This window comes from Triturus cristatus, chromosome 7, assembly GCF_964204655.1.
Source record: "Triturus cristatus chromosome 7, aTriCri1.1, whole genome shotgun sequence".
Classification (NCBI taxonomy): Eukaryota; Metazoa; Chordata; class Amphibia; order Caudata; family Salamandridae; genus Triturus; species Triturus cristatus.
In genome coordinates, this window is record NC_140590.1 from 229,715,853 (window position 1) to 229,787,941 (window position 72,089).

At 45.6% G+C, this 72,089-nt stretch overlaps 1 long non-coding RNA gene across 1 annotated transcript; it reads left to right on the top strand.

The window, feature by feature from the left end:
* Nucleotides 1-1,166: 1,166 nt before the first annotated feature.
* Nucleotides 1,167-44,518, top strand: LOC146809278 (uncharacterized). The gene is made up of 3 exons (XR_014965539.1): nt 1,167-1,431; nt 42,201-42,260; nt 43,841-44,518. It is a non-coding gene; the product is annotated as an uncharacterized LOC146809278 (long non-coding RNA).
* The last annotated feature ends 27,571 nt before the right edge of the window (nt 44,519-72,089 follow it).

A 72,089-nucleotide genomic window follows, 5' to 3' on the forward strand; every position in this document is an offset into this window, starting at 1 on the left:
GGGGCCTCATAAATGAGGTCCTAAGAATGTCTTTGGTAAAAGTGCCCAAATTTGCGCACTGACTTTTACCGAATGCATTAGTATTTTGTGAACTGACCCTTATACTCATTGGTCAGTTTGCAAAATAGTGAATTGTAGTGGGCTGCAATTCGATTTATTTCATGAATATTATTGAGTTAGGTAGCAGATTACGACCCACAACAAATCTCTACCAGCACCAGGGATGTCTGTGATTGCTTTTAAAAACAGCAATCTTTTTCATTTTTAGATTTCGCTGGCGTTGCAGCGCGAAGCGCTGCAGCCAACGAGACTTATTGTTGCCGTGTTTGCTCCCAAGGGAGACAGACCAGGGCACGCGCAGCCATCGGGGTCTGTGGACGCGCTTCTGAGACGCGCGGACACAGACGCACAGATACACGTGCGCGCACACACTCCGCCGCTGCCGACCCCCCTCACCGCATCCCCGGCTGCCTAACGCGCGCGCACACACCTCGCCACCGCCGCCTCGTTTTAAAGATCTTATAGGATAGCTTCTAGCCACCAAGGTGGTTAAATAAGTTCAGCAGTAATAGAAAGGTTGTTTTACGCATTGGTTGCTTTTGCCCCTACGTTTAGACATTAGTAAGATATTAGTAAGATCTGCAGTCTGTGACGCCTAAAAGGCACAGAGGAGGCAACGTAATGCAAAATAGGATATTATAACTGTATCTCCTCCCTGGTCTTACGCTGTAATTTATGCGCACCGCTACTACTACCCCTTGAGTTATCCGGTCAGTAAAAAAGAGATGAAGAGAGATGGTTTGTCTGGATCAAGGTTCACGTTTAACCGAAGGCTAATGTTTTTATCGTAGTCAGCTCATTCAAGCAGCACGATTTTTTTGAGCTCTCCTCCTTTTTTCTCTTGAAATATACAGGTTAGTAAGAGTGGTACCGGCTTACTTACAGTCCCAATGCAGTCAATTTCTTCTGACTCCAAATCAGTGACGTGCACAGACAGATCAGCAGTTATTGCTCCAGTGCTAGCTAACTAGTAATCTAGCTAGCGTGTGTAGCAGTATCCCATGTGCTGGGGGTTCTGAAGGAGCTCCTCCGTGCACGGTTTGCAGTGCTTCCTCCCTGAACACTACACCCCCCCCCCCCCCCCTTAGTTGAAGTGCAGGGCCGGGTGCACGGCTGCGCAAGGAACAACGGGAATGTTGTACGCTGAAGCAGGCACGGCCGGCGGACCCTAGACCCACAGCCACAACCGCCCGACAAGACCTAGGACTCCACTGTGCGGTACCTGCTCGGGTCAGAGCCAACACCACGCCACCGACAGACAGCCATCCCACATACTCCACCGGAGAGCCAAAGCCCAGCGTAGCGTTGCGTCACAGCTCCTCAATGCGGCCCAGCTGGAGTTACGGAAGTTGCGTCATTTCTGAGACTCAGGTGAGCAAGTGTGTGTGTGTGTGGGGGGGGGACGAGCATGATGCGCAGGCAAGCGGCAAACGGGGATGACCTCCATTCACTCCAAATCATACTTAATAGCGTATAATAAAAAGCAAAGATGTTTTCATTAGTAACATTAATGAGGGCCTGGTTTAACGTAGTGATACATTAAAGGCTACGAGGCCTAATAACTATTTAGGATTTATTAGTGTATATAAATAGACGAGCACCGATACACATGAAGCTTTATCTTGTAATTGGGCTGGGAACCAACAAGCAGGCAATTAGAACAGTTGTGAGGTTCTATTCTGTGGGCACAACAATTGGCGGGGTTGGTAGGAATAGAGAGAGGGGTAGTAATACATGCCAACATTTTAGAACAGATAAGTGGGAGATTTTGAAAAACAAATCAGGAGAATGAATTGAAGCAGAGGCAATTTCAGACGGGAGAAAGCTAAAATAAAGCCAATTTGGCCTCCGAATATCAGGAGTCTCCAACCTGAATCCGGACTATTTGGCGTGCATGGATAGTGTACAGCACATCTCTCTACTGGATAGGACATCAAACAAAACGATTCTTGGGTGATTCTCGAATATAGTGTTTTAGTACTTGCATATATTTTCTGTCTTGTGGCAAGGCAACCATTACACTCAAAATCATTCTCAACATAGAATGTATCACAATGCTTACTGGAAATGTTCTCGGTAAACTCCCGATTTCCAAGTTTGGGCTACGTTGGTGGCCGGCTCATCTTTCCCCAATGCGTCTCACGTTCATAGAAACTTCCCCATCACATTCATACTCATTCTCACAAGCTTGTACATATTTGGAAATCTTTTACTATTCCAGCACTTTCCATCTTGGATGAAGAACCCTTTGTTATTGCGTTTAACAATTCTGCAAGGGTGGGAGAATGTGTAACTCTCTTTTTTTCTATCCTGACATAGTCACCCATTTAAACAAGCATTTGCAATGCAACAGGTCTCGCATTTACGCGAGTTTAAGCTATTGGCATTGTAAATGACAATGCCTTTTATTTATGTTTTAAAAACCAAAACATAAAAAGGCATTGTCATTTACAATGCCAATAGCTCAAACTCGTGTAAATGCGAGACCTATTGCATTGCAAATGCTTGTTTGTAATGCAACCCATTTTACTTAAAGGAAAACGACAGATGTTAAAAAAAAGTTTCACAAGCTGTTTTTTTTAATTAGAAGTAAGCATTAGTTCCATGGACCATGGCGTACTACTAAGAAATATTTGTGTCAACATTCACAAAGGGGAAGTGTTTCCTTTGGGGCCCCGTTCTGTTTCCAAATGGATTACTACCTTGTTTGAGGTGTTGGTTTCCTATCAAAGGTTTCTGATCACAATTTCTGTCGTAAACCAATGATACATATCTTAACCCCCCCAGCTGTGCGAGTGCCCCACGGGCGCACCCACTGTTCACATTCTCCCATCAATCATGGACACCAAGACCATTATCTGCCGCAGTTTATTCACATTACAGGCTGGTACATAGTTCATCACAATTGATTGCATCAGTCATAAACATGCTCGGCGCTTTGCTTATCCTGTATTTAAATGTAAAGCAATCAGTTCATACTGGCCCTACAGCATACAGTCTTATCTTTATTACATATTAATAACCATAACTTGTATCATCCTTAAAGTCATACTATCTCTTTAATGGCAGTCATAAATCACTGTTTGTCTACTGCTGCGACAGCTTTCCTTTTGACGATTACTTGGTACAGCGGGTCGCAGCTTTGAGGCTTCCCTTGATACTGAATGTCCGGTGTTCTTGGCCTCGTGGCCATGTCAGGGCTACAAGTGCTGTGTCCGCCCAGTGATGACCATTTCTTACCCATTTTGTTTGCCTTCAAGTGTCCTTACAGTGAGGCATCCCATGGACAATATACGGGCAATTGTCCTTTTATGTCCTCGTGAAAAGATATTTTATTGTTAACCCTTGTAGTTCCCTGTCCATGTCTCTTTGCGGCCGCGACGCTGGCATAATCTGGTGTGGGTGGGCTTCAGTTCTTCTCATCAAGGTGACATGATACTGGCCGCCACGCCTGGTCGCCTTTTGTGCCATGCTCAAGCCCATGACCCCTTTGCCCAGATTGGACCATTTGAATCAAAACATGTTTGGCCACTCAGCTGGCCACTGTTCTCCATGTGGTTTTGCCGCCTTGCCACTGCTGTGCCATCTGGGTGCCGCCCACAGGGAGAGGCTCGCCGCTGTCCTTCTAGGGTTATCTGCTCCTCCAGGTCCTGCGAGATTAGGAATTGCAAATTGGAAGCTACGCCATTAACATGCCTCTTCAATTTGCGATTTGGTATGTACTAGGAAACCTAGGTATCGATCCAATAACAAGTTATTGAATCACAAGTTGGCTTTTGTTTCTACTCAAGAGCTTTTTTTGAAGTCACCAAGGCTCCAGTTTTTCAAATCAGAACCTGAAAAAAAGCTTTGTACATAAGGCCTTCAGCTGTGATGTAGCACTTCATACTGCAGTTTGCTTCTAGGTGTTGCACATAACGTGGAATAATTGTCGAATGTCTGCTCAGTCTGTTTACCCTGGAGGGAAGGATGGCTGGCTGAGTTTTCCATCCTAGGATTCATACTGGTGACTTGCAGGGCAGAGCGACTATAACAGAGTGTTTAACTTTCAGAGACACCCTGGTGGCACATTCACTATTTTACAATATTACTTTGAGAGACACTGCTAAGTGATGGAAATTTGATGCAACTGACTATTAAACAGAAACATATGTACACCTTACCAAAAGAGGGTAAAACTGATTTTAAAAAACAGAAGTTGGAAACGGGAGTAAAGTTATCATGTATAAATAAGGTAGAGAGCACGGCAGAACGAATTACCTATGTTGTAATTTTCATAACCCGGGGCCTGATTCATAAAAAAAGATAAATACCTCGGTTTAAACATACTTTTACAGTTTTTTCCTATCCACAGACCTTACCAGGTAGACATCTTTATAAAGCTGTATTATTTGCAGCTTTCCAGGCCGGGTCTTGAAAAATGTAGATTAGTCTTTCTAAACATTTTCTAAAATAGCACATTTTGTTCTTCCATAGGGAAAACATTTTTCTCCTTGTAGAATACACTTTTCCAACCCCTTGCATATGATTTCCAACTGCTTAATTATACACGGTCTTGGCATACAATTACAAATGGGTGAAAGTAATTAAATCTTCTCTCTATCCTTTTCTGAATATCTAGCTTGTGTACTGAAAATCCAAACATCCCGGACATTAAATATGCTCACAGCCTAAAAATACTTTTATGAAACAGGACTTTAGATGGAAAGGCCTTTAACACTGTAGGTGACGACGTCACTCTTTATACTGACCTTAAAAACCAATATAAAGACCACAAACTGAACAGATCATATTATTAAAAAGTATGTGGTCCTGACAAAGTAAAAGAGACACACACCAGGTTATCATATGCTAAGGTGTTCTGAGGGACTTGAAGAGGACTGCCAGCACATCCAAGGCCCTCATTTAGACTGGTGGTAAATACAGCCCAAAAACTGCTCAGCGCAGATAACATTTCCACATGATATACCCTTGCAGAGGTAAACAATTTTAGTTCCATTTTGCATGCATTAGTATCACCTTTTCCTCCATTTTGCATTGTATGGAAACTCCAGGTTCTACCAGATGCTCGCAGACAGTGCAAAATAAATGTTGTTGCATTGGAACTGTAGGAAGCTGGCTCATACTCTATACCATACCAAAGTAAGGTATAGAGTCCAGTGGATCCTCAGAGGTTTACAGCGGCTTAAGTAGATAATACTAGAAAGATCTATTTGTGGTAGTTTGGTAGAGCAGTTAGGCTTATCAGAGGGTAGTGTTAAGAATTTATTGTACACACTCAGGCAGGAAATTATAGCACACACTCAAAGACTGGATTCAGACCAATTGTTTTGTACAAAAATGTATTACTTTGTTATTTTATATCTAGAACCGAGAGGAACTCAGTTGCAGGTAAGTAACAGTTTAAAAGTACAGTAAAACCTTGTAATAGCAACAGATAAACTGTTGTATGCAATGGGTTTTGTAAAGGTAATCAAACCCTATGGAAGGAAAACAGTGTTATGCATTGGCAGGTAAGTAATCGACTTACAATCCCAGTCTTGGGGGGTTTTGATTAAACTGGGCAAGGTTCGGTTTCAGGTTGGTACTGCGCCACCAGTGGCACTGGGAGGGCCAGGTGCAGAGGTCACTGAGCCCAATTTAAATCAATGGAGACTGGGGGTACCACGATGAGGCACGATTTCCAGGTAGGTACCCCCGGTTTTAGGGCCTAGGCCCGGGGGTTAAAATCAGCATGGAGGCACAAAGCAGCACCAAAGCTACACCACCAGCGGCACAGCTGCAGGGTGCAAAATCAGTGTTGGGCGCCCAATGCGTATCCATGGAAGTTGTCGGTCACACAAAGGCTGCAGGCTTGGACCACGAGGCTGGTTGAAGGTCCCGACTGGCAGGGCAGGTATGTTGGGGAAGGTCGTGGCACCATTGGGTGGGCTCCCCAAGGCCGGAGGATGCAGGGGTATCTTTTAGTGTCAGATCTTCTGGGTTGAGCCGGTTGTGGTCGGGGGGACCCTTCATGAAGAGGCTGCAGGTGACTTCGTGGGGTCCAGGAGAGGTCAGCCACTGATGGATACGAGGTCAGGATCACTGGGGAGACTTCACAGGACAGGTGAGCCTCTCGGGCCTTGGGCTTTGGGTGCAGAGTGGGTCGGGATCACAGATCCACCTGGATCCGGTATCCTTGAAGAGAGTTACTTTATGGAGAGGGTCGCTGTCCTCAGTAGATTTGGATTTTATTGAAGGGTGGCAGTCTTCCTGTGGTTCTTGGAAGTCGCTGGCCGCGGAACAGGCATCATATTCTTTGCAGGCCCGAGAAGCAGGAGACAGGCCAGTAGGGCTGGGGCCAAAGCAGTGGGTGTCTTCTTGCTTTGCTGCACGGCATTCTCTTCGTCCGTCTTCTTCTTAGGTGCAGGAATCTAAGGATAAAGGTTCAGGGGGGCCCTCAATACTGAATTTAGGGATGTTACAGGCACTAGCAGATGGTAGCCAGTAGGCTACTTGCCTTTAGGGTGACTACACCCTTAGAATGTCCCCTCCTTTTGGGGATGGGTCATCCCCCTAACTGTTTGGGTCAGGTTCTTCCATTCAAGATGGAGGATTTCCTGAGAAGGGGGTCACCTCGATTCAGGGCACTTTAGGGGTGGGCCTGGCAGAGAGGGGACACACCTCTCCTGACTACTAATTTTTCCACCAACCTGGCTGCCAAAAGTGGGGCCTGGTCATGGGGGCAAGGCATCTCCACCATCTGGAGAGGCCCTGGCTAGCATATCAAAGGGCAGGAAGCCTTTGAGGCTCACCACCCTGAATGCTGTTCTTGCTTGGGGGTGGGTGTGAAGCACCCCAGCAGCCTTTGTCCATGACCCATGAGAGCACCAAGTCTCCCACCTCAGAGGGTCAAAAACATGTCTGTGTATGGCAGGCTGGTGCAGACCAGTCAGCTCGACAGAAGGGTGTTGGTTAATTTTCTCTAAGAAGCCCGCTGAGTGCATTTTGTAATAAATCCATCACTGGCAACAGTGTGGGTTTATTATGCAGAGGAGTTTGATTCCAAAATCCTTAGCATTCAGTAAAGCCATCATGGAGCTGTGGAGTTCGTAATGACAAACTCCCAGCCCATGTACTCAATAGGGCTCAACTGCACTTACAATGTCTTTGAATGGTGCAGACACTCTAGGGGCACGTTGCTCATGCAGCTGTGCCCTCCTCTGTGGTATAGGGCACCCTGTCTTAGGGCTGTGAGGCCTGCCTGTGACTTACCTATGCCACAGGCAGTGGCTGGTGGGCATGGCACGCAAGGATGTGTGCCATGTTGAATCTTACGTTTTGTCCGCACCAAAGCACACAGTCAGCAATGGCAATGTGTACGTGTTTGGTGAGAGGCTTCTGAGGGTGCCACAGTACATGCTGCAGCTCTCAGAGATCTTCTCTGGTTACAAGGCCCTTGGTACCATTGGTATCTTTCGCAAGGGACTTACAGGTGAGCCAGAGGTATGTCAATTGTAGAAACAAAGGTACAGTTTTGGGAAAGAACACAGGCACAGGAAACCTGATTGTCAAGGACCTAGTGCACAGATATCAGACAAAAAGTTGGGGTTTAACCATGCAAAAAGGGGCACTCTCGTACAGGAGCTCATATCTATATGGGTTCAACCCTTAAATTGAGCATATTATGGGCATTGTGATAATCTTTAAATGTGACCTCAAGAGTGACATGTATATATTAAATCCCCCCAGTCCACTAGTGGCATGTCACTCTATCAATGCTTTATTAATTTGGAGGGAATCAAGGAAGCCAGACCTCCAGGGTGGGCTACCAAGCTCCACACACCAAGAGAGGGGTGCTGCCATCTTGGGTGTGGGCACAATATTGCACTCTGGGATAGCTGAATGCTTTACTTTGCAGGAGGTCATCATCAGGTGGAAGGGGGCCTGGTAGCCCATTGACTAGTATTTACCACATCCTCTGAGGGCCAGTTGAGGGCATAAAAGTGGCATCTCTGGCACTCAGACCTCAGATCATGTCTGCACTGGAGAGAGGACCAAAGAAGGACTGGCCTTCTGTTCCATAGACCCGGCAAAGTGAGGCTGCACCAAAGACTGGACTGCACCGGATGATCCTTGGGCGTTCAAAGAGTGAACTGTGCCTGTGATGCCCCGCTTGATGAAAAGTCGTCCCCGAGTCCCAGCCAGAAGAGGTGAATTCCAAGAGTCAGTTAGCTCACTTCCTGTTACAGCTCCAGGGCCACAAAAGCTGAAGAAGCTTGACTTAGCGAGTTGGTAGCCACTGACCGCTAAAGCTCAGCCTGGGAGACTGCTGGACCGGGGAGAGTCCTTGGAGTGCAGGTTAGTCTCCCAAGATGGACACTAGCCTCAGTTCAGGAGAACTGCTGGTTTCACTGTAACCAATGTGGCAATTGGTGTTTTTGGTGGACTTCAACCAGACTTTAAGGGGCATCAACCTCTGTGGCCAAAGTCCCCCCACTAAGGGGCTCATTATGATGCCGTAACGATCGCCACCGCCAGGCTAGGGGTGGTGATCATTCTGCCATCGTCATGAGAATTACCCCTGCCATATTATGATGGCGGTGGGTATTGCAGCAGACGGAAAGTCCATCTGCCGCTTTTCCACCGGTGGCAATCATCACGATTGCCTGCCGGGCGGAGCATGGGCACAAATATGGTGGCAGTGCCTAGCAGGCACCGTCCGCCATATTAGGATGTCGAGTTAGAAAGGCCTTTCCATGGCGGCAACGTCACCATGGAAAGGCTGGCAGGGATTGGTTTTGGGGGCCCTTGTGTCTGGGGGCATTTCGCTGCACCAGGTGGCAGGAACCATGTGGTGCCTGCCATGTGGTGCAGTGAAATGGCAGGCATGCGATTTTAACATTGTGGCGGGTGCTTCTGTCAGCAGCACCCATGCAATGTTAAATTGCAGAATGCGACCGCCATGGTGGCGGTTGCATCCTAAATCCCGGTGCGGGACCGCCGCATGTCTGGCGGCCGGTCCCAACACCGCGGGGATGAGTCCGCCCGACATCCTAATGAGCCCCTAAGTTTAGGGACCAAGAGGTCGCTGCAGAAAGAGCCTTATCAACCAGATCAGCAGCCACAGCAACCTTCAGCATCTTCAGCCTCTTGCATCCCTTGCCTCAGACCACTCCATTGAAGCCAATGGCATGACATAAAGACCATAAGTGCTGACTCCATTTCAAGCAGGCTCTATTTTATGTATGTTTGCAGAATCATTAACATGTCCGCCTTTTACACAGATTTAATCTGTCATTATCCTTCCAAGAACCTGTGAGACATACACATCAACAAGACACCTAATGCAACATCAGCCTGGAACAATGCCTTTTTATCTCTATTTCAAAGTCAAACAAGAACAATGACCAAAACAGTATAGACTAGCATCTTGATGCTCCTTCGTTACACCAGACAATCCTAAGGCGATGTTGGAAATTCCATCTTAGATAAGATACAGTATAAAAGGACTTCCACTTGACCACTTGGCAGGTGAGGTCCTCCGCCCCAGATTATTATGCAAGATACTGCCAGAGAAGATTTTGACTGCCAGAGATGCTGCCGTATCACACTTTCTACTGAGAGCCGGTATCGAGCCTGAGTCGAGGAGGAACTGATGCAATTATGTTTGCCTTTTGGAGGGAAGACGGCCTCCCTGACTACTGATAATGACAGCACTTGGCTGTAAACAGGTGTATAGAGTGCTGATACTCCCTAAGAAACTCTAGCTGCAAGGTATACTACCCCATGCTTCCCTGACACAGAGCATGGCATTAGGTGTTAGAGTGTTAGGTTTATCAATTACATTTTAACCATGGTAGAAATTTTCATTTTATTATCATTGTTCTCAACATGCATTGTACAGATTTAGGCTCGATTCATCAAAAAATTTAGCTAATCTGCATAAGTAGATGTGCTGCTATGAACGTGTGCAGATATGCTCATTCTTACAATTCAGAAATATTTCCAGCAGTACACCTGGAAAATTTCACGTCACAATTTTCTAGGCATACAATTGGGAATGTCTATTTTTACATGTTTGAATACGCAAAGTGCATAATTGTAGGCACAGTACAAGTCCTCACCCGGAAAAGCCATCACCTACAAACATTTGCATATTTTACTGTTCTCTTTTTTTCATAGGGAAACATTTTACCCATAAAGTAACCACTTCATCTACACCCCACTAAGTTTAGGGTGCACCATTCCCCTTTGCACCTCGGAAGCTGTTTATATGAGCAAATCTCTAACCCTTTCCAGATCAAAAAAGGGTTAGAGAGGAGTTTGTGAATTTCCACAAACTACAGAATTTATGGGCATTCACAAACGCACAAGGTATCCTACACTTTGATCCAGCCACTCCCCACCTCTGGCATGGGGTTTACTATATGCAGTCAGGCATTCCTTTTTGCAGGAGTAAATGCATTTATGCCTGCTTTGTATCTTTTTATAAATACCTGGCAAGCATAACTCCTGCCATTTGCTGCAATATACACTTTTATGTCTTACATCTGCTTAATAAATTGAACTCTTAGGGCCATATTCACAAGGAGCTATCGCAGAATTAACAGCACTTTATCGCAGCCAAAGTTGTGATAAATTTACCTCCCCATTCACAAGGTGGTGCTAACAGCCCACAGCACCAGTTTACCCATGATAGCAGCCGCAAAAAACATCACTACAGAGTACCCCCGCAAATATCGCTAATGAGATGCAGAGTGGGCGTTCCCGTGCCAAAATCTGTGACCACTCCTCACCATTCTCAACGACCAGACAGATCAGCGATAAAAACACAAAACAGGCGATAAGGCACGTTAGCACCAGGAAATCTACACCTGCTCTAACCTGGTGTTAAGTCGGATGGCAGCCAGCACCACAGAAGGGAGACTAGCCCAGGGCTACATCGGAAGTGCAACAGATGCCATGGAGTCACACGTCATGCGGCCCGGACACTCAAGAGGGCCACAACACCCACCGACACCACCCCCTGGAGCACCCCTTCCTGGCACCCCCCCAACAAAGCCATGCCACATCAGCTACACAAAAACATGTACAAAATATTCTGCATGATGTCACACAATCACACCAGTTGAAATGCATGTGACGTCACAGAAATGAGCATCACACATTCACTTTTGAAGCAACAAATAAAACTTTATTAAAATGAACACTGAAATTAAATGAAGACACATGGCGGCTCCTCGCGGGACAGTCCGTAGGTCACAGCCTGCAAGACAAAAAACATGATGAGAAGGTGAGTCCTGTGCACAGTAAAGGACAGATAGAGCGAAGGAGAGAGAGCGAGGAAGAGAGAGAGCGAGGAAGAGAGAGAGCGAGGAAGAGAGAGAGAGAGGGAGAAGAAGAGAGGGAGAAAGAGAGAGAGAGAGGGGGAGAAAGAGAGGGAGAAAGAGAGAGAGAGAGAGAGGGAGAAAGAGAGAGAGAGAGAGAGAAAGAGAGAGAGAGAGATAGAGAGATAGAGCGAGAGAGAGAGAGAGAGAGCGAGAGAGCGAGAGAGAGCGAGAGAGAGAGAGCGAGAGAGAGAGAGAGAGAGCGAGAGAGCGAGAGAGAGAGAGAGAGAGAGAGAGAGAGCGAGAGAGAGAGAGAGAGAGAGAGAGAGTGCAATGCAAATCAATTCATATGCTTGAACAGGCTGTAGGTAGTCCCTAATGCAATAGACTAAGCTCAGAAGCAGACTGCTGATTAACCCCGTTCAAAAGTTATCGAGGACTGGAAGTGTAAGAAATTGGGATGTTGGTTGAGTGGTGTGTGAGCCCTCATCAAGCAGCAACCACAATCCTTGTCAGGGTGAGGCACAAGCCAACCATAAATTAACCTGTGCTTGACCCTCTGGTAGAATGGCACAGAGCAGTCAGGCTTAACTTAGAGGCAAAGGGTAAATCCTGCCTCTCAGGAATGTTTTTGAGCAGGAAGGCTCGCCTTCCTGCTCAAAACAATCTGGCATTCAACACAGGTAACCTTGCACTGTAGTGCAAGGGTGCCTGCTTTGGTGCTGGAAAGCCAAAACGGTGCCAGTGCAGGGCCAAAGTCAGGAGCACACCTTATTCTGTTAAATAAAGAGCATTCATGCCCTTTCCCTGTCATTTGGTGCAGCACAGCAAGGTGACTTGCTCCGCGACTTTCCCATTAATATGCCCTTTAGTCTGCAATGGTATTCCTGAGACATGTGTAAAGTGCTATTTAAGAGGGTGGCAGAATCAGGGCTGCAGACCCGTTAGTAGCGTTTAATTTACAGGCCCTGGACACAGGCAGTTCCACCTTACTAGGGACTTATATGTAAATTAAATATGCCAATTGGGTATAAGCCAATTCTACCATATTTTAAGGAAGGAGCAGAAGCACTTCAGCAGTGCAAAAGTGCAGAGTCCTAAAGCCTGCAAAAATGAAGTCAGCAAACAGGTGGGCTGAAGGCAAAAAGTTAGGGGGAAACCAACACTAAGGATGCAGGGTCTAAAAGGGATGTAAGAATGTTCTGTGTCCAACTGGCGGTGGACTGTGTAAGTGGAAGTAATATGTGGCTTGTCCAAGTCAAATACTTTACCTATAGATACATAATAATACTAATCACCAGTAATGCACCAAGATACCCCAAAGAGTGAATGTTTGTTTTAGAATATGTATATCAAGTTAATTTGACATTTCTACAGCTTGTGCATATCTGTGTAAACATTAAACCCAAAGGCTCAAATATGCCAATTAAATTGCCACATTAATGTTCAGCTTCAAGTAAAGGGTCACACAGTTGCAGCTGTTTTACAGGATCCATCAGCAGATATGCCAAATGCCTGATATCCTAGAAAAAAATGCTGATGGAATAAACAGGCAATAGCTTGAATCTGATGCATGGGAAGACCGTCTAAGATGGAGGCTGTATGATTGCAGTGCACGCTGTGGTTTTGTCTTCTTCATTAGTTACAGTTTCCTCGTGAGAGAGACCAGCTAGAATGTCAGGCATTCTTGTATTCAATGTTTGTAGCGGTTTTGATCTTCCATGTATATAGCTTTAGTACAACACAGTCACACCTTTGGGTGCTCCTGGGAATATTATTATTATTATTATTATTATTATTATTATTATTATTATTATTATTATTATTATTATTATTATTATTATTATTGTTATATACATTTGTAAAGAGCATCTTTCACCTTAATGGTATCCTGGCACTAAAAAGCCTCACCAAAAATAGACCAAATAACCGAAAAACTTTAAGTACATACCTGTCCTTCCTTGGTGTGAAGTGGCTATCTGGGGAAAAGCCAGGTTTTAAAATCGTTCCTGAATTGAATAAGGCTACTGCTGGCCCTCAGAGAGTCTGGCACATATTCCATAATTGAGCTGCCTTCACTGAGAAGGCCCGTCCTCCATATCTCACTTTCCAAAATTACAGAACAAATAAGAGACTGTCTGAAAAGGTGCGTAGGATCCTCGGTGGTGTGTAGCGCTTGAATCTTCTTTGTAAAAGCCTGGGTACTGTTTCCTTTATTGCCTTGTGCACTATACATAATGATTTAAACGTGATCCTTTCTTTCACTGGAAGCCAGTGGAGTTCCTTAAGGGTAACAGAAGAAGAGGCATTTCTGAGTTTATTTAGTGCAAGTTTTGCTGCTGCTGCTGGCACTCTTGCACAGTCTTTTTATGAGATAATCTGAGGCTCCGAGTAGCAGCGCATTGCGATAGTCAATTCTGCTTAAATCTTTACTTTGAACCACTAGTTTTCTTTGCTGGCTGTGACACATTTGTTCTTAGGTTCCAGAGTAATGCAAAACACGTGGCTGCTGTCTTATTAACATGTGTTTCCATGGAGAGCTTGTTATCAATGTATACTCCCAGATTATGCACTGACTGTTTGATATCTCTGGGTTGCCTGTGCTTGTCCATGGCCAGAAATTGTTTGGAAGGGTATCGCCTCTTCAACTTCAAACTGCACCCATCTGCATGTAAAAGTAGATCCTGTGATTGCTTGCTGGTCACCAATCACCTCACTGTTAGGACTGACCTAACAAATCTGTACACAGCTGTACCATTGAGCTAACACTACCTATTAAAATATGCACAAAGCATGTTGGGTATGTTCAAACTTTCTGAGGAACTAATCTGTAGAAGCAGACTTAGACGACCTTCCCATAGATCACTCCTCACCTGTCAGTACACACCTATGAGCATTAGTGACTAGACGCTATAGACAATTGCAATCTTGGTGCTTAAGCTCGTCAGACACACGAAACTCCCTATGCACCTCCACAGTTCGCTATGACTCTTGCCCAACAGACCTGAGTGGCCAACCCTTTGATGGCTTGCCAACTCACCTGCTGAAAGCTGAAAGTGAATGCCCATAGAAAAAATTATCTGGGTGCATATAAATACTTAGGAATCACTTCTGTAGAATATCAGGTCTGGAGACGGTAATGCGCGCGATGCAAGATGGCTACTGTGCTCTAACTGCTGCGTCATACCTGTCAAAATGATGATCTTTATGCCAATGAAGAGATGTTTCCGTGGTCTGTATTAATGGGAAATGCCATCCTAACTTCTGGTGCATCTAGTGGTGGGGTGTTTGGCATTTTCTCCTCACTTTCTGCTTCAGGTATAGCCTGCTTTGCTGAAGGGGTGGTGAGGAGGCGGCGAGGAGGCGGCCTTTTCAGCTGTGGCCGTCTCCTTTCTCTCAGCTTATGGACTTCCCTCTTAAAGGGATTTTCGATTTGTGTTAATGCTTCAAAACACGTTTTCCTTCAAATATTAGAGAGGCTTTTCATTTTAAATATGACCTATAACAGTTGCCCTATTTATAATATTCATTTTTCAGAACTACTATTGAATTTGTTCTTTATTTCCTCAAGAACAATACTGCAATACATTCGCTTTGGAAATATATCCAGGCATTATTGTATTCATTATTTGACTCACAATTTATGTAGCTGGCGGTTTTATTACTTTCACCATGGAAAGCAAATCAACAACAGGCCACACAAACAAATAGAAACAAGCTGTCTCACCACCACCCATTAAATCTAAATGTGTAAACTCTCAAGAAACACCATTAAATAAGATTCTGGAAGAAATTCAGGCTATTCATGTAAATACGGATTTTATCTGCTCGGATATTAAACGCATTCAATGAGATATAGCCTCCCTTTCAATGAAGGTAGCACATAATAAAATCAGAATTTATGATGATACTAAAGCCATTTCAGCTATGTCTCCACTTGTGCATCAGATCCATCCCATTCAAACTGCGCTACTTGATCTTGAAAATAGAAACTGTCAATACAACTTGTGAATCTTTAATGTTCCAGAAAATATTGAAGGACAGAGCTGTCATCTCTTCTTAGACATTATTGAAGCTGCTTAGCCTCAAGTTTCCAGATACATTTGAACTTGATAAAGCCCACCGCATTCCTTCTCGTCAAACCAAACCCAGGCAGACTATCTTTCAAGTACTAAGATATAATCATCTTCAAAATCAGAAAGGCTGCACAAGAAATCCCAAATATTCGTCTTTAAGTCAACAAGGTACTCATCTATCAAGATTTTGCAAAGGAGACAGTGAATATACGTCGACAATTCTTGGACTTGCAGGAGATAAGTATGGTCTTTTTGACCCTTCCATAAATCGTATTTGGAAAAATTATATCACTCAGTCTTTTTCCTCCCCCTCAGATCTGACTAAATTTTCAGACCATCACGATCATATTGTCATGGAATTCCAACCTTCAGGCTCTGCTGTATAATTTCTGTTCCTCGTTGTATGTAATTATTATTACTATGGCAGGTACATACAGTGTGTGCAGTCTTGCCTTGTACCGCCTTGAGGTCTTGGTATGTGATCTCCATATGTTGTATGTCATGTTTGTATTGTTTTACATGGGCTACTTTCTTCAAACAACCCCCTTAATCCCTCTCGCTTATTATCTCTCTTTCTTCACCTAAGCTCATCATCACAAACTGGCTGTTTCTCTTAATGTTAAAGGTTCCAGTCAAGAGACAGAAAGTTATAGAATATTGTTAAAAGTTTAATGCTGGCATTTTCTTTTTACAGGAAACTCATATTAATGATAACATTTTACACTTCATGTCTAAAGGATGGGTAGGAGCCGTTGTTTCATCGCCTGATATGGGATGCAAAAATTGAGTGGCTATTCTTTTTTCTCATAAATCCCGCACACATTTATTAACTCATCATCACGATTCTTACGTTTGATTTGTGTATGTCCAAATTAAAGTGGACAAACATATTTTGAACCTTTTTAACATGTACTCTTCCACACTAAATGACCCTTCATTTTGAAAAGATATTACTACTGAAATGGTCAAATTGGATAATATTCCCCTTATTAGTGGGGGGAGATTTTAACCTTATTCATGACCCACTATCAGACCGCTATTAACATTCAAGTTTAGACCCACTAAGTCTTTTCTCCTTTTAAAATCATTTTCTTCTACCACTAAACTGAAAGGTTTTTGGAGACTAGCATACCCAACTGATAAAAAAGGTACTTTCCTTTCCAATGCACATTCCACTTTTGCTAGGATTGATTACCTACTTTCCTCTCGCCACTAATGTCAGATGATTCCTAATCCTACCATAGAACCGCTTACAATCTCTGACCATGCTTTAATCTCTTTGGGCCCGATTCACAGAACTAACTTAAGACAAAATCCTAAACTTACTACTTTTGGTATTCACAGAAGTTAGGATTTTGTCCTAAGTTTGACTTAAGACAAACTTAAGACAGACTTAAGACAAACTTAAGACAAACTTAAGACAAATTTAAGACAGACTTAAGACAGACTTAAGACAGACTTAAGACAGACTTAAGACAGACTTAAGACAGACTTAAGACAGACTTAAGACAAACTTAAGACAAAATCCTAACATAAGTCTGTCTTAAGTTTGTCTTAAGACTGTCTTAAGTCTGTCTTAAGTCTGTCTTAAGTTTGTGAATACCAAAAGTAGTAAGTTTAGGATTTTGTCTTAAATTAGTTCTGTGAATCGGGCCCTTTTATTTTGACCCTGACAAATTTCTGCCCCACTAAACATATGTTTACAACTCGGACATAGCTTTCAACCCAATTGATTCCAAGGAGTTGAATGCTGCCATCAATGAATAATTTTTAAATAATAATCCTGAGGACACATCCAAAATTAACCATTGGGATACATTCAAACACATATCCGAGGTGCTGCTATATCCATTATGGCTCACGAAAATAAACATTTTTATGCTCACTTATCCACGCTAGAGAAGCAGATAACTGATCTTGAAAGACACTTTATCTCGTCAATGGATAATAAATACAAATTTCAGCTTCAGAAAGTAAGATAGGAGTATTAAAATCTATTGAGTTTAAGCGCTGGATTACTTATCTCTAAAGAAAAGTCAAACTTCCATCCCAACTAGGCTAGGCCTGGGCTACAATTCCATTCCGCTCGTGGAAATTGCGATAATTTGACATTTTTGCGTTCTGCGGAGAGTGCGAAAATTTCAAAATTTCCGCAATCCGCATCTTACCGGAATGGTTTTTCCTGCTCGCGCTGTAAAAAAATACATTCTCGCGTGCGCGCGATCCCCTTACCTGAATACCCGCATTCACCGACAAGTTTTCCCGATCCGGTTGCGTTCTCCACGAGATGTTGGATTGTTGGTAGCCATTTGCGCTGTCTCGCAACAGTACGCGCCCGCATTAACGTCATTTGTCACGCGATCACGTCATTCATCGCGTGATCATGTCTTTCTTCTGCATGATCACGAGAGTATGAGATGATTGAGATCTCGCGCCTGTGAGCAACCGCATGGGTAAGTTGGTGAGCCGCGATCACGCAGAAAATACCGCAAACGGGCGGGAAAAAAACTTCCGCGTCTTTGCGATATTTCCACGTGTTTGCGGATATTTTTAACATTTTCACGATAGATTGCGAAAGTGAATTTCACAAATTCCGCCCACCCCTAATCTCAACTCAAATGAATCTGGCTGACTCTTAGCCAACTACTTACGTATTACAAAAGATAAAACTAGAATAGCTATTAAAAAACATGATGGTACTTTGCTCTTTAATACATAAAAGATAACAAGGGAATTTTTAAAGCTTTTTATACCTCTTTGTATCACAAACCTACAGACCTCCAAGATGATGTCATTAATAATGTTTTGGGCACGGCTATTTGCCCCAACTTTATGATATACTCACTTTAGAAAACCCTATTGATATTCATGAGATTAACATAGCAATTAAATCAGTAAACTCAAATAAATCACCTGGACCAGATGGCATCCCGCCTTAATTCCAAAAATGTTTTCAGTCCTAACTGTCCCCATTTTACTTTCATTATTTACTGACTTTCAGATGCCTGGGTCTTTTAAAGGAGCTATCATTGTTTTCATTGTGGAGTGGTGTGGCTCACTGGTTAGAGGCGGCAGACCCGGAAGCAGAAATCGGCCCGGGACAAGGGTTCGATTCCCGACGCGGCAGGGTCATGGACCAAGGTCAGCGGACATGATAATTCTCGCCTCGGTGCCCACTCTAACCATGGATCCCACTCAGCAACTCTGGGCAATAGCTTACTTAATCTACACTTACTGCCCCATCAGTGCCGGGGATGTTTGTCTTCACCTTGGAGATGCCCAGTAGGGACCATTTCACAGGGAAAGCCAGGATGGGTTCCCCAGCAGCACACAGCGCCGGGACACTCTTGGGAGTAGCCGCGCGCTCAACAAATACCCAGTAACATAACATAACAAAACCAAATATAGACTTTGCATTAGTTTCTAATTATCATTAGGCCATGGTGGAGTTTGCTGAGCTCCTCTCTTTTCAGGTCATGCCACTCACGCATATAGTCATGTCACAAAAGTGAAAATGAAAAATAGCAAGCAGTGAGAGACGTGATGATTTTGGGGTCCTTCCTAACCTAGGGAGAGGACCAAGCAGATGCCTTGAACACAAAGAGGACATCATGCTGAAATGATTCGGTGGTGGTCCCATCCTCCTAGGACCACCCCAAGCACAGGTATGGGCAAAAATACAATCCCAACCAAAGGCCCTGCAAAGCATTATGGGACAATATTCTAGAGTGCAGTGAATATTATAGTATCCAATATCAAAACATTCCTCAAGGGGCAGGCTCTCCAGCTCAGCTGAGAGCTAATACTATAATATTCACTAAACTCTAGAATCTCGCCTCATAATGCTTTGTTGGGCCTTTGGTTGGCATTATATTTTTGCCCATAACTTTGCTTGGGGTGGTCCTAGGAGGATGGGACCACCACCGAATCGTTCAGCATGATATGTTCTTTGTGTTCAAGGCATCTGTTTGCCCTCCACCTAGGTAAGGGGTGACCCCAAAATCATCACCTCTCTCATTTACTGATGTTTTTCAAAGTTCCCTTTTGTGAGTTGGTTGTATGCTTTTTAGCATATAATGGTAAAGTTTATTTACCAAAGGGTTGTGGGTACATTAGGTAATTCTATCGCGTAGCGGAGTGGGAATTCTTGCATGAATTCTGTGATTTCGATGAAATGCCTAGTTGTCAAATTTCTGCTACCAGAGCGGAGTTCATTGCCCATAGTTTCTTATTTATGTATTTGGAACACAGATCTGATTTTTCAAGGATTAACAAACAATTGGTTGAGTTCTCATGAAAATTTACAGCACTTGTGGTTTTATGAAAGTAATCACGTAAATGTACATTATGGAGTATTTCAATCAGGTGGGAAATTCGGCAAATGCAACTTTGACACAAATGTTAATTTGCGCATTGACTTCTCTTTTTGTTTCCCTGTGGAGTTTCCATCCCCAAGCTGAATGGAAATGTTCTGTCTTGATTTGGCCATGGAAACTACCTGCGAGGGTGTACGAATACAAAAACCTTGCATTTCTTGGTGGGCAAACCATCTGATCCTACCCTAAATTTGACACTGAGAGTTATGCAAAACTAGTGGAATTTCCACAATATCAAATTACTTTTCAGAGAGTTACATTTTACAGATTCTGGTGCTGTCTTTCGAGATTGAAATTTAACTTTTGCAAAGAAAATGTTAGCACATCTGAGGGAAATGTAACCCTATTATTTCAAACTTGTAATGAGGGCCTTAGAATCAAGCCACGAGAGAACTTGCCGAGCAAAAACATTCTACACTAAGTCCTGCTGATAATAAATCCAAAAGTTATTGCTCACAGATGAAGGAACAATGAATGACTTTATAGGTTCGCTCTATAAGGATTAAGAGAGCTCGAGTTACCTTTAGAGTTTCTTAGGGGCATATTTACAAGCAGGCGATAAAAAATTATCGCCGCTTTTGCGGCCGTTTTTGGCCGAAAAGCGGCGAAAATGTTATCGCCTCATTAGCAAGGCCACGCTAACGCGTGAAACCTTGCTTTAGCGTCAGGATTCCTAACGCCCAGTTTGCATCTCTAATGAGATGCTAAGTGGGCGTTCCTGACCTAACATGACAGGAGAAATGTCGCTAAGCGACATTTCTCCTATCTTCAAGCCCCATGCTATGAAGCATAGCGTCAGGGAAAGTAGCGATAACCCCTGTTAATGCTACTTTCCTTACGCCTGCTTCAGGACTGACTTAGCCATGATATCCTATGGAAGGTGGATATCATGGCCAAGTTTGTGAGTCCCTATCAGCAAGCTAACGCCACATTGCTTGAGATTATCGCTGGGTTTCCAGCGATAATCTCACGTTAGGCAGTTAGCGTGAGGATTTTTATCGCTGAGGAGATAAGCGTTGCTAATAGCACGCTATCTCAGCGATAAAAATCCACGTTACCCGGCGATAATTATCCTCACGCTAAGAGCGCTGACTGCTGAGCGATAATTATCGCCGGGTGTTGCTGATATGCCCCTTTGTCTGTTGTTTTCAGTCACTGGAGACGTTTTTTGCTTCAAAGTCACAGGATGCCTCTCATTATGCTGTTCAGTTCCTTGTGGCTTCATGTTTTCTGCCAGTACTAAAATGGCTGTGTTGATGCTGTCTCCATATCTCTCCCTGTCGTTCTGTCGCTCCGTCTCTCTCTCCAATCATATTTCCATATTTGGGAGAAGCCAGGTTGGCCTTGGTGGACATTTGGAAAGAGGGAGAGTGGGGTGGTGTGTGAGATGTCTGACATCTAGGTTTTCTCTATTGACAGCAACACAGTATTAGATGTAGTTTGAAACAGTCACTAAAGCAGGAACTTGATACTAGCACAAAACAAATTAGGCAGGTGGAAAGTGAAAACTTTAGTTTGCTTTGCACAGAGGTTGTTGTCAAAAATCACAGACTGTTTTGACCTTTTCCAAACCCTTGTATGACCACTTTCAAGCACATAAATAACTGATAACGTTGAAAATAAGATTTTCCTTTGTGGAGCTCAGATATACTACTGAAGGAGAACTGGTGAGAGTCTCTCTAAAGTTTAACTTGATCTCTGTCACCAGTGGCCAGATGTACGACCCACCAATTAGCGAGTCGCAAATTGCATCGGTATTTATGACTCGCGATTTGCGACTTGCTAATTGGGATGCATAACAGTGTCTGAGACACTGTTTGCGATTCCCAATGGGGTTGCAAATTGCATGCCTCATGCATATCAATGAGTCTGTCGCAATTTGAGACCCCATTGGGAATGGCTGGCACTTCTAGGGATGGTGGGCCGCTGGGGTCAGCAGCCCTCCATGTCTGGGACTGCTTTTAAATAAACCCCTTCCTGTTTACAAATGATTTACCACTCTTCTGAGAAGGGTGGTAAACTGCAAGTGTTTTGCGATCCCAATGGCAGTCGCAAAACATTCTTACATAGCTTAAGGAATCACAATTAGGAAGAGACCCCTTCCTAATAGCGAGTCGCTAATTCTATTTTGCGAGTCGCTAATTGGGATTAGTACAAGGGCCACAGGTTTTTTGCGGGCATAAACGGGTCTAAAACGCATTTGCGCATGCAAAAAACATTTGTACATCTGGCCCCAGATCTTTACAACAAGCTTCATTTGAACTCTACTCTTGCTGACCCCAAGGATGGCTACAGAGACTTCCTGTCCCATGGAACCTCTTTCCTAGAGCTGGAGTGTGTCCAATGTCCTAGAGAGAGAAATAGCTGGTGTTCCGTGGAAGGGCAATGTAGCCTGTAACTGGACATTTATTCTGCCTGTTCATGAGGAACGTCCGCCCTGTGCCCAGAGAATGGAGAAAATGCCATGTGCCCAGGAGCTGCTGCAGATAAGCCCAAGGAACGAGTTGTAACTGAACCTCTTGTTGTGGTCCTGAAATGGAGCTTTACTGCAGCATCAACCTAGATCCTGGGAGCACACCATGATGGCCTCTGGTGGCTCAGATGGAGCCAGGCACCTGTTCTTATTCGCTTGCATTGTCTAAAGTTCATTCATTTACCCTGACCATTTCTGTGGACTAGTGGTTTATTTTCAGGCAGTACAGTTCAGAAACAGTGAGCACGGCTTGCATTCTTCTGTTTGTGAGCGATGCTGTCTGAATAAAACACTAACTCAGAAATAGCAGGTTAAATGGATTCACATTACACTCTGGCACTGACCTGAGCCAGCAAGGCCCATCATGATACCGCCCCAGGTGCTGAAGATGCCTTTTCTAAACCATTTGGATAAGTTAAGGTATAGTGAGATCCAATGCATTGCAGTATCTTAAATTCTGAGTTTGTTCAGTCCTCGTAGTAAGGTGGGTTGCTGTACTGTGTCTATGGTGTAAAAGTGGTCCGTAGATGAAGGGTGGTGACATTGGTGGTCTCGAGCTTTCTGTTGTATGTGAATACTGATCTCTAATCTTAACCCAAGAACAAACTGAGACACAAAGATTTCCATAGCAATCTGTTTGGGACATTTCCGTCCACTGTGTTGTTGAAACACCTGAAGCAATCCCTCACATTAGTCATGCACTGATTCTTTTGACTCTTGTGAGCTTTTTTAATCTTTACCTAATAAATATCTGTTGGGAAGTCACCCTTTTGGCCTGTCCTCCCCACTTTTTGTGTGCTGACTGGTACTGATAGTAGCTGACTCTGACTGTGCCCTGAACCCTGCTATTCAGGCCTGGGCCAGAGATACGTTAACCACACACACATGCATTGAGGTGCACTTATAATTGCCATGACCTTACCTATAAGTCCCTAGTAGATAATTGGGCAAGAGGATGAAAAACTAGTTGTACGTGCCTAGTATATAATAGGGCTTGGCAGTTTAGAGACCAGCACCCTTTTTCACATTTGCATGTGTGTACTGCTGAGAGTCTGAGGTCATTTTAAAAGCAGCCCTAAGTTGCAGCACTGTTTTGAAAAAGTACAGTCACTACAAACATGGCTTTGCTGGTAAGGACACTATGAAAGTCATAATCTACATTATTGTTACATATCAGGTCCCACCAAGTTCTCCCATAGGTGTTCCAAAGGTGGGGGGGTCAGGTAACTGTAAGCAGGGTCTCCATAAAAGATGTTTTATCATAACTGTTGAGGACAAACTGCCCATTTTGTGTAGGAAATATCCTGCAAAGACAAATCTGGTGCTGTGGGCACTGTGAAGTATTATTCTACATCATTTCTACATATAAGGCAACACCCAGGTCTCCTCTAGGTGTCCCAGGGGTGGAGAGTTCTGTAATTATTAGCAGGGCCCTTAAACTCTGCGAGGGTGGAATTGCACATTTCATTTTCCCAATTGTTGATACTTAGCCTCAAAGGCCAACATGTCAATATTTTTGGGATGCATAACTATTGCTCTGAAAGTAGGAACTATAATTCAAAAACTTGGGAGAATGGTATTGATAAATCAAACAGATTGCTCTTGTTGAATTTATCCTAACTTAAACAAAAGAAGTTATAACTCTTTCTTGTCTGTAAGCCAAGTCCAGCCTTCCTGCTGTCTTCCCTGATTGGTCAGTGCTAATAGGCTTAGCAAGGCTGCCTTAATTAGGTAATAAGTGGCTTTCAAGGGGAGAGGATATCTGCTGGCCTCTGCAACTACATAGAAATGCCAAGGCAGGGGAGAGTAGTCGTAAAGCATGAGGCTTCAAAGGAGGATGGGACAGGCAGGCAATGCCAGGCCTACCTACCCCCAGTCCCCTGTTCCCCAGCAAGCTAGCACGCTTAAGAAAGGAATCTGCAGATGCTAAGGGGAGGAGAGCTATGTAGATCAGCCACACTGAGAGTTGGTGTAGTTAGCTCTTACTGCTCTGCTGAGATTTCAGCTGTGATAGATTTAGGGTGAATAGTGCTTTCTGGGAGAAGAAGGTGCCACACTTTGGAGGAAGTGGTCATGTTCCTGGATGGCACTCTCCATCCCATTAGTAAGGGGCGCACCGCTCTTGATGCCCAGAAGCTGAGATTAAATATGTGAGTGGTGCATAGCTTCACAGTTCTCTTGCCTGAAACTACAAGAAGAAGGAGGATTGTCCTGCTGGAATCCTGATCTACACCCAAGGGCCTGCCTGGTGAAGACTGCACCTTCTGCACTAGCAGTGCTGAAACAGCGCTGAGGACTTGTTTCAAGAAGGAGTAAGGAGTGGAATACTTGCATCTACAGGTTAGCAGAGCTTAACTGAACCTTCTACAGCCAGGGTCCCCCCTCCTGGATTGCATCCAGTGGAGTTTTATGGGGTCGACCAAGTGCATTGTGGGAAGTGAAGTCCAGGCCTGCCAAGGACCATCTAAGAGATTCCAGACCCTTGGATTTGTGTTTTGGACACTTGGAACCCATGAGGAGACCATCTAGAAGGACCTCCAGAAGTTTGGGAAACTTTGGGAAACTTTTGGAAAAAGCTTCATAAGATGACTGACCCAACCGTGAAAGCCAAGTCGGCCGCCTGCAACTGCAACCCTGCCCGGATTAAATGTTGTTCCCCTGAAGAAGTCTAGAGGTCAGACTTCCAGAGTTTGACTGGATGCTCCCTGAAAGTCAAGCCTGCGAATTTTCTCCAAATCCAAACTGGTAGAGAGCAGCGAGGGCCCTCGGTGGAAAAAGCTCCAGAAACGTTTCTAAATTAGTAGGTACAAATTTGACCCAGGCCTCCCGTGTGGAGTATCCAACCAGGGCTCCATAGTGGTTGACCTCAAACTTTGACTTTGTCTCAGACAAATGTGAGAAGTGGCGCTATTGGGGGCAGATTTACAAGCCCCTTGTGGCACTTTTGCGTCACTTCTAACATGGAAAAAGTGACGCAAAAGTGGCGCAAGGGGCTTGTAAATCTGCCCCTTGGTTTCTAAGCACTAGAAAGTGTTTATTCTTTAAAAAATCATATCTCCGGTTTCCTACTATGGTTTTTAGTTGTTTTAGTTTCATTTTAAAGATAAACATAATTCCTATGTTTATAAATTGGCATGGAATTATTATTGTGTGATGTGTCTTACTTATTTCCTGTATTAGTGTTTTAAAATGCTTTACATGACTGTCTCCAAAGTTAAGCCTTATTGCTCGGTGTCAGCTACCAAGGGATTAGCAAGGGACTAATTCATAGAGACCCTATTTAGGACCCAATAACATGTCTGTGGCCTTGTTTCTGGTGTTCTGCCTACTTACCACTACCAATAAACCACCTTCCAACAATATCCCTTGGAGGAACCTTGCCTTTCAGAAATGGAAACTCTGCATCGTATTTTTCCATTAATTAAGGAGATGGTGTATTAGTGAGAACATCTCTCGTTGGCTCTTCACGTTGTCATTGTACAGCAACCTTACTCTCACCCCACAAACCACTTGCCACTAGAATATCAGAAAATGTTTTCAAATTAGTTGACATCACTTTTTAAATGTTAACAAATCTGTCAACACATATGTACCACTGTTCAGGCTTATTTCTCAATTTTGGAAAATTGTTGGTAAATGCTGCAAGACCGCCTCTGCTCCAGGGTACATGCACATACCCTCCACCTGCTATTGTTCTCAATGGATTAGCTGAAGCTTCTCCCTCATCGTGGGAACCTGATGAAAGACCAATAGCCAGAAGTATATTTTTAAGGGGGGCCCCCAACTGTGAACAAATATCAAAGACATGCTCTATCGGATCATTCTTTCCCAAACACTAGTTAATGTATTAAATGTTGAACTCGAGAATATTGTGGTATAAGATTATTTAGGACAGAATATCAAAAGGTAAGTGCATATAGGAAAGTATAGATTTACTATTCCTAACTCCACATCTACATACCTTGAAAATGTTTATACAGTGTAGGTACATATATGTGGAGTTAGGTAGAGAAAAACTATACTTACCTACCTGTCAACATTTTGGATTTGATAGTCCTTGATAATCTGTCCCATCACCATGTGATTCTAAGTGAAGAAATATATGGATTTTTTAAAGGTACATATTAAAGTGCAATCAATAATCTTTCCACTCCAGCCTTAAATCCTATAAATTCAGGGTGATTTAAACTAGATAGATGTAAGGTTGTAACGTAGGGTAACTTGCAACTTTGTGCTTTTTCTAAACTGTTCAAGCTTTATGAAATGCACTTCTTTTATTAAAAAAATATATATGCGCTGGCGTCAGCTCAGAGCCCTCCCTCCCACACCCCTTACCTCAGGTGGTGCATGTCCATCCTCCACACTCAACATCTATTTGCTGGAGGATGTCCTACCTGAGACATTCTGCATCAGGAAATCATCATCACACCTAAAAGGTCCAAAAAGATAAACCTTACCTCAAATAAAGTTAGGAAACTTCATCTGCTATATAAAGTGGGGAGTTTTCTAATTCTGCCCAACTTTGTTAGGGACGTTTTAATTTGACTTATCACTACTTCAAAATAACATTACAGAGAGCTCGGAGTACCTCCATTAAGAACATTGTGTGAAATCAGTGTTGAAAAGTGTGTTTTAAACATTTTAGGGATGCAACAATGACAAAAACCAAATAGAATTTGGATGCGATTTACAGGCAAACTGGGAACGTGTTGCAGTGAATTTCACTAAAGGGTGGAACAAACAATGGCTAGCTCAAATATATTGGAATCAAAAGCACCAGCCAAAACTGCATGCACTTGAAGTAGGCTCCGGCATTGGCATACACCACTCATAATTACAGGCAGTTTGTGCAAAAGGAGACCTTAGTTGGACATCGACCAGCAAGACAAGTAGGCATGGTAGAGTATAGGTGATTGTGTGAGCCCAGGATGGGTTACTTTTGAGGCCTGCGCCCTGACTGATGACACTAATTCCTCTCCAGCTAGAAGAGCTGTAGATGGGCAGGTGGTATTCAGACAGAATATCGAGTGGGAAATGTCGACTTACACATATTTCGAGAAGGAAATATGGTGACACAGAAATATCGACAGCAAGAATATCGTGGTCAAGAATATTAAATTTAAGGAACGAAATATAGTTTTCAAGAATCTAGAAGTCCTTAATATCATTTGCAAAAACATAGTTGTTTGAAATATCGATTTTTAAATTAGTGTTATGTATTTTAGTTTATATTTTAAATGTATGTAATGTATTTTTTGTATAAGTATTTTTCATGTTTTTAATATATGTGTTACATTTTTAGTAGTTATCAATATGATTCTAATTAAATATTGCGTTTTTTAGTTCCGTAGCGAGTTGTGGGTTAATGGAGAACATGGTGGTAAGTCAAATTGATTTGACTTGGAGAAATTGATTAGCATGTTTCTGTGAGGCAGAGCACTTCAATGCAACTTCCTGCATTTTAATTATTTGTAACTGTTGTGTGTTTTTTAGAACTTGCACAGTCAGGATGGGGAAATTGTTTTTACCTGTTCTGCACACTGACACCAGGCAGCTCTCCAGTCCACCGCAGCCAGTTGGCAGGCTGTTTGAGTGGAGAGGGTCTGCCTGCCTCATTTCTGGCTGGGCACTCACCGTCATTGCAGTGGTTAGCCTTCCAGCTTGAAAGGCTTCCGGGGGTATAAATCCACCGCGTTTGCGGCCGTGCAGCGGGCCCGCCGCCGGCACGCCCAAGGCAAGCTTGTCTGTGCTCGTCCGCGCCTGAACGCTGCCGGCTGCCTGGAGATGCTGCCCATTTTCAACCTGGCCCGTCCTGCCTGCAGGCGAGTATACTCAAGAGAGAGTCTGATGCATTTGCGACAGACGGTCCCCAAATGTTTAGAGAGGAGACTGACGCCTTACACAGTAGAGTCCTTCTTAGAGAGGAATTCGCCTTACTGTAGCCGTCCATCAACTGACATGACCCACACTGCAGGCACTCAGAGGTCCAACCAGTTGGGTCACCAGGTGGGACACTCCCAGGCTGAGGAGTTGGGGAAGCAGTTGGGAGGGGAATTATCAGCCCCCCTGCAAGGACTCTACCTCAATGTCTGATCTCTTCCCAAACACATGGCTGAAATTTGGGAGTTATTGGATGACATCAAACCAGATATATGTCTATTTACAGAAACCTGGCTAAATAATGAGAATACTCCCACGCTAGCAATGGCCTTTCCGGCAGACTACTCTTTCGTGCGTTTAGACAGAGTAGGGAAGAGAGGTGGAGGTCTAGCAATTGCAATATGCCCTCCGTACCATGTCACAATCTTGGACAAGGTCTTTTCCCCCAATCTAGAGCTACTGATTTTCAGAGTGCAGCAAGCAAATATCACTGAATCGACAGGAGCTCTAGTGTACCACCCTCTGGGTAGTGAGAAAAGAGAATTCTGCACATCTCTTTCAGAAAGACTGGCCCCTTTCATACTGCAAGCAACTAAATTCTTATTAGTAGGGGATTTTAACCACCATCTGGAGGTTCATACAAATAGTGATTCAACAAATCTGCTTGCAACTATGGAATCTTTTGAGCTTTTTTCCAGAGTAACTAGCCCAACCCATCAGGCAGGACATGTACTGGACACTATTTTTTCAAATATGCCAGACCTAAGAGTAGACCCTCCATTAGAGGTGGACTGGACAGATCACTCAGCACAACGTTGCTATTGGACCCCGCTGAGGTCATCTGAACGTCTGAAACCTCGCACAGAATCACGTAGAGCCTGGAAAGGAGTAACAGCCTCAGCGTTCAGCAGGCTCTATACCCCCCCCCCCCTGTATTACTCAGTGAGAATGACTGTAATATAGCCTTAGAGCTATTTGAAGCCTCTATTATAGAGGTTCTCGATGTAATTGCACCTGTGAAGAGGGTAAGAATTCAGGCCAGAGTAGGCCCTGCGCCATGGTACACTGCCACACTAAAAAAGGAGAAGGCTGTATGTAGATCATTAGAAAGAAAGTGGAGAAAGTCCAAATCAGCAGCAGACAAACGCTGTTATTGTGAAGCCCATAGACGGTATCTAAATACCTGCAATACTGCCAGGAGAGTCCATCTAGGTATCCGGATTATGGAGGCTAAAGATTCATCACAGGAGCTTTTCACTATTCTAAGAGAATTTACTTGCCCGCTGGCCAATATCCCGCCCCTGCCAGCAACACAGGAGTTTTGTAATCATCTAGCGTCCCATTTCTCCAATAAGATTGACACCATATATTGCTCCTTCGGGACAACAGAGGATATCTACGACAGTCAGGCTGCTAAGGCAATCCCCGGCTCACCCAGCCTAAATGACTTTCCCATTATCACGGGAGACCAGGTTGCCTTACTGGCTAAGGCCAAGTCAGGATCGATTTTAGACCCTCTGCCACCTAGGGCTATGAACGAGCTTACCCCTATCCTGGCAGATACTTTGGGAGACATATGTAATATCTCCCTAGCTACAGCTACAGCTACCTTTCCTCGCAATTGGAAAGTATCGCGTGTTAAACCTCTGCTGAAAAAGGCACTAGCAGATCCTACAAAACTATAGACCTATTTCTCTTCTCCCATGTTGGTCCAAAATCATGGAAACTATAATAAATCGATACCTCTCTAATTATTTAGAAGAGAATAAGATATTGGACCCCTCTCAGTCAGGTTATCATGCATCATATAGCACGGAGGCAGCCTTGCTTGAAGTCACGGATACCCTTAGGATGTCGCTCGATGGGGACTCTCTAGCTATGTTGGTGCTGCTGGACCTGTCGGCGGCTTTCGACACCATCTCCCACAATATCTTGTTAAACAGGCTGAGGGAGATTGGTGTCGGAGGCTCAGCCCTTAAATGGTTTCAGAGTTATCTCTCTGATAGAACCCAATCTGTCCAATTGGGTCCTATATGTCATCTTCAGCTGCAGTGGACAAGGGGGTACTGCAGGGCTCCATATTGAGTCCCACATTATTACTATATGTTGCCCCCCTGGCCTCAATCATCAGGAACTGTGGGTTTGAAACTATATCTTACGCTGATGATACACAGCTGATTGTACATATAGATAAGGATCCTGCCGAAACGAAAGCTAAGTTTTCAAAGTGCATGATCAACATAGCAGATTGGATGAGGAGACATTTTTTACAACTAAGGGGCATATCAACAAGGCGGCGAGAATTTTTATCGCCGCTTTAGCGTCGATAAAGCGTCAATATTTTTATCGCCTTTTCAACAAGACGACGCTAACTGGATTTTTATTGCCTTCCAAGCCAGCGATAATTATCGCTAATGACATGCAAGGTAGGCGTTCCTGACTGAAATTTCACGAAAAAAGTCGCTAACACAGCTGCTCCATATTAACAAGGTTATCTCCAAAACGCTTAGCTACAAAAAAACGCACGCTAACTCCCGCTAACTCCAGTTTCTAACACCTGATAAAAACCTGACTTAAACTGGAGATAAGTGGGTGTATATAAGGGAGAGTTGGCCCGAGCTTCCCAGAACAGTCACAGAAGCCATGGAGATAGTCATCCTGCAGCTCGGACTCCCACCAATGCAGCAACAACAACCACCAACGCCAATGCCACCACCACCAGGGCCACCACCACCCATGCAGTGATGAAGAAGACAGCGCTCACTGCGCAGACGTGTCTACCTCACAGACTTATGGCCAGAGGAAGTCATAGCCCACTACAGGCTCATAAGGACATCCATCCAGCACATCCTGACCCTCATTGCCCACAGGCTGACGCCACCAACACAGCGGACAACCAATATCCCTCCGCAGACAAAACTGCTCGCTGTGCTGCACTTCTTGGCCTCTGGGACATTCCAACCAACAACAGCCAGAGTCGGTGGAGTATCACAGGCATCCTTCTCAACCTTCCTCCCCACTGTCTTGGATGCCATACACAGCCTGATTCCGCAGCACCTATACTTCCCCAACACTGTGCAGGAGCAGACTGCCATCAAGCAAGGATTCCATGCCATTGCCGGCATACCACAGGCGATTGGTGCAATTGACTGCACACATGTACCATTTGTGCCCCCTGCGGACAGCGAACACATCTACCGCAACAGGAAGCACACCCATTCAATGAATGTGCAGGCAATAGTGGACCACCGCAGACTGTTCACAAATGTTGTTGCCAAATTTCCAGGGAGTGTGCATGATGCATTCATCTTCAGACAATGCATCATAAACCAGCGCTTCCAGGATGGCATATATGGAAATGCATTGCTTGTCGGTAAGTACCAACAGAACACACCACATGCACAAAAAACACTATCATGTTGACCCATCTAGAGGGAGGATGTAAATACATTGCCTAGGTACTGATTGGGGGGTGCGCACAAAATGCATGGGCACATGTTGATGTATTGTGTATGAGGATGAGGTATTCAGGCTCCACTGTGTAGAGCATGGCTACTCACAGTATGGCCCACGTGCTGCCAGCGGCCTAGCAAGACTTTCTTGTTGGGCCGTGGACCTTGCAGACATTGTACCTGTGTGCCATGTCTGCAGATTTCAGAAGAGTGCCACCAAACACTGCCGCAACAGCGCGGACTCCGAGAGACTCTGCACCATGGGGGCTGTGCGAGTCCAGCGATAGACAGAGTGGAGATGCATGTGCACCAAGAGGTGAAACACAACAAAAAATAGTTAACAAGTAAATGGTCCATGAAAGACCTGTGAAGTACTGGGGTGTGGCTGTGTGTGTGCCCAGGAAGCTGTCCCAGCCCAGGCTGCCAGGGGGGGAGGTGACAGAAGGTGACAGAGGGAGAGAGAGGCAAAGAGACACAGGGAGGGAGACAGAGAGATGAGGGTGACAGAGAGAGGGAGACCGAGGGTGACCGAGGGAGGGAGACAGAGGGAGGGAGAGATAGAGCAAGGGAGGGAGAGACAGAGCGGGGGAGGGAGACAGAGAGAGGGAGGCAGAAAGAGAGAGAGAGAGAGTGAGAGAGAGAGTGAGAGAGAGAGTGAGAGAGAGAGATGTGTGTATGCCAGGTCTGGTGGCTCAGTGACCAAGGGTGTGCGCACCAGGGGCCTGTGTCCAACCACATGGTCAGTTCCCTTACTCACTAGCCCTGCCCCCTTCCACACTGACCCCGCACCCACCTGTGTGCCACAGGGACACAAACCACACAGCAACTTTGGGACCAGAGAGAAAGGATGTGAGTACCCATGGTGTAGAGTAACCCCCAGTACCTGGCTATCCATTTAACTTATTAAAGTCATCTGGACTGGTATCCCACTCCGGTGTGTGGTCGCATGGTTAATGAAGATGACATGTTGCAGTACTTGTTGCCGGTGACCTATTAGGGTGACCCACCGTTTCACAAGTACTCACACATGTACAATCAGTGTGTCAAGTCTGCGGTCTGTCGTGACCAAGGTTGTAACAATGCACTTTGATTGTTGGAAGTGCAGAGTGGGACAAATATGCATGCATAGGCCGGAAAATTTCTCATTAAACCACCATCCTGCGCCATTGGTGTTGACTGCAGTGTTGTTGGATGCTGCTGTTGATGGTGTCACCTCCTCTCTCACTCTGCCACAAATATTTCTCAGCCTCAACCCTGTCATATGGTGTGTCATGTGGTTGCCCGATGAGTAAGTGGATGTGTATTCGGTCACTACTTGTGTGTAGTAATTGACATTTCAAATGCTAATCCATTACAAATGCTAAGAAGTGTGCAAAGGTGAGCCGTGCCATGTGTATCAGCTTGGGGAAGTGTGTGGACAGTCTGATCTTGTCGAAGAAACCACATATTGAAAATGATTGTGAGAAGTTGTGTCATGTGAGTCTAATGCTCTGCTAGTGACAGATGACGCAGGCCAGTAAGTTCACGTGGTGTCACAAGTCATTGTTAATGGTGTGTGCCAACCTTCACTGTCCCCATTGGGCCCTGAAGGTGAGGTGGCTGTGGTCTGTTCCTCCGTATTACCTTGGGACATACAATTGCGTGGCTTGTGTGGTGTCACAGGTCTGCCATCAGCATGAGATGCATGTCTGAATGTCAGCTGTGCCATGTGTGTCCAAAGTCATTTGAACATTCACATGGCAGTGACTGCAACGAGTGTGGATCAGTGCCATGGCTAGATGTTTGGAGAGCCAGACTGCCTGTCGATGTCTGTGGTTATTGTGCAGGCATCATTCCCATTTTGGACACTTGTAGTGACACTTATGCAACCGTGCAGCAAACACCAGCAAAAAGGATGGTTGGAGAATCAACACTGAGGCAAGGTACTCAGCATTGATGCCGCTAAATAGCTAGAAGCAACACATGTCTCACCTAAGTCAAAAAATAGCAAAAAGAACAATCGCAAAATATGTCAACACTCCCAACATAGTATGCCTAATGAATCATGTACACATCTCCCTATTACATCTCATAGGTGATCAAGGATATGCTCTCTGCCCGTGGATGATGACACCAATCCGAAACCCCACCACCCAGGCACAGAGGAAGTACAATGCTGCACATCGACGCCCACGTGGGATCGTACATTTGGCGTGCTCAAGTCACGTTTCCGGTGCCTGGACATTACAGGTGGCAAACTGCTCTACAGCCCAGAAATGGTCAACAAAATAATAATAGCATGTTGTGTATTGCACAACATTTGTGTCCGCACAAATGCGCCCTGGATCGAAGTGCCTGCAGCACCGGCCAATGACCAAGATGATGAAGAAGATCAAAGAGGTGGCCCACACACCACTGCCAATGCTGCTGGAATTGCCCGAAGGGCGAGGATAATAAACAATTATTTCACTTGAGCACATCACGTTGTGACTGACAAAAACAAAGACATGTATATGGAAAATTGCCTCAAGAACTGTTTGTGACAATAAACAAATTCAACACACATACCCTGTCTGCAAGTTACTTTCCTGCATCAGTATATCACTATGAAATGTTACCATTGTACAATAATTGCAAGAAAGACTCCAAAATGACAATCCTTGTGTGTATGTTTCAGCATCACAGAGAGTTAACAGGGTGTCAATCGTGCACAACTTGACTTTACAAGGAGTAAAATCTGGCACACAATTCCTCAATGGTTGTGTCAAATAGCATGCAAACCATGATTCACAGGGTGTACTTATCATTAAAAATGGAAACTTCATGTGTTTGTAAGTGCCAAATAATTAATTTTATGGTTAATTCGGTGTTAAAGTTTCAGGACAAATCTGAAATTTGGGCATGGAATGTTGCTCAAATCTGAGAAGTGGGTGTTGAATGGTGCTTAATTTGGAAATATGGGTCCTAAAATGGGTGCAAATGTTAAATTTGGGTGTGAAATGGTGCCAAGCATGAAAATATATCTCTGCATGCATCCAAGACATTGAATGAGCCACCAGCAGAGCTCACATGCACACCATCTCTGGACACCTTCAGGAAGACCGTCAAGACCAGTCTCTACTTTGAACAAACAACAGACAAGACTAACTATCTGACCATCTCCCTGCACCTCGTGGTAGACAAAGTCACTGAGAGACCCATGAACACCAAGCTGACACATGCCAGACACCACCACAAGGGGATACAAGGAAAAGCCCTCTCCTGGAGTACATCATGGAGCGTCACTAACACACACGTTTTGCAATATGCACATGTCCCCACTCACTGCCATTGCTAGACAGCACGGGGTAAGCATATCATCTCACACAGACAACACACAGCTCAAGAGCAACACAGAAGACAAAAAAGCCAGCTCCCAGGAATGAATGTCGAAACTAGCAGATTGAATGACACACCTCGGCATAAAGATCAACTGTGAGAAGACTGACCTCCTCATCTCCGCTCCATCCACATCCGCATGGGACACCCTCTGGTGGTTGACAGCCCTTGTGAGCCCGCCCTCACTGACAGACCATGCACGCAAGTTTGGCATCATCCCAAGTACACCATCATCCTGCCCAGCAAGATCTACTCCATTGCATGCTACAGCTACCTACAGACCAAACCTAATCCATCACAACGGATAACCCCAGGAAGCATAAAAATTGGCCAAAATGCACTCATCCACAGCAGACTGGACTACTGCAACAAAATCTATGCAGGGAGATACAAAACACCACTACACAAGTTCTAACACAGCATGAAAGCGGCAGACACACCTGTCTTCAGAAACCCACATCCCAAACACAAGAGGCAACACATACAGAACATCCAATGTAGCACCAAGAAGGAGAAAGTAAGCCGCTAACTTCTCACACACACATTCAATTCACTACACATCATCAGCCACAAAGACATCCATGACAGAGTCAACCTCAACATCCCCAAGAGGAACAGCTGCTCTGACAACCTTGCCCTTGCAGACTCGACCAGGATCGGCAAATCACAAGGCAGAGTGAGAGCTGCCCCCTACGCCGCAAGCAAAGCCATGGATGAGATGAAAGTCAAATTCCCACATTCTCACACCCAGCATGCTAACATGTGGAACAACAAGACATGTCTATTTGGATGAGTTGGAGCTGCACTCCTACACCCCCACAGCGCATTGGGAGCCGCACGTGTGAGTAGGGCACATCATGCACACCCTTATTGTCGGATTCTTATGCACACATACTCATCACCTACAGACCACCCCAGGGGAGTACTACCCTTACAATTCACATCCCTTTTTGTAATGAATGTCTGTGAAATTACACAAAGATGTGGGGATGAGTAATGTCACATGCCATTTTGGGTGTTGACTGTCTGGGAACATAAAAGGTAGTCTGTGTATACCCCTGAGGAAGTGTTGCCTATGGAACAACAATTCCCATTCTGTTGTGTGCAGTGGGATACACAGTACCTGGGCTTTCAACTTGCTCTGACTCTTGCCTGTACAGCGAAGCTCAAATATCCAACACTGTTGGATGAGATGGATATGGCGCTGGACGCCTGCTTAAAAGTGAGCCTCACATGGTTTCGAGTAGGGGTGGGCGGAATTTGCGTAATCGCGTTACGCAAATCTCCGCGAAACGGTAAAAAATCTCCACGAACACGCAGAAATTCCGCGAACACGTGGAATTGCTTGTTCGCGATGCTTTTTTCCTGTTCGCAATCGCTGTTTGCATGCTCAGGGAGAAATATCTTGCGAACACGCATTTTGGGACCGCGAACAAGCAAAAAATTTCACAAAGTCGCGGAAAGCAGAATTTTGGGCAATTTCGCGTTCTCCACGGAACGCGAAATTACCCAAATTCCGCAAATTCTGCGAGCGGAACGGAATTTACCGCCCAGGCCTAGTTTCGAGGCACAGTGGGAGGGTAAATGTTGAGTCTTCCATGCATTTCGAAAGTATGTCAATTTGGACACATGGTGTCGCACCACCGTGCACTCACACAATTGCAAGCCATCATAACTAAGTCTGTCAGGGAGGGCAAGCGGACTTGCCTCCCACATGTGCAGCTTACACGGCCGAAAATTAAAGGCTGCCTGGGATTGCCCCTCATTGGTGGCTACTAACAAGCCACATGCCTCTGATATATAGTTGAATGGAATAGGCTGCTATGGGAGAAGCAATGGAACTTCATGGACCAGTCTGTGGCGGGCAAAATCATCTGGATCTAACTGTGGCTAGCCCATAAGCACTGGCCCTGGGGCTTGTACTCTTTGCCGGTTAGGGCGCCCACCCACAAGGTCTTGGGCAGGGTGACAGTATGGAAGGGGTGGCCCTTTATCCCCTCACCGACAAACTACAGTGTTGATAACCCGGACTTGCCCCCGGGTCAGGAATCTGCGATATTCCATCGCTGTCAAAAACTGGGCTGCAAAAGCATAGGGCCTATCTTTGATCCAGAATAGCATGTGCCATATCTGTGGCACATACAGGATTCTGAATTTCCCGATGCTGTTGTTTACTCAAAATGCCAAATAACACACTGGGTCACTGGACTCTACGTTGGTTACGTCATATGCAAAGTGGTCAGCGCGTAAGGAGGACAAACATTCCCTCATATCTGAGCTGTACGAAATGCTCATCACCACTCTGAGTGGTCAGTGCACAAAAGTGCAGGTTTTGATGGAAATGTAGCTGCGGAGGCCAACATAAGCCAAGGAATGGGAACGTATCCTGTGTTGCGCACACCACACTGTACACAGTGTAGCGGGGGCTGGAACCCCCTACAAGGTTTGCTCTCATTGTTGTCACACACCTGTGCAACTACATGTCTGGTATAACAGCCGGCCAGATTGCTGCTGTTAGGGATGCAGGGTGACTGGTACCCTCGTGCACTTACTCTGGCATTGTCAAAAATTGTAGAGATATTGGGGTGAGTCCTTAGATAACATAGATACAGCGTGCGACATTGCAATGCCCGGCGCACCGGAGTACATTCTCCTTGGCCTCTACATCCGAAGGCCTTCTCACTAACATCCCTCAGGACTAGGCAAGTAGTCCCAGCGTTGCTGGCGGACAGGCCGGTTATCCTAGCACAGTGGGGGACAATGGCAGTTCCAGGGCTCCTGTTCTGGTTACAAAGTCTAAGGAACCTATAAGCTCTTGAGCGCCTGTCTCGGTCTGCAGAGGGAAGGGTGAGAGAGTGTTTTCCCTTTGTGACTTCATTGTCGAGAGATATGAGGGAAGTCACATGCCCAAAGTACTTGCAGGTCTGACGCATACCAACGATGGGGCAATCATCCTCCGCCAGTCACACAGTGGATTGACGAGGGGGCTCCCTTACACACATATTGTGTATGCTTACTCTCATCTAGGTAGGCTGAAACTATTGCAGAAGGTGGGGTTGTGGGAGGGTTATTGAGGGAGGGATGTCTTTTCACCCTTTTTCATGATTGTTCCACTTCTCTGTTTTACATGGTTATTCATTGGAAAACGGAAGACGCTCTTAGTGGCTTCTTTGCTCTTCCGGTATGCGTCCGGCCTCCGGGTGGCGGCTTAAACGCTGTGTAAATGCACACAATGCGTGCATGTCCGACATCCGGATGTAGCCAGCAAGCTGGGTTGCCAACATTAGCCTGCCTTCCTCTAAAAATAGATAACCCTCAAATGGAGTCTGCCGTCATTGTGCAAACCTATCTTCACATTGTATTAATGTGCAGTGACCAGAGTATTGGCCTGAATGTCCATCATTGCCATATAAATTCCAGGATGTGAGATTCTCATCGCAAACACGATGATATAACCCCCGCGCATTTAAAGGCACATGGCTGGACACACTCCCCAATACGGTATCAGCATCAGGCCAGTAGCAGCCTCTTAGCGTGAAGAAACCCATTGAAAGCTATGAAACATGCCGCATACACATTACAGTAAGCATATTGACATTAGCGGGTCCTTAGCGTGCAGATTCTGGTCCCATGTATGCTGCATGATTACATTAGCTGCCCCATAGCGTGCAGATTTTGATTGCTTTTCATTAAACTGTATGCATACACATTACAGTAAGCATATTGACATTAGCGGGCCGTTAGCGTGCAGATTTTCATCGCATGGATGCTGCATGATTACATTAGCAGCTCCTTAGCGTGCAGATTAAGATCACTTTCATTAAACTGTATGCATACACATTACAGTAAGCATATTGACATTAGCGGGCCCTTAGCGTGCAGACTTTGATCGCATGGATGCTGCAGGATTACATTAGCTGCCCCTTAGCGTGCAGATTATGATCGCTTTTCATGAAAACGGGCCGCATACCCATTACAGTATCAGCCAGAGTACAGTAGCGGCCCCTTGGCGTGCAGTTTCTTGTCGCTTTCTTAAAAAAAAATTCTCTAACACACAGGAAGTGATCTATGCCTGCTTCCTGTCTCCATGTGTGTGGCATTCACTTGCACTTTCTCTTTTGAGCACATTGTGTTGGATTTGGATGAGTGAGGAGGTGTTTTTGGTATTGTGCTGGTGGAGAGTGTAGTTTGGAGTGTTGCTGTGTTGCTGTGTCCTGTCTAACGTGTTTTTTGGATTTTTTCACATTTAATTTACTTTCTACTGTCTACTGTTCTGAGTCTTGTTGTGTTTTGTGTGGGGTTTTTTACTATTGTCCTCCTTGGGTTTTCTGTTTTGTATTCTTGGGTTGAGAACTGGGGTGTGTGGAGATGCCGGTGGTGGGCAGGTCAGGGCGGATGTCTGAGGAGGCATTGTGGGGCTTCCTGTAGCTGGTACGGTGCTACCTGCCTCTGATGCTGGAGAGGGGAGGGCGCATCCTCCAGGGGTATGGTGTTGCAGTGCGCAAGTTGTGGTGGGAGCGCGTGCGGGCACAGATGCTCCGCTGCTTTAAGGTGACCCGGACCGTGCGCCAGTGGAAGCACCGCTGGCAGGATATACTGGCGCGGGAGGCGGAAATGCTCGATCACACCGGTGTCCAGCCTGGCATCCAGGGTGGTAAGTGCCAATTCCCTTGTTGTCCACAACTAATGTTACGTTCATATATGAGTGACGTGTATGAGAAGAAGATAAGGGGGCATATGTCTCAAAAACCGGATTTGCGATTCACAAATAGCGATTTTTAGAAAATCGCTATTTGAGAATTGCAAAACGGCATGTATGTAAAAATTTGCACATATTTATCAAATTCTGAATATTCCTTAATTGCAATTAGCAAATTGCAAAATCGCAATTAAGGAACACCTTCCCATTCATTCCTAAGGGCCAGGAGGCCCATAGGAATGAATGGGAAGTCATTCTCAAATCGTGATTCCCAATTTGCTAATCGCAAAATCTGAATAATTTCAAAGGTGCAAGGGTGTCATGATGATACCCTGATGCACCCCTGAAATGAGCATGTGTGCGCATATGGCGCACATACATGCCATAAGGGCATGAATGTGCGCCACATGGCACCTAGAAAAATGCCAAAAAGTGCTTTTTTATAAGAATTTGCAACATACCACCAACTTGACGTTGCTGGTAATTTGGAATTTCTTAAGGAGAAGTCGCACAACTTGGGTGCTTGTTACATAGCATTTAAAGAATCGCAATTTGCGATTCCTTAAATGCTTACGCCAAATTTACGAAAATGCAAAAATAGCGATTCCTTATTAGTGCGATGCGAAAAAGGCTCATACATCCAGTTTTGAGATTTTGGATTCGCAAACTCTGTTTTCTTACGAATCGCAGCGTTTGCGAATACAAAATCGCTTGATACATATGCCCCAAGATGTTTTAATGCTGTTCCAAGACCGTGATACTGTAACAACGTGGTTAATGCAATGCGACTTGCGATAAATACTTGCGCATGATGGCCTTGACCTTGAATTTGCATGACACACTCTTCCCACTACAGTGTGTGCAACAGTACGGAAGGTGTTGGGATAGTCTATCAAAATACTCATTATTGATGTGCGCCATGCAGTGCAAGGTGGAGTGACGATTGGCGTTGCAATGACCGCGTAGAGTAACTGTGCCACTGGAAATACCACATAGGAATGTAGATCCCCGGTGTCAAACATCCCAAAACACACATGCCTAATGTGAGCGAATACTCAGCAGGAAGGGTTGCAGGGGCATGGCGGTGTTTGCATGTTGAAGTATATCAAGGGGTGAATCTGTCGAAGAGCAATGTTCAGAGTTAGTGCTTGGAGATGGGGAGCAACGCTGCCTGTCAGAGGTGTAGCGGAAGTGTGCCACAGGCCATATCTGCAAGGTAGGAAAAGGAGCAGACTCACAATCAGGTCCCTCTGGGGCGGGGAACATGGCACAGGCCAGCTGGTTGGATCGTCGGGTCCTTTGATGTGCCATGAAAATAGAGTTGGATGTTAAGGTATGTTTGGCCAGTGTTGTGGATGACTGTGTGATCCTGGGTGCACATCTTGAATGTGACTCGAGCTTTGATGTGGAGACAGTGGAGTGTGCGCAGGTGGTGGGAGGTGTGACAGGGTCCTGGCAGTATGATGATCAGTCCTGTGGTTGCATTTGAGATGTCCTGCATCTTGCGGTTGTGGTCCATGTTAAATATGTCATGGACTGTGTTGCCATAGTAGGGTGAGCTATTGCACAGGGCATGAGTGAGTGTCTATGAGTGAGTGTCTATGTGTGTCTGAGTAGGAGTCATTTGAGTGTCTGACATAGGAGGCAGAGTGTGTGGAAGCACGATGATGAGACCGGATAGATCTTGCAATTATCTTGGACATCGGAGTCCATGATGGATTACATGTCGGGTGCTTGGGCCGTGTTGGGGTGTGGGTCCCCATGCCATGTGAGGAGCATGTGTAATTACATGCGTGGATGTTTTGGTGCATGATGGGTACTTTTCATTTGTTATTGCTCACTTGTATGCAGCTCTTTGACATTCATCTAGTAAGCTCTGCCATGGATTTGCAATACTTTTGTTTGCTCTAGTTGTGTGGGCTGGATGTGTCGAGGAGGAGTTGGCAGTTGTATGCCTATGATACAATGTTGAGTCCATAGCTAATCACGATTGTGGCGTGCGGAGACATGTAGATGTGAAAGATTGTAGGTCTGAATGAGGATCTCTGGGGGACTCCACGGCTGGTTGTTGGAGGCTCCAAGACAACAGAGGGGTGTCTGACCCACATGTATGTACGTTGAGGAAGGAGCGAATCCAGTTGAGGGCCTTGTCTTGGATCCCTTTCTTGTGGAGTCTGCATATTGGTGGCCTTTGTGAGACAGTGCTGAAAGCCGCTGCGATTGGTCAAGGATGATGAGTAAAATGGTTTATTTGCGCTCCGTGTGGATGAGGTGCCTTGATATTGGGTGAAACAACTCAGATGTGCAGCTCGGCCAGCAGTGATGTTTTGGCTGTGCAGCCTCTGCTTCCACATGTTTGTGTGTGGATGCCATTCAAAGTAGGCCCAGTCATGTCGCCAACATGAAGTCAACACCACAGGGATGTAGCATTGTTTGTCACTGTAACAATTCACATAGTGAATATGCCACGTTTGCTGCGGTTTTAAAACAACACATATTTGCGTTTGTCCTCTCACAGATGGACGCCAACCGATCCGCCAGGGGGACATTGACCGTTTCCGGGACCCACACGCCACTGGTGAGTAGTGGCAAGAAATATTGGCATGTTGCGTGGTCATGAGTGTCTGTGCCAAATGCAGCACGTTGTTGATTAGCAGTATGGGTGTGTATCGCATGTCAATTGCCTATGATGTGCAGAGGTATTCAGCCTTTCCGTACTGTATCTAATATGGTAGTGTAAAGGAGTACAATGCATCTCATTCAGAGTTGTGAGTTTGTCCATCAACATTCATTGATACACGTGTCAATGTATGTGCCTATTTCCGAGCTGATGATACTGCCAACTAGGCATTTACACTGCAGTTGTGATGGCAATGGGCCACTAGCATTTACTCCCATGTTCATTTGCGCAGCCTAAGCAAGATGGCACACTTACATGCGGTAGACATCGTCCAAGGGGCGTGCAGTGGGTGTAGCATTGTGCACAATGAGGCAGTGCTATTATGTCCGTACAAGGTCATACATCTTGCCACAGTGATACCTAAGGTATGCTGCATAGCACAGAAGCAGAAGTGGCAGGGTGTAGCTCAGATCCAATATTGTCAATGGTGTGTTACACAAACACATTCCATAGATGTGTATTTCAATTGAGAATTGATATTTGTGCACTGCAATGGTGTTGACAGGCTATGTCAGTGTGGACATACCAGGCTGGAATCAAGATCATCTGTACCAACTCATCTGACACAATTGGTGACATCACTTAACACACATTTCATAGCCATGCATTAGCTCAGCATCATTTTATGTCACATAGATTATCTAATCAGGACAGCGGCAACAAGATCTGTGTGTACACATTAGCCATAACAATTACACAATCCTCATGACCCCAGGGTGCCATTACAATGTGTAATCCATTGTATCAGTTTGCGTAGTTGAAGCATGCGTGCTCATCTCTACTATGGAGTGCGAAATGGGGGTTACAACACATGCATGACTGGCAGTTGTGCGTCAATGATGTATCCCCCTGGCAGTGGATGACTATCACCAATTGCATTGTTATGGTGGAGTGAGTAAGTGCCTAAGTCCGCATTCATACCCTAAACATGTTTCCATGTGTGCGGCATGATGCAGCATGATTACAAGTGTGAGTAGGGCAGTCCCAGGCCTGTTTTTGTGCATGTAGTGTGAGACTACAATAGGTAGGTATTCACACCTGCACACATACACCCTTGCCTGTCTTGGCACTGACTTGATGTACTGCACACAGTTCCTGGGGGACACACATGGCTGCACATGTGCATTTCAATTCTCATGCAGCTGTCTGTCACAGGGTGGGAGAGGGTTGTGCTGTGCACGTAGGGGTTATGCCTCCCGAATGAAGTCAATTGTACAGGTCACACACAGCCCCATTGTCCAAAGGTGCCATGTTTGTAGCGTATCCTTAGCTTTCAGTTGTGTCAGTGCATGTACCATGCCATGCACTGTCATGTCAGTCTCAACAGCATGTAGTTATTTAATCCTGCTTAGGCATTGTGTTTAACAGGTCAGTGCTTGATTTAACATGTTGTTTTCCACTTGTGATACAGATCTCATGTTGTACGGTTACTTAGTGCAGGGGACAGAAAACTGACATAGATTTTTTTTCTCTCTCAGACAACATGACACCTGAGGAACAGCACCGGTTCCAGGTCACCAAGGACCGGTACCTCCATGTGCGGAAGGTACACAAGGGTTACAGGTTGATGGCACGGAGGTAGCGGGCCGAGAGGAGGGCAGGGACCTGGCCGTCGCTGCCAGAATGTATCACCACTGGCAGCGGCTCTACACCATCCACCTCAGGTGTCGTCGTGGGATCCCGGGATGTCAATCCCCCTGCTGCCACACCCGCACCTGCACCAGCCCTGGCACCAGCACCAGCCCCCGCACCAGCACAAGCACCGGCACTGGCACCAGCCCCCGCACCAGCACCGGCACCGGCACCAGTCCCCGCCCCCACACCAGCACCGGCACCGGCACCAGCACCAGCCCCCATGGACCCTGGAGTTGCACAGATAAGGAAGATTCTCCAGGGCCACACTACCCTCCGACAGGACCTCCGCCATGAGTTCCTCTACTTGAACAGGCAGATCCACGAGATCAGGGCCCACCTCGGACTGCCCTGAACACTGCCCCAGTTCTCACCTCCTCCTCTCTTCTCCCTTCCCACACTGTCCCCCTTTTATTATTATGTTGTGTGATATCCTAGTTGTATGTGTTGTTTAGCATAATTTTAGTGTAGGCTTAGTTAGGGTTAGTTTTAGACTGGTTTTACTAATTGAATGTTATAGGATTTGGGGATAGGTTTCATTTATCTTTGGGTGAGGGGTTGATGTATTTATTCTTTTTCTGTGTTTGTAAATAGTTAGTTAAGATAGTTTTAGGTAGAAATCATATTTGTACTTAGGTTAGGGCTAGAGTTAGGGACATAGATTAGTGTAGGTTATCATTTTATATATATTTGTCTTTGTATAATAAATCTTGTTAACCATAGATTTCTGCTAGCACTTATATCATGGCTGATGCGGGGGAGTGGGTCTTGCACCATCGTGTGCAAATCATGCCATCTTTGGAGTAATCATTGTATGTGTAACTATGGTCGTGACCTGTCACTCAGCAGGATGGATTGAACCCAGATACCTTAGATGTGAGCACAATGACCTTGCATGTCTGATAGATTAGCAATTATGGTTTACGGCCTACTCTGGTGACAGTTCATTGTGACCTCCAACATCTCACATGTTCCTGGCCATGGCCAATCGATCTCCATTCCATGCATGCTGTTGGTCATTTGTGGATCCATTGTTAATGTCACATGGCACAACAGTGTCAGTGAGTCACATAAGTTATATGAGACTGAGTAATGAGTTTGGAATAGAGGTCACTCACAGGTGTATAGGAGTATTAGCACTGTCCGGAATACAGACTTAACTTCGAGTTTCTTGCTTTTGTGACACACTTACTCATTACAGTAATGCCTTGGGACCTAATGATGTTGGTTTGCAGATACACAGTTGTGCTGCACACAAGTGGTGACATGCTGCATTTCTCCATGTACCAACAGTGCCATAGCCACTCATCCAAGCTGTTACTATCGCATTGTCTCATAGTGATGACACCCTCGTAATCTTGACACTGACCCAGACTATATGGTGGGTGCAGTTCAAATGACATCCGTGGGCACATTGGCCAATATGTGTGCACTTCATGGCAGTGCTCAGAAGTAGCTTTTGCATAGGTTTTGCATAGGTAGGAGCTGACTGACGCAATCCACTTTGGAATCAGTAAGTATTGTGGACTCAACTTCAGTGTGGCTTAGTTTGTAGTTCCATATATGTATGTTGGACATGTGCCCTTGGGTCTCATCAGCAATGTGAATCTGTTGTGAACACCTAGAGATGTGACATGCAATGTGCTACATCACAACAATCTTTGGCCAACATGTCCCGTGTTTGGCTATATGCCAGGAGATTATGCTCTGCTATCATTCTTTGCGATACTACTTGTGTCCTGCAACAGACATGTACATGTTGTCACAGATGCATATTGTTAGAAAGTGGCTAGGTATATACTGTTCCCAAATAGGTACGGTGTGCACAGAGTCCAAAGTCACCAGAGTTTGTGCAGAGCTTAAAGTTAGATATAACCTTACTCTACGAAGTGTTAGCTTGGTCAAGCAGTAAGGCAGTATCAGAGGACAGTGTAAAGCCTTTGTTGTACACACTCAGTCAGCAGGTGGTCTCACACACTCAATAACTGAACTCAAGGCCACAGTTTTTGATAGAAAAATATATGCTTGTTTTATTTTGTAACCAACAATAGGTATCAAAAGATACTTAGATTGCGAGGCTTTAGTTACATACTTTGGCAATGTGCCATTGACTTTGGTAGGTAATAGTTACAAGTTGTTGCAATAGGCAACACAATTTCAAACACAATAATACATTGAGCTCAATGTGAGTTTGAAGTGATTTGCTAATGATTACTTCCAGGATAACTTTTGTGGCCTGGATCCCATATTCAGTCCTGTGCAAGGTCTTGGAAACATGTGAGTATATCCGTTGTAGTTGTTGTTGTGATTTTCAGGAAATATGTTGCTATTACTAAACTTGACACTAAGAAGAAATTTTACAGAGTAACTGCCAATGATTTCCTATGGGAGAAAATAGTGTGATTGGTAAGTACGGTTGTGAGTGGTTTTCCGGGTCAGTGCTGGGCAACAAGATCCAGCATTGGGATCTCTCCTAATAGCAGTTGAGTTGTTCCATTTCTGTTTTTAAGCAAAACTTTTAACTTTTAGAATCTCAACACTTACAAGGAATTTCTTATGAAACCAATCAATGTTACCCTATGGAATACATTTGGGTTATCGGCTTTTTGGTAAGTACTCGACTGGCAGAGTTGAGGTTCTGGGCACAGACTCAAGGATCCCCCAGGCTCAGGTTTGTACAGTTGTTACACCCTCTGTGAGACGGTGTCGGACGGGGGCAGAGTGAGTTTGGCACGATGTTATCCCATGGGAGGCAGGGGGTACTTGGTTGCTGGCTGCTGACTAGCAGGCCACACGGCTGTGGGAGCTGGGCTCCTGGTCACTTGCTCAGGGCAAATGTGGGAAGTAGGTAGGAGTAGAAGTTACACTGCCAGGGCCACTCGGGCAGGTGGGTGCAGGGTGCCTTTGACCCTTTGTGCGCTCAATGGATTGCAGTGGGAAAGCTTCTGGGCAAACCAAGGCTGCAAGCTCGGAGTCGCAGTTTTTTCATGTGCCCCCACCACTTAAATTGGGTATTTGGAGGGTGGGTATGTCCCCAGGAGTCGGGCATAGGGGGCCGCAGTGTGCCGGGTGATGGGGTGACTTTTGGTCTTGGTAAATCTTACCCTCTGTTGATTGTGGCCAGGTGGGTCCCTGGTTCTGAGGCTGCAGGCGTCGCAATGAGCATCGTGGTGAGACCTTGGTGGCCAGATCCGGGGTCACGGTTGCCGGGGGGGGGACGTCATCGGGGTCTTTGTCCACTCCGACACAGGCCAGGCTTGTCCAGTGCAGGGTGTGCAGGCTTTGCGGTTCTGTGATGATGCCAGGGGTTAGAAACTTGCTTTGAGCAGAGCTACTGATCATGGGCCTCCCATATGATCAGAGTCACAAGGTAGCCAGGTCCGCAGGGGTTTTTGAGGTTGCTGGCCACAAGTGGGTCTGGGCTGTGGCAGGAACAGGTTCAAGGGTCGACAGGCCGATAGGGCTGGGGCCAAAGCTGTTGGTGTCTTCCTCTTCTTAGCAGCTGCACAGTAGTTTCTTTCTTCTTGCTCTTCCTTGATTTTTCCGAATCAGGCAAAGGAAGCTTCAGGGTGCCTCTAAATACAATATTTATTTGCATTACAGGTAGGTACAGGGCAGGGACCCTCCCTGCCCTGGGGTGGATACACACACTATCCTGCCACTCACCTGTGGGAGTGGGCCAGTAGCCTAGTCCTGATTTTGCAGGGCTTCACATCTTCAAGATGGAGATCGCACGGAGATGGGCTTCACCTCGCCTCCCACACCTGAGGGTTGGTGTGGGCAGGCTGGAACATACCCTGTCCTTATTTTGTGTTTCCGGCCAGTCTTCCCGCAAGAGTGGGTGTCAGAACGGGGTGTTGGGGGCAGTTTTCTGGGTACAGCCCGTGGCCTGTAGAAGCTCACTAAGTCTGCATGCCTTTGAAGGTTCCTCCTGGCCATCCTGGGAAGGAGACCTAGCACCCCGCCCAGCATGTGCATTATTGCAGGCCCAGGGGAGCGGGGCTGTACAACCTGGGGTCCAGCAACATGTCTGATGTGTGGCAGCCTAGGCAGCATCCCAACCAGACGTGGATTGTAGGTTAGTTGTCCATGGTTTGACAATTGGGAATGTTAGTGTTTAGGGAAGGCACATAGGCCCTGGGCACCTGATTGGCAGGAGTCCAGGGCACACTCAGTCAAAGTCCATTCAGCAGTTCTTCAACAAGTGGGTGAATACCATGCATGAAAGATTGTACTTTCTCACACATATGTCATACATGTTGTGTGACCAGAATTGGGATATTGCTAGTTGTGCCATCGGATCAATGTTGTCAGTGCAATTTTGGCCGTGTAATCTTGTGGGGCACCCTGTGGCCCTTCTTCACTATCTGACTCCGGTTGTCTCATCTTAGCCATCATTGCAAGTGTAATTTATTTTGCAACACTGTGCCCCCTTCTGATGGGTTTAGTTGTATTGCTCATTTACATTTCTTAGCCTGTATTTGGACACATGTTTTTCAAACCGCCTCTGCTCTCCCTTCCCGCCACTGTTTTCCCTGCTGAGACGCACAGCAACACCCACTTTCATAACACCCACATGCCAGGCTGATCCGCACACCTCCCCTTCCACTTGCATACATCCACGCTGGGTCCGCGCAAAGTGCAGGAACATCCTGGGTCCGTGAACACAACTACACACATTGCCACTACGATGCTAGCACACTCAACGCCCTCAACATTGGATGATCACACACCTGCTTCCTACCCAGAACAGAACACACACAAGGACACATCTCCACCTGGAACTGCATTGTCACCAGCATTGAATCTGCAAATCCACCCACTGTGTTGTAAGCAAACTACCTCAGATGCATTGTCCCCAACACCTGCTACAGATGCCAACACACAAGTGAACTCTGGGACCTACTCAACTCACCCTCCCAGACATAGTCTCCATGACAGTTACCTAATTGTACCCCTCCTCAGAACACTACCTCGCCATAGCCATCCTGTGCAGCTACAAGATCGACCACAGGGACCGCAGCAACGGAGTAGGACTATGAATTTACATCGTCAACAGGAACACTCGCAGAGTCTCAAACAACCACGACAACATCCTCATCAACGCCGGACACATGCACATCCAGATCCACAACAATCCAAAAACCACCCTCAAAGTAACCCACGTCTACATAGCCTCCAGACACCGAACACAGTTCTGCATCACCATCACCAACTTTGTTGGTACACATGCCCTCACAACCACAGACTACACGTAGAACTTCCACCTTGTGTACATTGACGCCACAGTATACACCACCCTGACCGAAACCCTGGCCACCCTCGGGCTCATACAACTTGTCACAACACCCACCTACCACAACAGCCACACGCTTGATAACATATTATCCACAAGCTCCCACGTCTACTCCAACCACCCAGCCAACCTCCACTGGAACAAACCTCAACGCAGCAAATTCGCATTCCATGTGCTCGATAATATGCTCTATGGAATTCCAATTGAAGCCCATGTTAGATGTCCTTCACATCTAACATGTGCTTCAATTGGATTTCCATAGAGCATATTATCAAGTCCATTATCGCAGTTTAAGCGGCGGTTTTCTGGCGCTAAAGCGGCGATAATTTTATCGCCTGGCATGATAATATGCCCCCAAGTGTCTTGGTCACATCAGGGGTTGTGTGTACATAAGTTTGTGCCAGGGTGTGACATGCTCCCTTGAGGATGAGTTCTACACTCCGCAACATCAGTGAGGTCTCCTGCACCATGTGAATCCCTTTGTCTTGCAGGCATGCTATCCATCATGCCCTATCACATGCCTTATCAGTGTGGCTCAAGGAATTGCAGCTTTGCAGGCGCTTGCACATGTGCATGTGCATGTGTTTAGTGTGCTATTGGTGATGCGTGATGAGTGCCCACTTTTGGCACATTGGCAGTGGGAGCCTACTTGGGGGCATGTTATCATGGACGTCCATGGTGTTATCTGCACTTTAGCAGCAGGAGACTTCTGCTACAAGCGGCAAAGATGTCCTTGGAAATGTGCCACATAGAATTCCAGGAGAACCACATGTTCTGGTGTGAAAATGGGCTTTGATTAGAATTCTCTGCTGCATGTTATCAGGCACATTATCACCGCTTTGGTGTCTGTTTCATGCCGCTGAAGTGGCGATAATTTTAAGAACGTCCTTGATTAAATATGCCGTGTTGTTTCTACAAAGCTTCACTGTGTAGGACACATGTGCCTCTAAGTTACTTTGGCTCCTTGAAATTTGTGTTGTGTGCATTGCGTCTGTCATGTTTAATCATGCTTCCTGCACTTCTTTTTGATTATCCTTTCAGAGTATGGTGCAGCATGTATGGCAAATGTTGTTGCTATCTGAGCAGACAGTGTCCACACACATTACCCACAAATTTTGTCTCACATGTGGAGTGTGTGTGGCAGTGGTGGGCCGTGTTGTGCATCATACCAGGCGCAAACATTTTAGACTCTGCATGAGCAGTTTGATTTTCAAAGGGGGGACTACATACTCCATGCAGCGATCACAGCGGATATTCGTGTGCATTGTAAAGGGGACCAAGCATGACCTGAGCTTTCTTTAGGGTGCCAATACATATTGACAGCAGCTGAAAAGTTTAAGGCAGTCACATGCCTGTACATGCGCATGGGTCTCGTGGAGCTGCCCCCTTTGGACAAACTGAATTGAAATGGGAGGTAGATGTAGTTTGAGAGATCCCTGAAAGGGCTTGTGCAGAGATTGTAGAGTAAGCATGGAGGTGCATCAGGCACACCCGCTTCCAAAGGCTTATTTTAAATGTTTTACATTGCCTTACCTCACACCGGCAGGAAGTCAATGCATGTTTCTACACTGACTCATAGGCATGCACAAGGGTTCAGGGAGAGGGGGCAAACTTTCCTCACATGATTTGGGGGTGACCACTTTAGGCAACTTATTGGACCATAGTGATCACAGTATTGAAGGTGTTGACAGACAGGGAGGTTGATCTGTCGTAGGGGGATTGTATCCTACATTGCTTCCCACACATGGCTCAAAGTGGGCATGCCGCAAGTTTATGGATAGGGTATTATTATTGGCCATGAGGGGATATTACGATGCACTGGAAGGCAAGTGGGGCCACGAGTTTAGATCAATGGGAGTGCCAGTTTACCAAATGGGCAGAGTGTGATGGGATAGTTCGGCTACTACTGGTCAAGGGTACAGTGGGCAAGGGATCACTTGATGCGACTAGGGTATGGGACCATTTATTTGGACCATTTGTGGACAAAGACAGCGAGTGCGATGTCAACACTGAGTCAGGTGAGCTGGTACCAGGCTAGTGCCTTTATAGCGCGTAGATGTGACCATTCCACACCATTGTAGACATGCATGATGGGTGAATCTAAAGCGGCAGCCTGTATATTGTGTTTTTGTGTTTAGCTTCTGGATAACACCGATTACCACAGATTACGCACTGGTAAGGCTATCAAGGAGTACAGAGCAACATGGGTAGTGACATGCCTTGAGGGATTGTGAAATAGACTTTCGTATGGATTAGTGCTGGTGATGTTGGTTTATATGGCCTGTGTTGTTAATTGTTTGGTATGCCCCTTTTTACATGGTTCTTAATATTCAAGGTAGTAGAGGAGACATGTCATAGTAACAATCCAAGGATCCAATGCTCAGAAAAATGAACACCATAGTGAGTGGAGAGGGACTAGGGGCCATATTATCAGGATCAGCGTTAAAATAATTGCGGCTTTAGCGGCAGGTGACTGCCACTATAGCGGCGGTGTTGGACTTGATGATCGGCCCTTGTGAATTCCCATAGGAGTCCATGTTCTGGTGTGAACATGGCCTTCTCTGGGAATTCCCAGGGGCATATTATCAAGCCCATTGCCGACACTTTAGTGGCAGTTTCCTGCCGCTAAGGCAGCAATGATTTTAACACTGATCTTGGTAATATGTCCCTAGGTTTGCACAATTGTTAGATCTGAAGATCTAGCTTACGCAGACATGAGGATTTTAAATTTTTTCTAGTGAAAATAGTACATGCCATGCGTTGACGTGGGGCGGGAGAGGGTTGGTGGGTATTATGGACAGGGATATGTGTGCATGCAGGTGAGTTGCCTTTGGATGACTGAATGGCTTTCATGGTGCGCCCCACATTGCATTTTGCAATGGAGAGCGCACAACTAAGTGCCAAATTATCAGGGACGGCATTACAGATTATCTGCACTTGAGCGGCAGAGAACTGCGGCTTAAGCGGCGATCATGGCCTTGATAATATGCCCTAGGGATTTCCAATAGAAGTCCATGGTCTGGTGTGACCATGGGCTTGTATTGGAATTCTCCAGGGCATTTTTTAAGGGCCATTCTCGCCGCTTTGGTGGCAGTTTGCTGCCGCTCAAGCAGCTATTATTTTAACGCAGTCTTTGGTAATATACCCCATGATCCGTATTTTTGGTGTGACATTGCATGTGTTGTCGGTATGCAGAGTGAGCCAATACTCGCGCGCGCACTAATCTTGAAAGCACCAGCACTTTACTTGTGGACTCAATCTCCCAGGTGGCCACGCTCCCAGGAGGGAGGTGACAGCTTCCGCCATCGTGCTCAAAAGCGCAGAGGAACATCGCGGCGCGGGACGCGCGCACTAATCTTGAAAGCACCAGCACTTTACTTGTGGACTCAATCTCCCAGGTGGCCACGCTCCCAGGAGGGGGGTCACAGCTTCCGCCATCGCGCTCAAAAGCGCAGAGGAACATCGCGGCGCAGGACGTGCGCACTAATTTGAAAGCACCAGCACTTTACTTGTGGACTCAATCTCCTAGGTGGCCACGCTCCCAGGAGGGAGGTGACAGCTTCCGCCATCGCGCTCAAATGCGCAGAGGAACATCGTGGCGCGGGCCACGCACGGGCCGCGCCTGGGCGAAGGGCGGGCCCGTCCTTGCCCGTCCTCGCCAGTAAGAGTCAGAGCAGGGCCACCGCCCTAACTTGCACGCCCCCGCGCTCAAACTCGGATTGACGTGCAAGGTACTGTGGTCATTTTCTTTTCTGTTGTTTCCTCTTCGCGAGCGCTTCTTTACTTATTAGTAGCCAAAGACTGTATCCTGATATATACCGGTTTGATCGGACCAAATTGCAACCTGCAATATAAGAACTCTTGCTGCTAATTTTTTCGGACCCTTTACCCTTTGGGTATACGTATGTCTAAGTGCCTTATCTAACCCGTTTTTAATACTGATACTCTAAGAATGAGTGGAGGTTATTTGTAAATTCTACGGGATATATTAGTATTGTTTCCATCCGGAGTATGTTGATAGTATGTTGATATTTTTACAAAGGATAAAAACTCTGTATTCCACGCTTTAGTAGCGTTGAGCAAGTGCTCAGCCAGTGTACCAGCTGGGCACTTACTTACCGCCTTGAGACTTCTCGAAACCATAACCCTATAAATATTGCAGGCAAATAAATAGATTGCCATAGGGAAAAGGAAGCAGGCTGCGAGTCACTCGCCGAAAGTACCAAGTAAACACAGGAAGGTCAATATGACCCTATTGAATTATTTAACAGGGGCCGTCGGGGACATTGAAAGACCGATTATTTCTGTGGAGGAAACACTAAACATTGATACAATAGACCCATTACTATTACAACAAAAGACAATGGATAATATTGTGTCAGGTGATGTAGGGGTGGCAAAGAAAGATCTCCCTGATAATTCTCTCCATGTCCAACAAAATAATGGGTGTATACAGGAGATTAATGATGTTGTCCTCGAAGAGACTGCAGTTAGTGATCGCCCTCCTCCACTAAATAAAACATGCAAATTACCAAATTCAAAAATAGTAAATGATATCCTAGATGATGTAGTTGTAATTCACCCAATTCCCACCTCCATTCCTAGACAAACCAAAACTCATCCAAAAAAGTGTCAGGGGAAACGGCCATGTGCCAAGCCCAAATTGCAGAAGGAAGTGGGCACTGCAAGCATTCCGAGGGGGAAAAAGCCTTTTAGTGAATCCACATGCGAATTGGTAAATCTATACACAGTCATCAAAGACCTAAAGGAGTTCGTTACGCAATCAATAAACACCCTTTCTAGTAGGCTGGATAAAATGGAAAAATGCCTGGATAAAGTGCTAGCGGCCCAGCTCAATACCATTCAAGTAGTGGGTACGGTAAACCAGAAGTCACTAGGTGTCTGTGGACAAGCAGAAAAGGCAGCTTCAAGAAAAGCAACTCCCCGGTCCGACAGAAGAGTACTAGTAGTTGGAGAACGGGATGGTTGCCCGGATCTGTATCAAAACGTACCTGTGGTTACATCTAGTAGCACTATACTAGATGGTAAGACATCCAGGCACAAAGAGCCGGGCGCGGTAGGTCTTAAATCCTTTGATAAACGGAAGGGTGGGGAAAGTATAAATATGATGGTGGACAGTTTGGTATGAGTTAAAGGGTTTATGATTCAGAATGTTATTAAATCATTTTTATTCAAAGTCATACGTTGTTTTCACATTAATCTCAATAATCAAACGTGAACAGAAATCGATAATCAATATTAGTCAACCAATAAAAGATAATAAATTATTAAAACACATTCTATTAAGGAAAGAATCCCTATTCTAGGAATGGGGTGACATAGGTGTCAGTCAGAACCCATAAAGAGTTCAAGTTCGAGAGAGTGAGAATTCAAGCATATAGCTTCAGCGTATAAAGTCAATGTAACAAATCAAAAATCGGTCAAAGCAGAATTTCCCATAAAGAGAGGTTCAAGAAACTCAGTGAAGTCCCAGAGCAGTGTGGTATAAGGCTAAAATTGCAAGTGATCTGGAAAGTGGCAAAAAAGAAGTGGGTCTGGAAAAATGTCCCAAAGAAATGGTAACCTACTCTAGGAACATGCACTATTATAAACAGTCAGATACCATGTTGTAGTCTTTATTTTTGTTCCTCTCCTCTTGTCCTCCAATAAGCTTTCAATGCTTTCATGGGAAAGCACTCAATCCCCATTTTCTCACAGAAAGTCAATAGTCCATAGACTGTAATCTCTACATTTGCAACTATAATATTTCTAAGTTTTATATGCATTTTCATCCTATTCAGATCTACTTTACCATGTATTAAACTACATCTCTAATTTTCAAAAAAAAAAAGCACACTTTATTCAATGCTAACACTTATCTATTTAAACGCTGAAACATCTATATAACAGAAAAGAAAACATTTTTAAACACCACCATCATTTGGAATAAGAAGTGTGTTAAAAGATGCCAAGTTGAGTTTAAATGCTGCATTTTTATAGGGGTTTTCTCCATTACTTCGTTAAATGACAATTTCTAATCATGTGTTAGTCTTCTTTAGCAAGTAGAACACATTTTCACAGTGAATCAAGAACATGTATGCAACTATTATTTTATATGAAAAAGCATGTTTGTGGAAAGGTCAATAAATTTTTTTTTTTGACATATCTAAGCATTTCTAGTCATGTCACCTTTTCAGGCAATATTTCTCCCATCATTTGAGGACTATTATGGGTAAATATGGCTGTCGAATGCAATTTTTGCATTTAAACACATTTTATTTTTGTTGGAGTCTACAAGCTGAATCTGGGTATTTATCATATACTGTATTATTTTCTCAATATTTTTAAAACTCACCCTCATTGTCAGTGTCCACATTTTGAACCAGTGGATATGACAGTCATTGGCCAATTAGAGTCCCAGTCATGTTGAGTGACAGCATTCTTGACAGCATTCTTTGTCTATATTTTTAGAGTGCTTACAAAGGCTAAAGGATGAATGTCCCTCTTGGAGACTGAACCGGGCCGGTCGCAGTTCTGCCACCACTCAGCTCAACCCAGGCATCATCTGGTTGACTTTCAGAAGAGGACTAGCAGCAATTTTAAGCAACCTCCATACCTGGCATTGTAAAGCGGCACAGCATGAACACACACATACAAGGCACAGAAACTTGTCACATACATGCCAACCCTCCCGATTCAGGGGGGGACAACTGATTTAAAGGCTAGTCTCCCACCTCCTGATTCCTGCATTCAAAAACCCGATTCCTCGGTGGGCTTCTGCCGACCGGGACTGGTCTAGTGAGGCTGGTAGCATTCACTGCCAGTAACCAGCTCCGGCAGGCCAGTGCACAGCATTTTTGTTATGCTCTCTCTGTCTGTCATTGCGCTTTCTCTGTGCTCCTGACAGGTAAGGGAAAAAAAAGTACATGTAAATTCATTTCTGATATCCGGTCCTGCAACAGCACACTTTTATGTCCCATACATGACAACAGACCCGATTCAGGCCTCAATATAGTCAATGGGAGAAATGCATTCTCCAGATTATTCTTCTAAAATCTCTCACTTTACCCTTCTAAAATGTTGGCATTCATGTTGAATCCGACTGCCTCTGTCCTTCAGCCAGAGCAGGCGGGGCTAATTGCTGCTTATGCCATTTCTAGTGGTGTCCCTCTTGTGGGCGACAAGAGGTGGATGATGTGCTCATAGTCACCACCGCAGGAAACTGCTGACACACGCGGCCTGTGCAGGAGCAATAACCCAGATCCCAGTGCAGGTATTTACCCAGCATGTAATTACAAAAAAAATAAAAGATGGTAGTTTCGGTAGAGAGATGTAATTACATCTCTCTACCGAAACTACCATCTTTTATTGCTTCATAAGCCAGTATATGTAGTATTTTATTTATGTCATTATGTATTTATCTTGAAACATTATTCTCTGTCATTATGACTAACTTATGTTGGCTTTGTGTGTATCGTTTCCTTTTACACAATGTCAGATGTTTTTATTGAAAATAAATAAAAAGATTCAAATTTTTTTTATCCATGTGAGAGTACACTGTTTCAACTAACTAGAATTTTGACGTTGATTCACAATTTCATAATTAATGTTTACTGCCTAGATATGTTATTTTGTTCTTGAACCATTTCCCTGTTCTGGGAGTACCCCTTATTTATACATTAGACTAACAAACTCCCATACCACTAACTCACCTGATTTCACTTTTTCATCAATATTCATTTATTTTATTTTATTATTTATTTAGTGTTTTATAGAGCGCGAACTTGACCCGTTAGGGTATCAGAGCGCTTTACAGGAACAAAACAGTATACAATAGGTTTGAAGTCACAAAAGTACACAATAGTATAGGAAGGGGCGTGGTGCTGGGTACATAAGGGATAGAGGGTACGTATGTACATTTTACTTTATACATATTACTTGTGGCGAAGGTCTCAAAAGTGTACAATAGGGTAGGAGGTGACGGGGTGCTGGGTACATGAGGGATAGAGGATACGTATGTACATTTTACATTATACATTTACTCGTAGCGATCATCTCAGATGTCTCTGGGGGGTTGAGGCGAAACTTAAGCGAGGAATTTGCCCATAAGGAAGGTTTTGGCATCCTTTTTGAAGCGTGCCAGTGAGGGGATTCTTCTGATGGCGGGCGGGAGAGAGTTCCATACTCTTGGTGCGGCCCCAGAGAAGGCCCGATTGTAGGTTTTTTTTTTCCGCAAGCGCGCAGGTTGGAGCAAGAGGTCTCTGGCGGACCTGAAGTTTCTGGTTCCTTCAGATACCACAAGTTTCTGTGCAAGATAAGCAGGGAAGTTTGAGTATAGTGCCTTGTGCGTGATGCATGTCAGTTTGAGTTGAATTCTGGCCTCAAGAGGAAGCCAATTCAGACAGAGCTTTCAGAGGAGGTGAAATGTGATCAAATTTCCTTGTGCCAGTAAGACGTCTGGCTGCCCCATTGAGGCAGGCTTTTAAAGGTGCCAGGGAGATCTTGGGTAGCCCGAGAGGGTAGAACAGAGTCTAGAGATGACTAGTGCCTGGACTGCCATGTTTAGGTCAGGAGCGTCAAGGAAGGGTTTCATTTTCCAGAGGTAGCTCAGGTGGAATCTGGCTGATTTAGCCAACAAGTTGATGTGGTCTCGCATGTTCAAGTTGCAGTCAAGGGTTATGCCCAAAGATTTGGCTGAGTCCACAATGGTCGGTGGGCAATTTAGGGCTGTGATAGCCTTAATCCATAACTGAATCTCAGGGTTAGTTTTTGGTGGGGAAATTAGGAGAAATTCTGTTTTATTTGTGTTGAGTTTCAGTTGATTGGAGGCGAGCTATTGGACAGTCGTTTTCAAGGCCTTATTCAGGAATAGAATCTCCTCGAGGGATGAGGTTTTGATGTAGATCTGGGTGTCGTCAGCATACATGTGGTAAGAGATGTTTGCGGAACGTAATACTTTGGCAAGCGGTGCAAGGTAAAGGTTGAAGAGGGTTGGGACAGGGTTGAACCTTGAGGGATTCCAACCGTGACCGGCGAGGGGGCAGACAAGTTACCGTTAATTAGGAATCTTTGTGATCGATTTTGGAGGAAGGACCTAAACCAGTCTAGAACAGAACCATCCAATCCCATCCTAAATTTGAGGCGTTCAAGTAATTTTCCAAGGTTGACCGTTTTGAAGGCCGAGGATAGATCCAGGAGGATTAGGAGACAAGTTTTGCCTTGGTCAAAGGCTTGGAGGGCATCGTCTACGATGTGGAGCATGGTGGTTTCAGTACTGTGCCCAGGTCTGAATCATGATTGGAAGTCGTCAAGTAGATGAAAGTTGTTGATGTGATGGCTTAGCTGCTGTTGCACACACTTTGGCTATGAGAGGGATGTTGGAGATAGGTCTGAAGTTGTCAGGGGAAGCTGGATCCAGAGACGGTTTTTCAAGATGGGGAGAACTTGGCCGACTTTCAGAGAGTCGGGTATCGATCCCTGCCTGAGAGAGGCGTTGATTATTGCAGTCCAGCTAGGAATGATGGATTGGGCGGCGTCAGCTAAGCAGTTGGAGGGGAGCGGGTCATTATAGTGGTTGTTAGAGTTTAAGGTGGATAGGATTTTTGAGACAGAGTCTTCATCATAGAGCTTGAAGTTCAATCAATCAATCAAACATTTGTACAGCCAGGTCTTGAGATTTCTCCTGAAGGTCAGCAGGTCTTGGGTCTGACGTAGGTGGGGAGGGTGTTGCATGTCTTTGCGACGAGGTGGGAGAAAGATCCGCCACCGGTGGTCGTTCAGCGGATGCGTGGGACGGCGGCGAGGGCGAGGTCGGCAGAGCGAAGCTGGCGGTTCGGGGTGTAGAAGGACATTCGTTTGTTGAGGTATGCTGGTCCTGCGTTGTGGAGCGCTTTGTGAGCGTGGGTGAGGAGTTTGAAGGTCATCCTCTTGTTGACCGGGAGCCAGTCTAGATCTCATAGGTGGGCAGTGATGTGGCTGTGGTGAGGGAGTCCGAAGATGAGGCGTGCTGAGGTGTCCTGTATGCGTTGGAGTCTCTTCTGGAGGGTAGACGTGGTTCCTGCGTAGAGGGCGTTGCCGTAGTTCAGCCTGCTGCTGACCAGTGCTTGGGTGACTGTTCTCCTGGTTTAGATGGGGATCCATATGTAGATTTTGAGGAGCATTCGGAGGGTGTTGAAGCAGGAGGAGGAGACAGAGTTTACTTGCTGGGTTGTAGAGAGCGTTGTGTCCAGAATGAACCTCAGATTGCGTGCGTGGTTTGTGGGTGTCGCGGCAGCTCCCAGCGAGGTCGGCCACCAGGAGTCATCCCATGCAGAGGGGGTGGTGCCAAGGATGAGGACCTCTGTTTTGTCTGAGTTAAGTTTCAGTCGGTTGATCTTCATCCAATCTGCGACGGCCTTCATTCCCATGTGGAGGTTGGATTTGGCGATGGCCGGGTCTTTGGTGAGGGAGAGGATCAGCTGTGTGTCGTCGGCGTAAGAGACGATGTTGATGTGGTATGCTCGGACGATGTTGGCGAACGGTGCCATGTAGATGTTGAAAAGGGTCGGGCTGAGGGATGATCCTTGGGGATGCCGTAGGTGATTGTGGTGGCTTCGGATCGGAACGGGGGGAAGTGGACTCTCTGGGTTCTGCCGGTGAGGAAGGAGGTGATCCAGTCCAGGGTTCTGCCTTGGATCCCTGTGTCGCGGAAACGTGTGTGTAGGGTGTAGTGGCAGATGGTGTCGAAGGCGGCTGAGAAGTCCAAGTGGATGAGGGCCACGGTTTTGCCCTTGTCCAGTATGGTCCTGACATTGTCAGTGGCGGCGATGAGGTGGTCTCGGAAGTTAGATCAGCGTGCTTGGTTTTTGGGTGAAGCCTGTGGGGGCAACCCGGAAGGAGGGGGCAGATCCGGAAAGGGTTGAGAATTTGTGGTGGAGCTGAGTTTGTTTCCTAAGGTTATGATTTTGTCAGAGAAAAAGGAGGAGAAATCCCCAGATGATATTAACGACTTGGGGGTTTCTTTCGATATTTTGGCCAGTTTATTAGTTTGGTGTTTGACCAGTTCGAAGAGCTTGAGTGGTCTGTTCTTGGCATTCTCCAGCTCCGATCTGAAGAATTCTTTTTTTGCATTGAGGATGTGCCTGTTGTAGGCATTTCTGGCCTGGCGGAGAAGTTTTATATGTACTGCTGAGGGGTGCTGTCTCCAGGTTCTTTCGGATTGTCGGAGGGATCTCCTATCGTTGCTGAGGGAGCCAGTGAACCAGGGGTTCCTGTCTTTGATTTGGGTTCTTTTTAGTTTTAGCGGGGCTAGGTCATCTAGAATGTTAGTTATAGTTGCGGAGTAGTGGTCATTGAGGTCAGTGGCCATTGTGATATGTGAGGAGGAGGTCAGATTTACAGCGAGCCTTCAGTTCCCTGAGGTCCAGGTTTTTGGTGTCTCTGACTGTTAGAATGGGGAACCTCCGGTTGGCACAGGCAGGTACTTGTGACAAGCAGTGGTCCCTTCTTCTATTCAGGGCGAGAGAATTACCCCCTCAGAACAACCCCTGCTCACCCTATAGGTAGTGTGGCGCGAGCAGTCAGGGCTAAACTTCAGGACGCTAGTCAGTTAAGCATTTATGATCACACACAGTAAACCACAACGATCCCCCACAAACGGACACCAGGCGTAAGTTGTATCGAAAATACGGATGCTTTATATAAAAGATTCTTTGTTACGCAGGCATGTACAAGACCATCAATAACGGTTGCGAAATGGAAGCCACAAGATGATAATTAGGCACTGTTCTTGTCTTTGGTAACTTATTCGATCACGAGCGCTTCCCAGGGCTCGGTTGAGTCGGTCCAGTCACGATGATGCGCAGTGCGCCCGGGATACAGTGATACGGGGAAATCAGAACGCTGCGGACCCCGAGTCCGATAGAGAGTTCACTGTACCTGGGAACGTGCGATGTGCTTGGACGAGTCTTCAGGGGAGATGCTGGTTCTGCACCTCGCGGGTCTTCCGGATCAAGAATTCAGCGGGCGGCTCTCGGTAGACAGGTGCGGCCCAGGGCCTCCGACACGGACTGTGCGGGAGGTCACTGCGGAGGGCGGCACGGTCAGACTCTGGCTGGGAGGTGAAGCGGGGCGGCCGGATACGTTACGACGTACGGGCGGCCGTCCGAGGCTTGATTTCACTTCCCAATTAGAAATCCGGCAGGAGGGCGAGAGGGCACCAGGCACGCTCCAGTGGCAGGCAGGTGACAGGGAAGCGGGGCGGCCAGCCTCGATGGGTCCAGAGCGACTCGGGTAGAGCGGGGCTCTCGGCGAGGGGAGGTGGCCAGGCTTCTGGGTGTCACGGCCCTAGGAGGGGTGGCAAGGTGCGCAGAGCACTCCGGCGGGAGAAAGCACACGGCTCGAGTTCTCAGACGAGCGGAGACACGGTGAACCCACTGGTCCTGGGGTTCAGTTCAGGGGGCAAGCTCTTCTTCCAAGCCCTTGGAGATAGTTGAAGAACAAAGTGCAAAAGTCTCTTTCAGTCTTTTTCCTCTCCTTCCTCAGCAAGGCATCTACTGCAGGCCAGTCCCTCAGGTCAGGGAAAGTTACTCCTCCTTCAGCTTCTTCCAGGTCCTTCTAGTCGGGCAGAGTTCCTTCGTGGTTCAATCTGGATCTGGTTTCTTAGGAGCCAGGCTCCTACTTTTATACAGTGATTCCTTTGTTCTTTAGCGCCAGGGGGCCTGGGCCTGGCTCAGTCCAGTTCTGGAGTACTCTGTTTTGGTGACTCTGCTCTTTCCTTTCAGCAGCAGGGCAGAGACATCAGCCGCTCCACAGGGGGGGCGGAGCCGGCTTTGTGGTGGCAGAGCACCGGTCTATTCAAGAGTCAAGGTGTACTCCTCCCACCCATCCTGGTGTAATCTCTCTACCCACCACCTGGCAGCCAACCTGTCTCCTGGAATCCCCCAGCCCTGCTCCTGTACTGTTGCTAGGCAGAACACACACCCACAGCAGAGGCGGACTGAGATGGTCAGGCACGCAAAGGCTAACTTTCTAAAAGTAGCATTTGCAAACCCAGGATATTAAAATAACCTTTACTAAAAGATGTATTTTATTATCCCGAGTTCAGGCATACTAAACATGACTTTCTACCATGCTCTCTGAGTCCACTGGGGTCACAGCGTGTAGCGATCCCAGCAGCCCATTCTGGCCTATGGAGAGCAGGTAGCCTTCAATAGTGAAAAACGAAAATGGCTGTAATTCACTATTAAGACATGCCACACACATCAGGGCATGTCCTACCTTATGCCTACAATGCACCCTGCGCTTAGGCATACCAGAGGGGTGACTAACATGTAGTTAAGGGAAGGTTTAGGGACTGGCAAATGGGGACACTTGCTCAGTCAGCGCGACGGTACCAGACCGCGCGCAGGTTCTGCAGTGTCAGACCCTAGACACATTTTACCCCGCTGCTTCGGTGGGTGGCACAACCAGTGCTGCAAGCCCACTAGCAGCATTTGGATATACAAGCCCTTGGCACCCCTGGTGCACTCTACTAGGGACTGATAGTAAACCAAATAAACCAAACGTGGAAGTCAATTCACATAATACATTTTACCATAGGGAGCACTTGCACCGTGGCACTGGATGGCAGTGGCACAGTGCCCTGAGCAGCTAACACCAACACAAAACACATTGAGGCACAGACAAAAAATGGAAGGGTGACCCACGCCAATGGTGCCAGGTCTAACACTGACCCAGCGTTTTGGAATCACCGGTTGCGATGCCCTTGTTTTTTGGGTGCCAGGTAATTGGAAGGACATAGCATGGTGGTCTGACCAGTCGCATGGGTCTATTGAGATAAGTTTAACTGTTGACTCCTTGGAGATGATCCAGTCAAGGGTGGCCCCTTTTGAGTGTGTAGGGAGTGTTCAGGCTTGGATCAGGGCTTGATCGGCCAGGAGGTCTTTGATGGCATTGACATGAGGATCCTTAGGATCGTTCCAGTGCAGGTTGAAATCACCAAGGAAAATGTCATTAGAGTTGGAGGAAACCTTGGCTGTGATGATTTCCATGAAGTGGTCAGTGAAGGTGTCGTTCGTGCATGGGGTCGTAAAAGATGTGCAGATTGCCGGAGGTTGGGAAACTAGCGTGATTCACATACATCAGGGGCACACTCTACAGTATAGGCAGAATGAGCATGTGGAGAAACCCATGAGCATCATGTCCTGCAAAAACAAGGAAGGAATTGACTGGGAGCTACAGGGAAGGGAAACTTGCTCACCTACAGGAGAGCTCAGCATTAGGTTATTTAACAGTAACTTTTATGCAAATTTAAGATCATTACTACTTGGAGCCCTTCCTAGAAGAAATACAACCAGCTCTAGCAAAGAAATTATATGTCCAATTAAGGCACTGGTCACTCTCCATGCGCTAATTTTCAAACAAACGGCCAGGCACCACCTTATTAGGGTGTCCGGCTTGCAGTAATACCAAGGAATCCAAACTCCATGTATTTTTAGTTTTTTTGCCCCAGTTACAAAAAAAGCAAGACTACATGGTTGATTCAGCTGTGCAGAAATCTGGGGACCGACCATTGTTCAGAAGCATTTAGGATCCTGAAATACATCACCCAACAGCCGATTGTATTTGCAGTGTCGCGCTTCCTGTTTTCCATGTGGTGTGCACGTATGTCTCTCCAGGGCTCTGATATTTAGATACAAGCCAACGTTATTGTACCGGAGGAAACTTTGCGGCTATACCCTCTCGCCGATCGTGACTAGCATATTACGGTCCGGCTACATTCGTTCAAATATATTTACATATCGGTCGTTTAAACCAATGACAATACATCGAGATCCCGGACACATTTAATCTAGAGAAGATATCCTCATATGGAAGAAAGTCGTAGAGAACACCTTTTTCTCTCACAACTTCTGTCATTCATGAAGCAACCTTTGATCTTGTTATATATTGCCCTGAAGAAGTCCGCTCTCAGGACGAAACGCGTCGGCTGTGTCGTATTGCAATGTTCAATGTTATATGAACACGGAATAAAGAGATAAGATCAAGGAACTCTTATCCGTCTATTGATTGGAATTGGACCACATAATTGTCCCATCTGATTGGCTTTGTTATTGTGTGGTGCACCTGTGCTTTTGGTTTATCTGAATAAGTTCCTGTGGGAACGAGCATTGTAACAGTGGGTGCTGATCGGTGTGCACACACACCCCTGATACATAAAAAAAATATAAAAGGGATATAAATTTGGGAGTGACAATAGGATAGGTGCTGCTAGTAAGAAGGTTCCACTGTTAGTTTCAGAAGTATTTTTACAAGCCAATGTACTATACATTATGGGGTATGACGAGGCTACTTGGGGAGGAGATGTGAGGTGATCAAGCAGATCTATTTGAAATCAGCTAACGACTAGCCTGCTAATGGCGGAGGGCCCTGCCCCTATCCAAGTTGTACATCTTACCAGCCTCTAGGTATGCACAAGCGCTTTCTGAGACTCCGGCTCCCACAACCCAGGTCAATGGTTAACCCTTTGTGGGTGGGCTTTAATCAGAAGGTATCAGGGCTTTGCTATTATCACGGGGGTGGGACATTCCAAAGGCCTGTTTCTTTTCAACCAGAGGCGTTGGAGATCTTTGAGATCCACCCTTGATAAACCGTAACTACAAAGGGTTCAAAAGCCTCCGACTAAAACTCAATGGATCTACACTACAATCAGGGTTTTAACTTATTTAATTTTTGTTAGACCATCGAATAGTTGTAAGAACTTTTAAATAGGGTGTACCACACTTCCTTCAATTTTTAGGTCCGAGGGTGTAAGCTGTGGTGTGAGTCTATGGACCGCTGAGGGCAACACAATATGTAATTAATGATATCCTTGGGATATTTGAATGTGCACTTTTAACAAGGGACATTTTAATGTAATGCACGATTTTATTGCACTTGTACTTTTATGGTCTATTGACCGAAATAAAGTATTCAAAATGAAATGAATATTATTAATATATGTTTTTACGTGGTAAACGTCAATTATTCAGTGAAAATCAGGGATGAAACTCCTCAATATCGGTGGCTCGGTGTGTAGGCTATTTTGTGTAAGTTATGTTTTTTGAGCACTACACAAGCTGAAGTTCACTAGGCACTTGCATCTTTGCCTAACACGTAATACTGATGTGCAGCCTATTACTACAAGCTTCCATTGTTGGCTCAAGAAGGGAACAGAGGTGCAGAGAAGTGAAGTGATGTGTAGAGGATCACACAGTGCTGGTCAGGATATGTCACTGGAATGTATACAGTGCAAAACAATAGGAACCACCACTATTGCGACGTCTGTGAATTACAAGATCATTGGGTGCAAAACGGCTCTCCTCTTTTGTGAGTCAGAAATGCACATCCCACTCGCAAAAGGGGCTTCGAAACTTCTTCCAAATCATACTTAGAAGGGGGCATCAGTGTCGGTGTCTACATTCTGTTCGCAATCACTTTGATCAACGATTGTGGCCGCAAACTATTGATCAGATACTGACACCAAGTTCAAGAGATATCTGATTTGCAAAGGAGAAGCTGTCACTGTGGGGCATCAAAACATACCTCAAGCCACAAAGCATGCTGAAGCCCAGACAGTGGTCAATGCTTCGCACAGTGACAAACTGAGCATCTCTTGACTTTTTATCCACCAGTGCTAAGCTTGCTGGGACTTGTAGTATTACTTTCTGGAAGTATGGGCAACAAGGAAGGCTTATTATTGGTGCAGGAAACTCTCTGAAATCCGCCCTCATGTGACAAGGGCTAGTTGACAACCAATTTATTTAGTGATGTTGCTAGTGGGCAGCCATGGCACTTTCTGCCCACCAGTTAAACGCCTTCTCTGTTGAGTTTAATTCTTATTAAATCTAAAATGTTTTTTCAATAGGTCTATGCTAAAAGAATGTGTTTCAAGTAATACTATTTACGAGTTTTCTTTTTAATTTTATGAATATTTTTGGGCAAATACATTAACATTATTGATCTCTTTGCATATCACATTTTGTATAAACCAGAGTTCCCAAAGTGCTTCATGTCAGGTGGGAGCTTTTCAAAATAGTTCTGGCTTTTTCTGCTCACTTCATTTTGCTTGCAGGTGCGTACAGGTCTCCTGTTTGGTAAGAATGCATTCTACCATTCATGCACTCACCCGTCAATAATCTAATCACGCAGCCCCACATGCTTTCATTCATTCATCCAACCATTGACTCCTCCTCACATTCACGCCTTCATTCACGCAACCCGACTCAAATTCGCAAATAGTTAGGCCTTATTGGCTTTCACAATGCCCGTGTTTTCATTTGCTCAACATACTTTTAAAATTCATATTCAGCGCCTCCTTTTAGTTTTTTCACTGCTAAGGGTTCCAACATTTCCTTTGATCTGCTGCCACCTTCTGCCAGTTGTGTGAATGTACGTTGACAACTTACAGTGACGACGAACAGGTCAATATTCATTCAGCTTATGTATTGCTTGATTTGCCCTAATTATCCACTGCATTTATTTGTATATATGCATTACATATTTTTTCATATAATTTTTTTCAAACGACTCATATGTTGTCTTACAGCGGCTTCAGGACTTGGGTATAAACATTAAATAGCAGCTGTTGCACAGTGCGTTACTGGGTGAAGTGTGATTGTAACATTACATACGATACAAATGAGTAGGCAATTCCAGCTCAGCTCCAGGTGTGCAGAGTAGACTGTGAACATGTCTAATAATTTGCAGCATTTCCACGTAGAGTGTGTACTGTTCACGCAGAGTTGTAGATACCATGATTGCTCCACTGTGGGGAATAACTCTAGTGTTCCCAAAAAAATCGTGGCAGCACTTCCGGCCTATTCCTCACCCTGCACTGTCTTCTCGACCCTGTTTACCCTTAGCAAGTCCTCTCATAACAGAACTATCCCACAGGTTTTACAGAGCGATGCATCTGATTTTAGACAGCAGAGCTACTCCTCAGAAGATAACGAACTTACAGTTATAGAGCGATTATTTGGACAGGGTAGTTTTTTTTTTGTTGTTGCAGTTTTTATGTAGCGTGAAGTCGACCCGAAGGTATCAGAGCGCTTTACATTAGCACCAGTTACATTACAGACGGACACATTCATTTCTAGTCATAGGGAGATTAATTGATTTGCCCAGGATCACAGGATGTTTGAGCCTCCTGCCAGACGTGAACCTTATTCCCCAGCTTCAAAGTCTGCCGCTCTCGCCGTTAAGCCACATCCACCAAGTGCAGCAGATATTTTCTGCGGTAAAATCATAGGTTTAATTTAACAAGCATTGAAGCTAAGAAGTCTAGGGTCTAAAAAGCTAAACCACTAGCTTTGCCAACGGCATGCAAACACCTGTCAAAATGCACGCGCGTGCATAGCCGGTAATCTTAAAATGGGTTTTCTGCATCAGAAAATCCATTCCCCGATGCCACAGATGCTCGTGCATTTGTCTTGCATTGACTTGTTTCACCCATTTTTAGGTTGAGCCTGAGCAGCGCTGCTCGGCGAGCCATGCTGTATTGGAGTGTGTACTTAGACTCTGCCCCCATATTTGTCATTAGCTTGTGTCATTGTCCTTTGTAAATGCTGGCTACTGATTCGCTGTTAGGCTTGTTAGTCCCTCCTTAGTACCACCTTGTCTTCATTTGTAGCCTCCCATGAGGACTGGCCGTTTTACTTCTGTAGTACAGGGTATGTCTTCTTTAGCCTGTAATCACTAAAGGGCATATTATCAAGCACGGAATTAAAATTATTGCCGCTTTATCTTTATATGCCGCAGAGAATTCCCATAGAAGCCCATGTTGACACCAGAACATGGGCTTCTAAGGGAATTCTCAAGGGCATATTATCAAGCTCATTATCGCCGCTTTAGCGGCAGTTTTCTGCCGCTAAAGCGGCAATAATTTTAACGGCGTTTCTTGATAATATGCCCCTATTTTCTTTAATGAGTTTCTCTTACTGCAGGAAAGCCTCTTATGCGCAGTTGTGACCACCGGCTTGTTTATTTAAGTCTCAGCAAACGGGAAGCTCTTCAGAGGCCATGGGGGACAGAAGAGGGCAACTAAGCGATGCCTTCAAGCATTTGGAATGCAATAGGTCTCGCATTTACGAGAGTTTAAGCTTTTGGCATTACAAATGGCAAGGCCTTTTATTTATGTTTTAAAAACCAAAACATGAATAAAAGGCATTGTCATTTACAATTACCTGCGTTAATGCTAGACCTATTGCATTGCAGATGCTTGTTTCTTTACAGTTCTTACATGGTAGACGACCACGCTAAAACGGTACATTAAAAAGTGAATAACGAGTGCACTCAAAGCGCCCAAAACAGTGGAAGTGGCTAGGCAGCACATTGTTGCTGCTGGGCCTTCAAAAATCAATAAATAAAAATAATGCAACATCAGAAGCAGGATGGGGCAGGCAGTGAGGAATGGGGCGGGGAACATTAGGGATAGGGGTGAGCCAAAAGGAATCAATCATGCGGGGCAGAAAAGAGCAAAGTAAGTAACCACATACAATACCATGGAGTGCTCTATATCAATCAAGTATGCAGTGAAAGGATACAAATCATCCAGTCAAAACACTGTGGGGCCGAAATGCTTCCGGCTGGGGCAAACATAAAACAAGCATTGGCATAGCCAATAGGTCTTACTTTTGGGACCTTATAAGTATTTAGTTATGCAACTGTTGCATGGCTAAACACTTATAAGGTCCGAAAGGCGAGACCTATTGGCTATGCCAATGCTTGTTTTCTTTCTAATCGTGGCACCGGTGCTTTACTTTATAGCAAAAGTAAAGAAATAGAGGTTTGTTTCTATTTCTTTACTTTTGCTTTTTGCCTTTAGTAAGGGCTTTAAAAAATGCTACCGCCGGCCACAGCTTGCAGTGCATGTGCGCAAGTGGTGCGCGCTCAGCAGTAATCACGCCATATGGCACCTCTGCTGAAGCGCACGCCCGCGCACATGCACTGCAAGCTGTAGCTGGCGGTAGCATTTTTTAAAGCCCTTACTAAAGTCTCTCCGAGCAGCGCATGCGCGCTGACTCAGCGAGACCTAAACAGGGTGGAATGCCATCTACTAAAGAGAAGCCAACTAAGAGAGACAACAAAGCCATCCAATCTTAACCATGGGGCAACTTGAAGCCCACGCTAAGGTTATGTTAAGTATTGAAATAATGGGTCTGGCTTGAGACATCTAAAGCTGTCTTTAGAGGAGACTAAAAAGGTTTCATGAACAACATGATGTGTGACACAGTGGACCGGATTCACAGGCGGACTTCTAGCTCAATGCCTGAACATACTTCTGCATTTTATTTGGCATTCACATGCCTGCAGAGATTTGCCAGGCGCACTTGGGGTAACGTCACGCAACATTTCCATAAGTCTTGTATTCAAGCCGTGAAAAATAGTGCACTCAGAACATGCAACTCACTGTCCCCCACTGAAACAACTTCCGAGGAGATCAAAAACTGCAATTAGTGTGGTTTGACCAAGGGCATAGCCTTTTATTCACATGGACACATAGGCCCATTGGGAAATCATGAATGATAACCATAGTTAAGGAGATATTGTTATGAGAATACAGGACGTAACAACAGCTAAATCATACATACATTTTATGAGAATGCAGGACATAAGGGGAAATAAGGCAGAAAAACATATCAGAGATTGTGCAAGCAATACAACAATTATGTCCACCTTTCCTTACAGCAACAACATGATGTTTGACACAGTGGACCGGATTCACAGGCAGACGTCTAGCTCTCTGCCTGAACATACATCTGCATTTGTTTGGGCATTCACATGCCTGCAGAGATTTGCCAGGCACAAGTTTCTAGGTATACTTCAGGTACCGTCATGCAACATTTCCAAAAGTTTTGTATTCAAACTGTGTAGAATAGTGCACTCACAATGTGCAACTCACTGTCTCCCACTGAAACAACTCCCAAGGAGATAGACAACTGCAATTAGTGTGGTTTGACCAAGGGTTTAGCCTTTTATTCACATGGACACATAGGCTCATTGGGAAATAATAAATGATAACCATAGTTAATCACATATTGTTATGAGAATACATGACGTAAGATCAGCCAAATCATACATAATTTTTATGAGAATGCAGAACATAAGGGGACATGCAGCAGAAAAACATCTCAGAGATTGTGCAAGCAGTACAACAATTATATCCAACTTCCCTCAGAGCGGAACATTTCAGAATGCCCAGTGCTAGCAGGCCCCTTTTACCTTATCCATTGCCCAAGCCCTCAGCCAAGGGCATACCTTATTAGGAACTTCTCTCCATAACTCTGAGAGATGGTCAGTGCCCGCAGTTCCATTTACCAACACAACCACCAGGGCACCGCATAGCGCTTCGTCCCTGCCGGGGTACCTGTCACCAGGCAAATCTCACCAAACTGTTCAAATCCAGGCATTCCGGGCTAGGGCTGAAAGTCCAGGACCACCAGCCAGTCAGTCCCCATCCTGCCAGCCCAGTGCCCACCCAAATGTACACCCCTCCAAGGGGAAAATTCTGTAATGAGTCCACATTTGGGGTAGCCCCTCTTTCTGCTGCAAGAAATTCCGCCAAATTCCGCCTTCCTCCAGCGTTGGGTGGGTGGGTGCTTGTTCGAATGCAGTATGATGGATCCCGGTGCCCAGGGAAGGGAAAAAGTGGCTGATCCTTCCCCTTGTGATGCCTCATATGCTGCAACCCCCGCTGGGCGCAACTCAATAACGTCAGAGGCGACCCTCCTTTGTGGCAACACAGATGAAGGACTCTCCACCTTAGCTCCTGCCCGTGGAGTGACTAATGGCACCCCTCTGCTGTAAGCCGGAGGTGCCTTCCATAGTGTGCTCACAACATGCAACCCGCTGACCCCCACTGAAACAACTCCCAGGGGGATAGACAACTGCAATTAGTGTGGTTCGACCAAGGGCGTAGCCTTTTATTCACATAGACACAGACTCATCGGGAAATCATAAATGCTATCCATAGTTAAGCAGATATTGTTATGAGAATACTGGACGTAAGATCAGCTAAATCATACATAATTTGTTATGAGAATGCAGGACATAAGGGGACATAAGCCAGAAAAACAGCACAGAGATTGTGCAAGCAATACAACAGTTATGCCCACCGTCCCTTACAGCAGAACATTTCAGAATGCAAAGTGCCAGCAGGCCCCTTTTACCTTATCCATTGCCCATTCCCTTAGCCGAGGTCATACCTGATTAGGAACTTCTCTCCATCACTCTGAGGGATGAGCCAAGCCCACAGTTCCATTTACCAACACATCCTCAAAGGCACCGCATACTGCTTTGTCCCTGCTGCGGTACCTGTCACCAGGCAAATCCCCTCAAACTGTTCAAATCCAGGCATCCCGGTGTAAAGAAGAAAGGTCCAGGACCACCAGCAGGTCAGTCCCCCATCCTGCCTGCCCAGTGCCCACACAAATCAACACCCTTCCAAGGGCAAAGTTCAGTACATCGGTCCACATTTGGAGAAGCCCCCATTTCTGCTGCAAAAAATTCCACCAGAGGGCGAAGAGGTCACTGGCGAACTCGCCCTCCCCCTCAGCTACCACTGAACGGCCTTGTTACCACACTGTATGATTGTGCAGCTGTCCAAAGCAGAGCTTCTGGGCTCTGTATGACAAAATGCACCCCCTCCCTAAGGGTCCTCTCTCCATCCCCGAACCCCCACTCTATGGATACTTAAAGATATGCCTCTGACTCAGATTCCTCAATGGGTACCTATTTGCTACATGTTACAACAGCACCTTATAAACTGAAGGCCGGACCGA